The sequence below is a fragment of the Onychomys torridus genome, chromosome 4, assembly GCF_903995425.1.
Source record: "Onychomys torridus chromosome 4, mOncTor1.1, whole genome shotgun sequence".
NCBI classification, from domain to species: Eukaryota; Metazoa; Chordata; class Mammalia; order Rodentia; family Cricetidae; genus Onychomys; species Onychomys torridus.
The window spans coordinates 2,451,315-2,523,403 of NC_050446.1; the positions used below are offsets into that span (position 1 = coordinate 2,451,315).

Consider the following 72,089-nt stretch of genomic DNA (forward strand, 5'->3'; position numbering starts at 1 on the left):
GTAACTGAAAAAATAGTGATGTTAATACTGACTCATCAGGCATAATTCTGCAGTCTCAATATGTAATACCACTCTTTCAGCATACTGAGAGTCAGTAACTATATTAAGAGCTTCTGAAAACTCAATTAATATCAACAGAACAGCATGCAATTCTGATTTTTGAACTGAATTTTAAGGACTTTGAACCACTTTACTTAAATTTTCTGATTTTCCTTGTTCGTTTGCATCTGTATAAAATGTATGGGCTCCAGATATGTGTGTTTCTCATACAATGCGAGGCAAAATCTAATCAGCTTTCTTCATAAGTTCAATTCTATTGCTTTGGGGATATTTGCTGTTAATCTCTCCCAAAATTACTGCAAGCTCTTTTGCCAAGGTTCACTTTCTGCCCATAATTTTTCAATGTCCTCCTTAGTTATGGTATGACAATTTCTGCTGGGTCTATTCCTGCTAATTGATGAAGTCTCAATTTTCCTTTTAAAATCAAGTCAGAGATTTTTCCACATGAGTTTTTTAACTTTTTACTATGTTTATTTGGTAGAAATATCCATTCCAATATAATATCTTCCCTCAGAATTAAAATTCCTGTAGGAGAATGCCTTGAGGGTAAAATAACCAAAATACAATCCAGCTTTGGATCAACATGATCCACATGTCCTTCCTGTACTTTCTTTTCCACCAAGGCAATTCTTTCTCAGCTTCAGGAGATAATTCTCTTGGACTATTTAAGTGCTTGTCAAGTTCTAAGGTTTTGAACAAATTACTCAGTTCATCATTTTTTTGCCCTAGCAATAGGGCAATGACTTGATGACTTTGAAAGTCATTAAGAGTCCATAATCGATCTCTTCTAATTTGCACCTTTTGGGGTCTAATTTTTTGTAGACCTGTTTTATATACTAAATAATTAATAGAATCTCCTCTTTGTATTTTTCAGGAGAAATTTATAATCCACAACAAGGCAACATTGTCTTTACTTCTTCAAACATTCTTTCTAAAGTATCTGCATTTGAGTCAGCTAGTAAAATATTATCCATAGAATGACAAACTAGATTTAGGAAATTTTTTATGTATCACTTCCAATGGCTGTTGTACAAAATATTGGCACAAGGTTGGGCTATTCAACATTCCCTGTGGGAGGACCTTCCATTGATATCTCTTAACTGGTTGAGAATTATTATAAGTAGGCACAATGAAGGCAAACCTTTCTCTGTCTTTTTCTTGCCAGGGTATTGAAAAGAAACTGTCTTTTAAATCAGTAACTATAAGAAATCATTCTTTAGGTAACAGAGTAGGCAAAGGAATTCCAGATTGTAGAGAACCCATTGGCTGAATAACTTTGTTAATTGCTCTTAGGTTTGTTACCATTCTCCATTTACCAGATTTCTTTTTAATAACAAATACAGGAGAATTCCAAGGGCTGGTTGATTCTTCAATATGCTGAGCATTTAACTGCTCTTGTACCAGCTCTTCTAAAGCCTGGAGTTTCTCTGTTGTTAAAGGCCATTGCTGAACCCATACAGGCTTGTCTGTCAACCATTTTAAAGGTAGAGATGTTGGTGTCTTTGGAAGATCATCAGTTTTTGTGCCCTGTTCTTGTATAATATGGATGGCTGGTGACTACTCATTAGAATAATACCTTTGAATATTTCTCTCAGAAACATGTGCTAGTTTACAATTTGTTTCTCAGGTTAGGGAAATGTTAATCTGAGTATTCCATTGCTGTAATAGGACATGACCCCATAAATTCCTGGGTATATTAGCCACATATGGCATTAATTTTCCTCTCTGCCCTTCAGGACCTATACATTTGAGCCATCTTGTATTCTGTTTCATGTGAGATATTGTTCCAATCCCTAACAGCTGAATGTTTTCCTCCTGAAGAAGCCAAGGTGGATGCCAAAATTCTGGTACAATTATTGTCATGTCTGCACCTGTGTCTACTAAACCATCCAACAAAACATAATTATATTTTTAATTTTGGTCTTTGTTCATTTTTGGAAGTTTGCCAAAAATTTTGCTTTATGGCTTCTCCTGATTTTTCTATTCTCTCTGCCTCAGACGCTCTATCACCCCAAGCAACCTGGTTTATTCCAATAGACATTTGTTTATTTAAATGCTCTGAGTAGGGGGTTTCTTCTATGATGGCAAGAAAGGTCTGAACTTGATTTGCTGTGAGAGCCTGCATGAGGCCCCTCTTGGAGTTTCCAGAGGACAGAGGCTAAGGATTACCTTGTCTGTCTCTTGTTGATCTACATTCATTGGTCAAATGTTTACCCTTGCCACACCTTCTGCATACTCCTGTTGCTATTCCTGGAACAAACATTCTTTCTAGAGATACCCTGTTTACATTCCCTTTTCAAATGACCTTGCTTGCATCTGACATTCCTCAAACCTTTTGAAATTGCTTCTCCTATCAACATATCATCATAGTCATGAGAATCAACATTAATTGTGTCCCTGAACCAATCCTCCAAGTATGCAGATCTTGACTTCAATGGCCTGATTTTTCTTTTGCATGCTATATTCACATTCTCAAAAGCCAAAGATTCAATAATTATCTGTCTAGCTTCTGAATTTGAGATCATTCAATTTTCCTTCTGCTGAAGACAGCCTTTGTAAGAAATTCATGAAGGATTTTTTCAGGCCCTGTATAACTTTCATGAATGACTCAATTTTTTGTCCTGATTCCTCAATTCTTCCCCATGCATTCATGGCTGTCATGTAGCATAGAATTAAGGTTTGATTATCATATGAACATTGTCTTTGTATTTCAGTGTATTGGCCTTCTTCAAGAAGCTGATACTGGGAAATTTCCACACCTCTAGCTCTCCATTGATTTTCTATGGTCTTAACCTCATCTCTGTACCACATATGCCACTGCAGTTGTGCTCTGGATTCCAGGACAGTGGTTACTAATTCTTTACAGTCTTGAGGAATAATTCTATTACAGGTTGGCCAGGAGTTTAACATTTATTTTATTAATGGAGAATGTGTGCCATAGGATACTATAGCTTCCTTAAACCTCCTTAAATCTAACGTTTCAACTAGAGTCCAGTTAGTTCATACACATCCTTGATCATGTAGTTGCTGCATGGTAACCAGATAAATTAAGTTTGATTGTTTGAAAACATACTGTTTTTCTGTAACCTTATAATCCACCCTTAAATTCTTCTGTCTGAGTCTGAATTTTGCTATATTTAATTTAAACAGGTTTTTCTAGAGCTCTTATTTTGGTATTTAAATTGACTATTTTTTTAAATAGTAAAATAAGAATAAGTAAACAAATAATATGCCTAATTGAGGTTACATACATCCCACCAACATTAATCCTCTCATGTTATTGTTCCATTTTCAGACTGCCTAATGTTTTATCAAACAAAGACCAATTTTCTTCCACTGTAAAGATATTTCCCATTTTTTCTAATGTAGGGAAATTTTTTTTCTTTTTTTAGTAGTGTTTCCTTTTAAGATATCTGATATTTTTCATTTTTTTATTAAGAAATATTCTACTCAGTCTACATACCATCCACATATCCCAATTCCTCTCACCTCCCACTCCCCCCAGCCATCTATCCCAAGCCTCACCAAAATCCCCACATTCCCCCAAATCAAGGTCTCCCATGGAGAGTCAGCAGAGCCTGGCACACTGAGCCTAGGCAAGTCCAAGCCCCTTCCAACTGCACCAAGGCTGTACAGGGTGTCACACCACAGGCACTGGGTTCCCAGAAAACTGCCCATGCACCAGGGACAGATCCCAATCTCCCTGCCTGGGTGCTCCCTAAACAGTTCGATCCAAAGAACTGTCTTCCATAACCAGAGGGCCTAGTCCCAGTCCCATGGGGGCTCCACAGCCACTAGTCTACAGTTCATGGGCTTCCACTAGTGTGGCCAGTCATCTCTACACATCCTCCCATCATGACCTCAACGTTCCTTGCCTGCAGAATCTCTCCTCTCTCTCTTCAATTGGATTCCCAGAGCTCAACCTGGTGCCTAGCCATGGATCTCTGTATCTGCCTTCATCAGTCACTGGACAAAGGATCTATGATGACAGTTAGGTTACTTGCTAGACTGGTCACCAGAGTAGACCAATCAAGGCACCCTCTGGACCAGTGCCAGCAGTTCAAGGTGGTGCTGTAGATATCGCTCTGTATAAATAAAATGCTGATTGGCCAGTAGCCAGACAGGAAGTATGGGTGGGACAAGCAGAAAAGAGAATTCTGGGAACAGGAAGGCTGAGTCAGGAGACACTACCAGCCACTGCCATGAGTACCAACATGTAAGATACTGGTAAACCACGAGCCATGAAGCAAGGTATAGATTTATATAAATTGGTTAATTTAAGATAGAAGAACTAGATAACAAGAAGCCTGCCATGGCCATACAGTTTGTAAGCAATATAAGTCTCTGTGTGTTTACTCAGTTGGGTCTGAGGGGCTACAGGACTGGCAGGTGAGACAGATTTGTCCTGACTGTGGGCCTGGCAGGACCAGGAAAACTTCAGCAACAAATGATTCCCAACAGGTTGGCAAGAGTTTCCACCTAAAACCTGAGAGAAAGTATTCTAAAATGGAGCTAAAAACAGCTTCCTAGTTGTCTCTCTTAAGTTAGTGGCAGCCTGCAGGTTTGAGCAACTATGGCAGGTTCCTGGTGTATGCATTTGACCAGCAATATGGTGGGAATGAGGCATATTACACTGCATGGTGGATTTAGTCTTTGCTAGTACAAAAAAAAAAAGAGGTTTCTGGGATACATCTGCTTTGATAGAAGCATAGAACCACTGTTTATAAGAGTTGATGGCTCCCAGAGCTGGCGGTAAACGTACTGCTGCCATGTTGGGAAGCAGAGGTAGATAGAGCCACCAGCCAAAGCTGCTATTTTAGCCCTAGTAATGCTACAGTTTAAAACAATAGATTCACAATAAGACGGATTCAGATGGAATAAGACTTTAAATGCTTTACAATATGTGTAAAAATGCAAGTAGGCTTGGAAGAGAGAGAAAAAGGAATACATACAGTTATATAAAGAAATATAGTTTAAAAAATAAAGTCTTTAAAGATACAGTAAAGGTAGTATAAAAATAAGTCATGTAAAGATGGATATTACACAGAGAATCTGGATTGTGTTGTCTTTGGGATTCTTGACTGCAGAAAAACATTTGATTGTAAAAGCTGTTGAAGTCAAGATACCTTGACATCAAAATTTGGATCTAAGTATATGTTGCTTTGGAAAAGAGGCTCTGATTTTGTTTCCACAGAAAGCTAGAGGCTATAGATTTGTTCTAGATTAAGATACATCAGGTTTGACCAGCCAAGACCCCCTGAAAGGTCTCTGATGACACTATGGCCCAGATGATCCAACATCCAGAATGGTTTCAAGGCTTAGACAATATGCCCTCATGGACTACTCCATAATCCTAAAATTTTCTTTGTGTCCCCATAAGATAAAGCACCCCCCTCCAGCAGGAAGTAGTAAGAGAAGCTATGCCCAAATTCCCAAATATACCAAGCTGGCTTTGGAGATGGAATTGGCTCACTCTTTCTCTAAACTGAAACATATTGCCAAACAGAAAAAAAGGGTAAGAGATTCTTTTGTCCTATATCAGAAGAGCCCTCTGGTATGGGACAGAGAAAAATCAATATTTTTATTTAAATCAGGTTGGTTATAAATGCAATCTCTTTCTAAAGAAGAAAAGGAGGTATGATATAGATGTGATAGGATGAAAGGGTAGATTAATTGAATCTACTTTTAAAGAGCAATAACTTGTTTGAAATGTTTTACATTGCTATGTATTTTAGTTTATTGATTCAAGTTTAAATTTAATTTTGTTATACTGTGTATATATATATTTCCATTCTCATTTGAGGTATTATGTTTATGTAACTCATTTAGATTGTAATAGATAATTTAAAAATACAGATTAATCATTAGTCTTCCACAGTAGTCAAATTTATAGCCATGTTAGTTAGGTTTTCTAGGTATACATACATATATTTTATATAGATAGGTAATCTTCAAACACTGCAAAGACCTACAGAATATGGCATTTAAAATATTTTAAAAATTTAGACTTTCTGGAAAGTGAGACATGTCTGCTCCTAGCAGCACTGATTTACTTCAGAGAGGAGGATGGGCATCGAAGATACTCTATATGGAGTTTGTCTTCTTGGCAAAAATAGCCTTTTGGGCAAGAAACTGTTCTTGCCTGGAATGCTTGATTGACTGGAAATGCAGGACACATAGGAAGGTGACCACTGAACTTTGCTTGGTGAAATGGTCCTTGAGGTTCCTGCTTCACAGAGGAAACTGCCTGACATTCTACAAGACACAGAGAAAAATGACTGGGAGACTCTAGACCTGTGGGCTGAAGACAGATGCCCCAACTTTACCAAGGGACTTTGGATAACTGTCCAGGCTGCCAGCTGGCTCTGTCTACCCTGCAAGACTCCCGAAAGTTGCTTGAGTCATTCTTCCATTTCTCAGGTAATATATCCTTCTGATAATTTCCTTGGTTACATTAAAAGATAAGTTAGAGGTAAAACCTTAGACTCACAAATACAAGATAGATAGGATATCTTCTTTAATTTTGCCAAATAAAAATAGGCTAGATATTATAAATAGACTAGATATTGTAACTGTAATTCTTACTTGATAATTGTTTTGTTATATGTAATTTTACTATGTGAAAGTTAAAACCTTCCTCTTAAAAAAAAAAGAAAGAAAAGTGGAAGTGCTGTGGATATCACTCTGTGTAAATAAAATGCTGATTGGCCAGTAGCCAGACAGGAAGTATGGGTGGGACAAGCAGAAAAGAGAATTCTGGGAACAGGAAGGCTGAGTCAGGAGACACTACCAGCCACTGCCATGAGTACCAACATGTAAGATACTGGTAAGCCATGAGCCATGTGACAAGGTATAGATTTATATAAATTGGTTAATTTAAGATAGAAGAACTAGATAACAAGAAGCCTGCCATGGCCATACAGTTTGTAAGCAATATAAGTCTCTGTGTGTTTACTCAGTTGGGTCTGAGGGGCTACAGGACTGGCAGGTGAGACAGATTTGTCCTGACTGTGGGCCTGGCAGGACCAGGAAAACATCAGCTACAAGTTGGGGTCATCCTTGAAGATTCTTGAGAGCCTCTCCAGCACCCTACCTCTTCCTATTCCCATGATGTCCTCATCTATCATAGTATCTCCCTCCCTCCCCTCCTACTCTGTCCCTGTTCCAGCTTGAACCTCCCACTTTCCTATGTTCTCATCACCTACACCTCTCCCTCTGCCACCCCCCACACCCAGTCTGCTCATTTAGATCAAATCCACTTCTCCTTTGCTGGGTCGTCTATGTGTCCTTCCTAGGGTCTTTCCTGGTTAGCTAGCCTCTCTGGAACTGTGGGTTGCAGTCTGGCCATCTCTTCCTGCACATCTAGTACCCACTTATGAGTGAGTACATATTATGTTTGTCCTTATGAGTCTGGGTTACCTCACTCAGGATGATTTTTTCTAGTTCCATCAATTTGCTTGAAAATTTCATGATATCATTGTTTTTTACTGCTGAGTAGTACTCCAATATGTCCCACATTTTCTTTATCCATTTTTCAGTTTGAGGGGCATCTAGGTTGTTTCCAGGTTCTGGCTGTTATGAATAACGCTGCTATGAACATAGTTGAGCATGTGTCCTGGTGGTAAGATTGAGCATTCCTTGGGTATATACCCAAGAGTGGTGTAGATGGGTCATGAGGAAGACTTATTCTCAATTTTCTGAGAAATGGCCATACTGATGTTCAGAGTGTCTGTACAAGTTTGCATTCCCACCAACAGTGGAGCAATGTTCCCCTTGCTCCCCATCCTCTCCAAAATAAGCTGTCTTCAGTGTTTTTGATCTTACAGGTGTAAGTAAGATAGGTATCTCCAAGTTGTTTTGATTTGCATTTCCGTGATGACTAAGGATGTTGAGCAATTCCTTAAATGAGTTTGGGATTCTTCGGTTGAGAATTCTCTGTTAAGATCTGTAACCCCCTTTTTTTTAAATTAGATTGTTCAGTATTTTGAAGTCTAGCTTTTTGAGTTCTTTATATATTTTGGAGATCAGCCCTCTGTCAGATGTGGGATTGGTGAAGATCTTTTCCCATTCCTGTTGTTTTGTCTCATTGACCGTGTCCTTTGCTCTACAAAAAGCTTTTCAGTTTCAAGGGGTCCTATTTATTAATTGTTGCTCTCAGTGTCTGTGCTACTAGTGTTATGTTTAGGAAGTGGTCTCCTGTGCCAATGCATTCCAGACTAATTCCTACTTTCTCTCCTATCAAGTTCAATGTAACTGGATTTATGTTGAGGTCTTTGATCCACTTGGACTTGAGTTTTGTGCATGGTGACAGACATGGATCTATGCACATTCTTCTGCATGTTGACATCTACTTATGCCAGCACCATTTGTTGAAAATGCTTTCTTTTTTTCATGGTACTGTTTTGGCTCCTTTGTCGAAAATCATATGTTCATAGGTGTGTAGATTAATGTCAGGATCTTCAATATGATTCCATTTGTCCAAGTGTCAGTTTTTATGCCAGTACCAAACTGTTTTTATTACTATAGCTCTATAGTAGAGCTTGATGCCTCCATAGGTTGCTTTATTATACAGAATTCATTTAGCTATTCTAGGTTTTTTGTTTTTCCATATAAAGCTAAGTATTGTTCTTTCCAAGTCAGTAAAGAATTGTTTTGGGATTTTGATGGGGATTGCATTGAATCTGTACATTGCTTTTGGTAAGATTGTCATTTTTACCACTTTAATACCTAACCATGAGCATGGGAGATCTTTACATTTTCTGATATCTTCTTCAATTTCTTTCTTCAGAGACTTAAAGTTCTTATCATACAGGTCTTTCACTTGCTTAGTTAAAGTTACCCCAAGATATTTTATTTTATTTGTGGCTATTGTAAAGGGTGATATTTCTCTGATTTCCTTCTCAACCCATTTATCATTTGTATATAGGTGGGATACTGATTTTTTTAGTTAATCTTGTATCCTGCCACCTTACTGAAGGAGTTTATCAGCTGTAGGAGTTCCCTGGTAGAATTTTTGGGGTCACTTATGTATACTATCATATCATCTGCAAATAATGAAAGTTTGACTTCTTCCTTTCCAATATTTATTTCCTTGATCTCCCTATGTTATCTTATTGCTCTAGATAGAACTTCAAGTACTATGTTGAATAAGTATGGGAAGAGTGGACATCTTTGTCTTGTTCCTGATTTTAGTGTAATTGTTTGAGTTTCTCTCCATTTAATTTGATGTCGGCTTGCTGTAAATTGCCATTATTATGTTTAGGTATGTTCCTTGTATACCTGATCTCTAGAATTTTTATTGTGAATGGATGTTAGATTTTGTCAATGGCTTTTTCAGCATCTAATGAGATGATCATGTTTTGTTTTTTTTTCAGTTTGTTTATATGGTATATTACATTGACAGATTTTTGTATGTTGAACCATCCTTGCATCTGAGGGATGAAGCCTACTCGGTCATGGTGGATAATTTTTTTGATGTGTTCCTTGATTCAGTTAGCCAGTATTTTATTGAGTATTTTTGCATCAATGTTCATGAGGGAGATTGGTCTGTAATTCTCTTTCTTTGTCGCATCTTTGTGTGGTTTGGGTATCAGGGTAACTGTAGCCTCATAAAAAGGGTTTGGTGATGTTCCTTCTGCTTCTATTGTGTGCAACAATTTGAAGAGTATGGTATTAGCTCTTCTTTGAAAATCTGGTAGAATTCTGTGCCGAAACTATCTGGTCCTGGGCTTTTGTTTGCTTGTTTTGTTTTGTTTTTGTTTTTTGTTTGAAAGACTTTAAATGACTGTTTCTATTTTCTTAAGGGTTATTGGGCTATTTACATAATATATCTGGTTTTGATTTAGCTTGAGTATGTGGTACTTATCCAGAAAATCCTCCATTTCTTTCAGATTTTCCAATTTTGTGGAGTATAAGTTTTTGAAGTATGACCTGATGATTGTCTGGATTTCCTGGTTGTCTGTTGTTATGTCTCCCTTTTCATTTCTGATTTTGTTGATTTGGATGCTCAGTCTGCCTTTTGGTTAATTTGGATAGGGGCTTGTCTATCTTTTGATAGACAACTCTTTGTTTCATTCATTCTTTGTATTGTTTTCTTTGTTTCCATTTTATTGATTTCAGCCCTCAATTTGATTATTTCCTGGCATCTATTCCTCCCAGGTGAGTTTGCTTTTTCTTGTTCTAGAGCTTTCAGTTGTGCTGTTAAGTCACTAGTGTGAGATTTCTCCACTTCTTTATGTGGCATTTAGAGCTATGAATTTTCCTCTTAGCACTGCTTTCATAGTGTCCCATACATTTAGGTATGTTCTATTTTCATTTACATTGAATTCTAGGAAATCCTTAATTTCTTTCTTTATTTCTTCCCTGAACCATTGGTGATTCAGTTGGACATGTTTCAGTTTCCATGAGATTGTACTCTTTCTGTAATTTTTGTTGTTGTTGTTGAAAGCCATAGTGGTCCAATAAAATACAGGAGGTTAATTCTTTTTTTTTTTAATCTGTTGAGATTTGCTTTGTGACCAAGCATGTGGTCAGTTTTAGAGATGATTCCATGGGGTGCTGAAAGAAGGTATATACTTTTGTGTGAGGGTGTAATGTTCTGTAGATATCTATTAAGTCCATTTGAGTCATAACTTCTGTTAGGTCTCTCTCTGTTAAGTTTCAGTCTGGCAGTCCTGTCCATTGGTGAGAGTGGGGTGTTGAAATCTCCCACTACTAGTATACAGGTTTTAAGCTTTAATAATGTTTCTTTTACAAATGTGGGCACCCTTGTATTGGGGTCATAAATACTCAGAATTGAGACTTCATCTTGGTGGATCTTCCTGTGATAAATATGTAATGTCCTTTCCAATCTCTTTCGATTCATTTTAATTTGAAGTCTATTTTATTAGATATTAGGAAAGCTACACCAGCTTGCTTCTTAAGTCCATTTGATTGGAAAGTCTTTTCCTAGCCTTTTACTCTGAGGTAGTGTCTGTCTTTGAAGTTGAGGTGTGTTTCTTGTGTGCAGCAGAAGTATGTATTTTGTTTTCATATCCATTCTGTTAGCCTGTGTCTTTTTATAGGTGAATTGAGACCATTGCTATTAATGGATATTAATGACCAGTAATTGTTCATCCCTGTTAATTTTGTTGGTAGTGTTGTGTGTTTCCCTTCTTTAGTATTTGGTGGTGTGGGAATATCTATTGCCTATACTTTTATGGGTGTATCTTACTTCCTTAGGTTTCATTTTTTTCCTTCTAGTGCTTTCTATAGGGCTAGATTTGTTTAAATCTGGCTTTTTCATGAAACATTTTGTTTACTCTGTCTATGGCAATCGAGAGTTTTGCTGGGTATAATAATCTGGGTTGGCATCCATGGTCTCTTAGTGTCTGCATATCATCTGTCCAGGACCTTCTGGCTTTTAGAGTCTCCATTGAGAAATCAGGTGTTATTCTGATAAGTATGCCTTTATATGTTACTTGGCTTTTTTCCTTTGCAGCTCTTAATACTTTTTCTTCATTCTGTATGTTTAATAGTTTGATTATTATGTGGCCAGGGGACTTTTTTTTTTGATCCAGTCTATTTGATGTTCTGTAACCTTCTTATATCTTTATAGGCATTTCCTTTTTTAGGTTGGGAAAATTTTCTTCTATGATTTTGGTGAATATATTTTCTGTGCCTTTGAGTTGGTCTTCTTCTTCTTCTATCCCTATTATTCTTAGGTTTGATCTTTTCATGGTGTCCCAAAATTCCTGGGTGTTTCATGTTATGACTTTCTTGGCTTTAGCATTTTCTTTGACTGACAAATCCATTTCCTCAATGGTATCTTCAATGCCAGAGAGTCTCTCTTCCATCTCTTGCATTCTATTGGTTGTGCCTACATCTGTAGTTCCTATGCATTTACTCAGTTTTTCCATTTCTAGCATTCCCTCAGTTTGTGTGGGTTTTTTGCCTCTATTTCATTTTCAAATCTTGAGCTGTTTCCTTCACCTGTTTAATTGCTTTTTCTTGGCTTTATTTAAGGGATTTATTGATTTCTTTCAATTTTTCACTTGTCTTTTTCTACATTTCTTTAAGGGAATTTTTCATTTTCTCTTTAAAAGTCTCTATCATCTTCTTATAGTCATTTTTAAGGTCGATTTCTTCTGCTTGTTCTTTGTTTGGATGTTTAGGTCTTGCTGGTGTAGAATGACTAGGTCCTGATTGTGCCATGTTGGTCTTTATGTTGTTGACTGTATTTTTGCCCTGGCATCTAACCATCTCTTCCTTCACTCAGTGCAAGCTGTGTCTGTGTCTGGGGGAGCCTCTCTTGGTCTGATTGATACTCTTGGTCCAATGGGAGCTGTCAGTCCAATTGGTGCTGATAGACTCCTATGTTTCAGGGAGCAGTTCATAATTCTATTGGTGCTAGTGGGCTCTGTCTTAGGGAGCAGCTCTTCCCAATTGGTGCAGACTGGGCTTATGACTCAGGCTGTCACTGTTTCCAATCACTACAGGTTGGGCTTATGGCTCTGGTGCACTGATGCTGCAGCATTGGTTGTCTTGGTGAGGGGTTGGGGGAAGAGGCAGGTGCCTGGTTCCTGGGGCTCCAATGGCTAAGTGGCATGGCACAGAATGTGGCCCCTGGGGCCTAGGAGATAGAGACTTAGTTTGCCCAATCTGGAGACAGGGCCTTACCTGTTCACAATTGGTGCAGGGTGTGCTTATGGCTCTGGTGGTCACTGGTGTCAAAAAGGATGGTTGTCTTGGTGAGGGGGCAGGGCTTATGTAACAATTTCTAAAAATTTAATAATACTATATACATCATTAAAATTTATTAAAGATAAAAGGTTAAAATAGTCTTTACATATATTCAGCTTTCTATAGTAAGAAAATATTCTATTCCTTGGCAGGCATTTATGTTACCCCAAGACTAGTAGCAGCTTTCTTCTCAATTCCAAACTGAGTATAGGAAGGAAGAATCACATAGGTAACAAAGCCCACTTTTATAAGGGAGATATCACAGTATAAATGCACCTACACTTTCAAGTTTGAAGTTGATGCATCTGGATTTGAACTCACTTGAGAAATTTTTGAGCCATTCTCAAGCTCAGTAAAGCTGGACAAATATTACCCACCTTATTGTTATGGTGTGTAAATAAGCATATGGTTATAAAAATTTTAATAAGTGAATGAATCTAAAAATGATTACAAATACATATATGTGCTCCCAAAGGGGCTAGCTATTTTCGTATCTAGCTAATGTTGTGTTCACAGGGAATATTAAGGATACAGTGATGACTCCCTAATTGTCTCTCACCAGAAACTGTGTCTCCTGGGTTTACAACCTCACTGATAAAGAGGAATCCTTCTCTTACTGCGTTGGAGCTGGTGAAGCAGAAAGTGTGGCTCTTCTTCGAGTTAGGCATGGTATTATGACTTCTCTAGCGGTCTGACTGTAAGTATTTTTGAGGAACATAGATAACAAGTTCATGGAAGTGGCAATATTTGAGTATCTCTCCCTGAGCTTGGTAAGGACAGTATTTGTAGGGTTTTATCCAGGAACATCTCTCTCTCTCTCTCTCTCTCTCTCTCTCTCTCTCTCTCTCTCTCTGTGTGTGTGTGTGTGTGTATGTGTGTGTGTGTGTGTGTGCTTTATTTTTTAATTTAATTTATTTTTTAAATAATTTTTTATTAAGAGATTGTCTATTCATTCTACATACCAACCACAGATTCCCCTGTCCTCCCTCCTCCCACTTCCCAGCCTTTTCCCCCAGCCCACCACCACCCCCATTCCCACCTCCTCCAAGGCAAGGTCTCCCATGAAGAGTCAGCAGAGCCTGGTACATTTAGTCTGTGTGTTTTCAATAGCTAGTCCTAAAGGCCTAGGGAAGAAGTTACGGGTAGAGAGATAGATCATTGGTTCAGATCATAACCATTTGTAACCCCAGTTACACTTAAATTTAAATTTAAAACACATGTGATTGTGTTAATAGTCAGTTTTAAAATCTTGCAGATGATTAATATAAGTGCACATGGAAAATGTTCTGAATCTCAAGTAACCCCAGTAAGCATAATAATAATTCTTTGTAGCTTATATTTTTCTGTCTAGTAAAATTTTATACCTTTTTCCTACTTGTTATTGAATATTTGGTCTGAATCCCAGCTGTAAGAATGTCAAAAATTAATAATCTTTTTTGTGAGTAGTTAACACATGCCTATATATAATTTCCTACAGCATACTTCTACTACAGCTTTTTCACATATTTATCTTATTGGCTACATATTATTTCCATTGGATTTATATTGGCCTTAAACTTCCCCTTTTTACTGGAAACTAAATAGCCCATTGAGAAAATTGGCCAAAAGGCTGGAGAGGTGGTTCTGTAGTTAAGAGCACTTGCTGATCTTCCAGAGGACTAGAGTTTGGTTCCCAGTACCCACACCAGGTAGCTCATAGCCACCTGTAATTTCAGCTCCACAGGACCTAACACCTTCTTCTTACTCTCATAGGCACTGTGCTTATGTGACATGCACACAAACAGATGCACATACACAAATAAAAATAAATATTTTATTGATTGACCAGGAAATTTCAGTTTTCAGTCAGCTATCTTTATAAGTCAGGACATCTTACACTCTCTGTTTATCTCAGTGGGTTTATTAAAATTTGGGAAATATATAAATCCAATGGCTTTATTAATGAGGAGTATATTATGTCCCTGTATGCTATTCTAGAAGGTATCAAGCATGATGGTTGGGAGCATGACTAGTCTGGGATTAAATGCCTTCCCACCATTTTCATGGCACATGGGCTTAAGTAAATTATTTAGACTCTTTCCGCCTAGTTTTCAGTTGGTTAAGCTAAAATCATGTATTCAAAATTTTTTGTATTTTATTTTATGTGTGTGGGTCTTTTGCTTGCATGTATATCTATGTACTACTTGCATGCCTGGTGCCCAAAGAGGCTGAGAAATGGTGTTGTGTCCCATGAAACTAGAGTTACAGACAGTTGTGAGTCTCCATGTACATACTGGAACTCAGACCCAGTTACTCTGGAAGAGCAGCCAGTGCTCTTACCCTCTGGACCATTTCTCTGGCCCTCATGTCTTTTTTGTAGTCATGTTAAGCTATGATAGAAACTGTATGTCATAGAAGCTGGTCTATATTATGCAACAGAGTATATAATTAATAAATGGTTGCTAAACTGGTTTATTTATATTATTAATATCATCATCAAGGCACAAAACTTGAGTTCACAGATTTAACTGAACCTTAAATTCTCTGAACATTTCCTGGAAGTCTTGAGTGCCATCAGGCAGCAATTGTGATCTTACTTGAGGATGCAGTTGCTGAAGGCTTTCTATGGGAAGACAAACAGTCCTGGGATCGAGCTATAGGTTCACTGCAGGCTAATGCTGTAATATCGGGAAAGGAAAACATCCCAGTGTTCTTTCTGGAATAAGGCTTATAATGCATGCAGAGATTTGAATAACAAGTGAGTAGAACTTTAGTAGAACCTGGTGTAAATTAAGTGTTTGTTATATTTTATCACCCGTGCAGCTGTTTCCACAGCTCAGTTCTGTGGCAATCACCTGAGCCAAACTAAGAAGATGGTAAATTTGTCCTTACTCTCTGTGGCCTCTACTTTACTTTTGCTGATGACCCCTGCCTTTCTCTCTCCACTCTGCTTCTTACTTTTTGAAAGACATTTCCATTGTTTTTTCCATCCAAGCCCCATAAATGTTCCATTCTCATCTATTCCATCTCAGTAGCAATGCGGTTCATGAGACTGTCTCTCTGTAAGAAATATTTCCTTTAAACTTAACCTTTACTTGAAACATTAATTTTTTTTTCTTTTGCTGAAAGAGTTTTGCATAACAGCATCTTCCTGGTGAAGATGGTATTTGGGGCTGGAAAATGGAAAACTCATGGCTGCAATGGAAATTACACTACACAGATTTGGTTTTGTATGTCTCCTTGAGGAAGAAAACTGACTCAGATAGTCTGAAGGATTGAAAGAAGCAGAAAGAATGCTCCATTATTCATTTCCTATAATCAGTTAAAATTCTGGAGTCAGATTTGGATCCTAGATTTGAGAATCTCTGTAGAAAGCCTCAGCCTTGAGGCCAAAGTAACAAGACTCCATCACTCATGTGTTTCCGGAGACTACATGGGAATGTTCGTGCATGTTTTGGCTTTACTTCCCAATGGCTTGTGGGAACAGTGGCCACTTCAGTGCAGTCACTGGGACTCCCTGTTTTGACATGAATTTTCACCAACTGGACTCTTTTGGCTCATAGCTCCACCCTTCCTTTCGTTCAGACATAGGATCCAGGCTGCTTTTGAGTCCAGTTAACAAAGTAATGGCAGAACCTCTGTTCCTCTGAAATCTTGCTTCTCTAACTAATGTTTTCACCTATCTGGGGGTTTTATGTGGTGTGAGGTAGATATACCCCATCTGTATGCTGTGGATAGACAACTGCCTCAGAACCACCCACCAAGGAGTCTGTCCTTTATTTACATACTGACCTATAATGTTCCTTTACCCATTGACAATTCTTTACTGTATGCCTATCTGTGCTTATGCTGTCTTTCCCTCCACTGCTTTACTGGCTTGTTTTTTTTTAATTTATTTATTTTTCTGTGCATTAATGTTTTGCCTGCATGTATGTCCTGGAACTGGAGTTATAAACAGTTGTGAGCTGCCATATCATTGCTGGGGATTGAACCCAGGACCTATGTAAGAGCAGCGAGGGCTCTTAACCCTCAAGCCATCTCTCCAGCCCCTGGTTTACTTTTGTAATTATCTTTGTTTCTTATAGTAACTATAGTTGTAATGTGCATTTATACACTACGTTTTCTTCTTTAAAAATATAGATTTTTTATATTGATATATGTTAGTAAATAAATCTCTTCTAGGTTATTTTAGGGATATTGGAATTTGTTTTACCGTTTCTTTTGGAATGTTTTATTGTAGCTCTTTACACATTGACATCCAGTTATGCCGGCACCATTTGTTGTACTCACACATAGGAAGATACTAGATGTAAAACAAAGATGACTAGACTACTACACAACTCCAGGGAGGCTACCTAGAAAACAGGACCCTAGGAAAGACACAGGGATCACCCAATGACAGAGAAATGGATGAGATCTACATGAACAACCTGGACGAGAATGGGAGTAATGAAGGGCAAGGTTCAAGGGAAAGAAAGCTTAGGGGAGCAGGAGATCCCAGCTGGATCAAGAACAGAAAGGGAGAATGAGGAATAACAGACCATGATAAATGAAGACCACATGAGAACAGGAATAGGCAGAATGCTGGAGAGGTCCCCAGAAATCCACAATGATACATCCTCTGTAGACTGCTGGCAATGGTCGAGAGAAAGCCTGATCTGACCTAGTCTGGTGATCAGATGGCCAAACACCCTAACAGTCGTGCTGGAGCTCTCATCCAATAACTGATGGAAGTGGATGCAGAGATCCTCGGCCAGGCCCCAGGTGGAGCTCCAGGACTCCAATGGTCGAGAAAGAGGAGGGACTATAAGAGCATGAATTGTTGAGACCAAGATTGGAAAAAGCACAGGGACAAATAGCCAAATGAATGGAAGCACATGAATTATGAAGCAAAGGCTGTGGATCCCTCAGCTGGAGCAGGCCCTCTGGATAAGTGAGACAATTGAATAGCTTGAACTGTTTGGGAGGCACCCAGGCAGTGGGACCCAGACCTGTCCTTAGTGCATGAGCTGGCTGTTTGGAACCTTGGGCTTACACAGGGACACTTTGCTCAGCCTGGAAGGAGGTGACTGTACCTACCTGTACTTAATCCACCATGTTGAATTGAATCCCCAGGGGAGTCTTGGCCCTGGAGGACATGAGAATGGAGGGGAGGAGCTGAGGGAAGGTGGGGATGGGGGCAGGAGGGAGGAGGACAGGGGTAATGTGTAAAATTAAAACACAAATATAATAAATTTTAAAAAAGGAAAAACAAACAAACAAAAACAAAAATTGGGGGGGGGCACTGTTATGAAGGTCAAGCCTAGCTGCTGAACTATGCATGCTACAAGCATTTTGTTGAAGCTACCATAGTGATTTTAACTGAGTGTGACAGCTGTTTTATCAAATAATTGATATTACATAAGAATTAATTGCCTGTGCTACATTATAGATCATAGGTAGAGACCAACATAGAAATACTAATTATAAGTATAGACAAGCAGGACTTAAAGAAGTGAAGAAATCATCCAAGCAGAATTATGAAGGTTCATTAGATTTCAGAAAAAATTTTGCCTCAGGATAACAAACTTGGAGTCAAAATACTTGGGGTTCATGACTCCTCTTCTCTCTGTCTTACTTCTGTGGCTGTAAGAATATTTTCTCCAACCATTCCATCTGTAGAGTAGAAATTATAACAGCATGTACCTAGGCCATCTATTTACAACTATTGAATGGGTTAGTATGCACACATGGTTAGAATCATATATATAAGGAAAACACTTCGTAAATATTGACTGTAACCATTACTATTTACAAACACTGGGCTCAGACTGGGAAAGAAAGCAGCTGCATACCTAAATCTAAATTTTTTTCCTCCACCACATTTGGAGCAAAACATGGAAGATGTAAAAGAAAAACATGAAATGGAAGACATTCCCTGAGTCTTTAACAAACATCTCTATCATCATATGTCACAATCATTTCTTATTCCTTCAACTTCCCCAGAAATAGCTGCTCCCAGCTGATGCACAGTATGAGGCTTAAAAACCAGAGCAGTGTGTTTGAGTTCCTCCTCCTGGGGCTCCCTATCAGACCAGAGCAGCAGAATGTCTTCTTCACCCTGTTCCTGGCCATGTACCTGACCACGGTGCTGGGGAACCTGCTTATCATCCTGCTCATCAGGCTGGACTCTCGCCTCCACACCCCCATGTACTTCTTCCTCAGCCACTTGGCCTTCACAGACATTTCCTTTTCATCTGTCACTGTCCCAAATATGTTAACAAAAGTACAGAGCCAGCACATAGCCATTACCTATGAGGGGTGTGTTTCACAGACATACTTTTTCATATTCTTTGCTGACTTGGACAGTTTCCTTATCACTTCAATGGCCTATGACAGGTATGTGGCCATCTGTCACCCTCTGCATTACACCATCATCATGAGTCAGAGCCTTTGCACCATGCTGGTAGGTATATCTTGGGTCATAGCTTCTGCTTGTGCTCTTTTGCACACTCTCCTCCTAGCCCAGGTTTCCTTCTGTGCTGACCATACTGTCCCCCATTTCTTCTGTGACCTGAGTGCCCTGCTCAAGTTGTCCTGCTCTGACACATCCCTCAATCAATTGGTAATCTTCACAGCAGGATTGGCAGCCATTATGCTTCCATTTCTATGCATACTCATTTCTTATGCCCGTATTGGATTCACCATCCTCCAGGCTCCCTCAACCAAGGGTATCTGCAAAGCCTTGTCTACTTGTGGGTCCCACCTCTCAGTGGTGGCTCTCTATTATGGGGCAATTATTGGTCTCTATTTTCTGCCACCATCAAACAGTACCAATGACAATAACATAATTGCTTCAGTGATGTACACAGTGGTCACTCCCATGCTGAACCCTTTCATTTATAGCTTGAGAAATAAAGACATGAAAAGGGCTTTAAGAAAACTCTTGAACAGGAAGACAGATTCTTCCAACTGATAATTTTCTTTTTTGCATCTATATGATCTTACTTTCTCAATAATAGAAATACAAATTATTAAAACTATATCTCACTAGTCTCTCATTTACTGCCTCCCCCCAAAATGCTTTGCTGACATTGTTCCTGTACCCATGAGAAGAAATACTAAAACAGAATATTCTATGATTTTGTTATATTCATTTTATCAGATATTGGGAATGTTATCAATAAAAGGAAGGTCTTGATATTATCCCTTTCTCCAATTTTAAGTTTATTATAAAATGTGCCTGGGTTTTCTACTATTACTTAATATTTTTCAAATTTATGAAATTTGGCACCAGATGCCTAAGAACGTTAAAATTTTCTGTAACTTTCCAAGTGAATATAAGAATTTTAACTCCAATTACATAGGAATTAGTGCACAGGCTTCTTGTTTCTCTGGCTCACAGTCACACTTGCATTCTCACACACATGTGTAGATATGTAGTGACAAACGACATCCCAGTTGTCTTGGATTTTGTCGAATAGTTTAATATGCAACAAAATCATCAAATTTTATCCAGACAACAACTATTAGTAGTTGTTTGGGAAAGCTCAGGTTCAGAGAGGTGATAAACAGCCTATTTCCATACAGTTAGTAAAGGGAAAGCTAGAACCTTGGTATTCCAAAGCAGTTCTTTGAGGCAAGACCTATAAAAGTTATATGGAATTCTACACAAATCTAAGGAGTAATAATTAACATAATCTTGAGAAAAAAAACACAAAATTTTTCTCAAGATTTGTTATTTCACTTGAGCTATAAATAGGAATTATCCAGATACACTAATGTCCATCTTACAGTGCTGATCATATGGGAGATTTGTAAGTCAGGTTTGAAATATATATTAATGCAACTCAAATTGTAAGATTCAAATTGAAGATATTTATAGTAAATGCTAGGGGATTCATTTTCTGACTCTTGACCATCTCAATTTAATGGGCATGTAAAATACTTAAGTATTGAGCAGGGTGGTGGTAGTGCACACTTTTAATTCAAGCACTCAGAAGGCAAGGCTGGCATAGCTCTGTTGAGTTTGATGCCAGCCTGGTCTACATATTGAGTTCCAGGACAGCTAGGGATACACAGAGGCAGCTTGGCTCATAAACACCTGTTACTTCAGTTCAAAAGAATCTAACACCCTCTTCTGGCCTCTGTAAATACACACACTCAAGCACACACATATACACATAAATATTTTAGAAATAAAAACATCACTTCTCAGGAAACAACATTCTCTTTGTCCTAGGCTATGACACTGAGACACCCTTGTATTAGCAGCAGATACCTCCTAGGACAGCTTTGCAGATCATGAATTTTGAGTGGAAGGCCAGCAATCTCTGGTGTGAGGTTTAGTAAACATAGGCAAAGGGGCTTTATTTTGTTAATGACTCAAGAATTTGAAAGTAAAAGCATAATCCGATATAATTTTCCATTCACTACACTTGAAAATTCTGTTAACGTCAACTGTTGCATAAAAGGAGAAACATTTTTACTTTCACATTGGGGGGGGGGTTGAATTAGTATATCTCTTAAAAATTGTAGAGAATCTTCTTTTTGCAAGGGAATAAGAGACTATAGAGTACAGCCATAAATGGACATTTATAATCCACCCCTCCTCCTAAGGCTAAGGAATTATCACGGAAAAGAGAGCGGAAAAATTGTGAGTTGGTGGTAGTGGATGACTACAACAAAACAGGCTATTTCAGATGTGGAATCAGTCAAAATTCCAGCAGAGAGGAGGAAGGGGAAGCTACTGGTAACTGACAGCTGCCAGGAGATGGAAAGCTGATTTTCTTTAAGGGTGTGGTTCTTGATCTATTGAAGATACTCTAGTGCATCAGTTCTCAACCTGTGGGCTTCAATCCCTTTGGGGGAGTTGAATGGCCCATTCATAGGAATCGCCTAAGATCGTGTGCATATCAGATATTTACATTACAGTTCATAACAGTAGCAAAATTACAGTTATGAAGTAGCAACAGAAATTATTTTAAGGTTAGGGTCACCACAACATGAGGAACTGTATTAAGGGGTCACAGCAACAGGAAGGTTGAGAACCACTAATCTAGTGAATAGTCATACCCCTATAGGAATAGAATCAGTAATAATTAGATCAGATGAGTTCTTAAAATGACACAAAATCTGATGGGCATGAAATGAGGAGTGGATCTGAAAGGAGGTGGGTAAAGGGGTAAATATGATCAAAATACAATGTATGAAATCCGCAAAGAATTAATAAACATACATATTTTTAATGTTATAGAATAAGGCTACAGCAAAACTTCTTATTTCTAATAGTGCCACTCCCTTTGGGGGACTTTTTCTTTCAAATCACCAAAATGAAAAACTCTCTTCTGAATTAAAAATGGGTCAAGACAAAAATTAAGAAAAAAAATAAATACTTTCTAAAATTGAATGAAAATGAACATACAGTATATCCAAACTAATGGGACACAATAAAGGCTGTTCTAAGAGGAAAGTTCATAGCACTAAGTACCTACATGAAAAAACTGGAGTGATTTTATACTAGCCACTTAGCAGCATTCCTGAAAGTTCTAAAATAAAAAGAAAATACACCCCAAATGAGCAGATGACAAGAAATAATCAAACTTGGGACTGAAATAAATAAAATATTTTTAAAAGGAATACAAAGAATCAATGAAACAAAGAGTTGGTTCTTTGAGAAAATTAGCAATATAGATAAACCTTTATCTAAATTAGCTAAAAGTCAGAGAGAGCATATCCAAATTAATGGAGGGGGAATGGATCTGAGGAAGAAGCACTGGGAATAGCTGGAGGAGTGGAGGGAGGTCAACTGTGGTGGGGATGTATGTATGAAAGAAGGATCTATTTTCAATTAAAAAAATAAAAACAAAAAATCAAAGATGAAAGACATTGGGGAAATCCAGAGAATGGTAAGGACATACTTTAAAAAAACCTACATTCCACCAAATTGGACAATCTAAAAACATGGATAACTTTCTCAGTAGGCATAACTTATGTGATAGGCCAACTCCCACCTTTTAAAGGGTTCTTATGAGGAGGAGACAGGAACAAGAAATTTTTAGATAGAAAGATAGCAGAGAGGAGACAGACAGAAATGCAGGAAAGCTTTGGGAGGACCTCAATTGAAATCCAACAATCTGCATCCTCAAAAAACCTTTTTATAGCAATGCCAAGGGCAGGGCAAAAAGAGCCTAATTCGTCAGCAGCTCTAGAGTCTTTGTATCCAGTTCCCTTGCCCCTGGGATTTGGTGAGTGCCGCTGCCAGGGGACTGTAACACTTGGGATGCTGCTGCTCCCCTTAAGCCACCTTCCCTGCCAGGCCTTCCCAGACATTCCAGAACCACTGGAAGTGCTCCCAGTAGTGGATTGTTGCTGGCTAGGAACAGTTACCTTTACCCAAATTCATTGCAGTTCCCCTGAATGCAATAATTCAAACGTTGCTGAAACTTTACTCCCAGCTCCAGCAGCATTTTATGACAATCTTTCCTGAGGAACCTTGCCTCAGGACAAAGGTAGTTGCCATAGTAACTGAGCTGCTACAGAGCTCCTTTCAGAAAGCTTTCTGCATACCCAGCAAACAGAAACTGTGACTTTGGCTGCTGTCTCCATTCAGCTTTTTTACTGTCCTAGTCTGTCTGCACCTCCCACTTCCAGGCCTGCCTGCCTATAGACCCAAGTGTCCTGAGACCCCTGAGGGCTCTCTTGCGCCTCATGCTGCATGGCTGAATGCTGTCCCACTGCTATGAGCTACAGTTCTCAAACAGCCCTTCTCAGTCCAGGAGGACTCCAGCAGTGGCCAGTTGCAGCTACTACACCCTTGGCTCCATTGATATTATCCTGGGTGTCTGGCTGTTTAATTATGGGAAACATTTGAAAACCTTGTGCCTCTCCCCCTCTGCTAGCTGACTCCTGAATACTGGCTTTAAGAGAAGACACAGCACTAGCATCAAGGGTTTGCCATGTTCCTGGAGGGTTTTGTGCCAGGGCAATTATGGGTGACCTTTCCATTCTGGTAGACAACCCTACAGGTGAGTCTAATTCTATCCCTACAAGAAAGAAAAGAGACCTGGGAAGGAGAGACCTGAAGAGCTTCCAGGTTTTGAGAAAAAGAAATTACTAAGTTTTTCAAGCCTTTCAGTTCCTCTCTTGTCTCATTCAAAGACTTCTGTTCCTTAAACTCAGCTTCATAGCCAAGAGGGAACTGTCCGTGATTGAACAATATTGTAAAAATGTTCTCATATGGCAGCAGTTCCAGTGGAGTGAAAGATTTTATTCCAACCACATTTGCCTCAAGTAAAGTTCCCCCTGCCAGTCAGGGATTAGATCTAAGCTGTCCTGAATTAATGCCCACAGGCAAAAAGCTTCCAAGGGAATCTTTTCCAGCTCATATTCCTCATAATATTTTTGTATTTTTACTCCAATTCTCCCCCAGGAGTCTGCATCCAGAGTCCCATAGTTGGAGAAACAAGGACACAGTTCCTCTGTGAACTCCAAGAACCTCTGCACTTGCTGCTGTTCTACCTTAACTCCCTAGTTTTCAAACTTTCTACAAGTGAATATATAAACATTTATTTACTCTTTCCTTGCCCAATAGCAGCTTTTCTTTCTCAGACTGCTAACTATGCAGTGGCTGCTTATTCCTGAATGCTGTTTTTTTGTGCATCAGGTCTGACACTAGGGGAATTCTATTCTTACACTAAATTCCTTCTTACACAATATTTCTATACCTAAACCTTATATTTTTGTACATAATTAAGACAGAGAGAGAGAGACAGAGACAGAGACAGAGAGACAGAGAGAGACAGAGAAAGCTAGATAGAGAGAGATACTCGCTGTTTCCTAATTTTTGTACATACAGTTTTTGCTCCCAAACTGGACATGTCCAATTGCTTCCCACAGTGTTTTCCCACTCTCACTTACTTCCTCTGCACACAAGTCCCTGTTTGGGCACCATCTGTGGGAGGCCAAAGGGTTCCTATGAGGAGGAGAGAGGGATAAGAAATTTTTAGATAGAAAGATAGCAGAGAGGAGACCAACAGAAACACAGGATAGCTTCAGGAGGACCTGGATCAAAATCCAATGGTCCCTTCTGCTTCTTCAAAGGGGCTTTTTTTTCATTTTTCTTTATTAAGAAATTTTCTACTCACTCCACATATTATCCACAGATTCCCCCCTCCTCCCACCCCTCAGCCTTCTTTTCCAAGCCACCCCACATCCCCACATCCCCCAAATCTAGGTCTCCCATGGGGAGTCAGCAGAGTCCAGCACACTGAGCGTAGGCAGGGCCAAGCCCAAAGAGGCTTTTTATAACAATGCCAAGGGGCAGGGCAAAAAAATCTCCCCCTTCTAGATCAATGCATACCATACAGCCAAGTGTAGACCCTTCCAAATACCTGGTACCCATGCCCATGGTCAAATTATCCCCTTATGCAGCCCTGCTCAGTAAAGCAAGCTCAGATTCTCAGACCCTGGGTAAGTTTTTATTAGGAAACCTCTGTGGGTCTCTAACACTTAACAAAGTTAAATCAAGATCAGATAAGGAACTTGAACATACCTACAACCCCAAGTGAAATAGATGAAGTCATTAAACATCCCACAAACAAAAAAACCCAGGGTCAGATTATTTTTGCATGGAATTCTACCAGACTTTAAAAGAAGAGTTAACATCAATATTCCTAAAATTATTCTACAAAATATAAACAGAAGTAACATTGCCAAATTCATTTTATGAGGCCATAGTTACCCTGATGCTCAAAACACATAAAGACCCACAAAGAAAGAGGATTACATACCAAATGTGGATATTAGATAATAAGTCAAGATAACCTAGCAGATGGTAGTTATTGAGTAAGGGACTTGAGGGGACAGATATATCTCATTAGGAAAGAAATAGAATAGATAATTATGGATTGATTGCAGGGTCTGGATCAACAGGATCAAGTGGGGTGGGGAGTGGAGGAAAATAGGAGTTATGGGAGTGAATTCAGGTAGAGATAACTAAAATTAGGGAGTATTTGAGGAGTAGTTTAGTGAAGAAGGCATAAAGTCTACCTGCTCTCTGATAGCACTAGAGACACCATGTCTTTTGCTTTACCAGGGAAAGATGAAACTTTGCTTTACAAGGGAAGGACATGGAGGGAAGGACATGTCTTTTGCAGAGTACCTGTGGCCTCTTCCACAAGAATGGGTTCTATTGACTGAGACATGGTGCTCAGGATAAGGGTGTAGGGAGGAATCATTTGTAATAAAGATAATAGCAAACTCTTTTGCAAAGTACATGAGCCCTCTTTCATGAGGATGGATTCTATTGACTGAGATACAATTGTCAGGAGTCTGGGGAATTCAGGTGAGGGCTGGCCCTACATAATAGCAAAAGGTCACTGGGTTATTAAATAACATCTACTCTAGCCTAATTGTCATCAGAGAACCTTCATGCAGTAACTGATGGAAGCAGATGCAGAGATCCACAGGCAAGCACTGGGCCAAGTATCAGGATTTCAGTTGAAGAGAGGAAGAAAGAATTGTATCAGCAGGGGGAGTCAATATCATCATGGGGGTACCCACAGAGATAGTTGACTTGATCTAGTAAGAACTCATAGACTCTGGACTAACAGCAAGGGAGCCTGCATGGAACTAATTTAGGTCCTCCACATGTGGTGACAGTTGTGTAGCTTGGTGTGTTTGTAGGGTCCCTAGCAGTGTAATCAAGAGCTGTCCCTGGCACATGAGCTAGCTTTTTGGAACCTATTTCTTATGCTGGGATGCCTTGCCCAGCCTTGATTCAAGGGGAAGAGCTTGGTCCTACCACAACATGATAGGACATGTATTGTTGACCTCCATGGGAAGCCTGCCTCTCTCGGAATGGAGGAAGGGTGGATGGGGGCATATGGGAGGTGGAGGGAGGGAATATGAACAGAGGAGGGAGAGGAAATTGTGGTTGGAAAATAAATGAAAAAATTAATTAAAAAGGATATGTCATTTGCAATGGAGTTTTGATGTAGTCATGCCTTAAGCATGTTGTGATAATTGTCATGAAGAAACACTTCCCCAAACTTTTACTGTGTTTAAATATGTTTTTTTTTTAAATGATCGGGGCAGACTCTAGGAGTTTGAACCAGAATGGCTAACTAAGTCATGATGAACCAGATTTTATTCTTGTCTATCTGCAGACAGTTTCCTGTTCTCTGTAACACTTGTAGGGATCCCCCACAGTTTGGAAACCAAATATAGTAGAGACTTTCTAAAATATATATGTATATGAGGGCATTCTAAATGAAATCACCAAATAATGGATGAAACAGAATCCTCACTGGCCATCTCTTATCACCAAATGAAGTCTCTAGTACCAGGATTGGGTTACATCTAATTGAAGACCAAAGGGGCCCCATGGCTGCCAACTGAGGCTATTGCCAAGACTATAGGTTGTTCTCCACAAACTGATTTCTGCAAGGCCTAGTTGCTGAAGACAATAACTATACAACTCATTGAACATTGAGAAGTCAAGCTAGTACCTACATTGAGCCTTCTTCATCCCTAGCATATTTGTTACAAGAAGATACTCTGCATGCTACAAAAAGAGAAACAGAAACACCAAGCCAGCCACAACCCCTTTGTCTAAAATAGTGTACTGCCTGCAAGATATGCTAGTTCAATGATGGCACAAAACTTGCTGGAAGCAACCAACCAATAACTAATTTGACTTAAGGCCCACTCCTTGAGATGGAACCCATACCCAACACTGCTTGGGTGACCAAGAACCAGAGAGTAGATTGCCAAGGGACCTAGGGTAAAGCCAAATACTACTGGTCTAAAAGAATTAATGATAAAATGACTCCAAATCACATTATTCTATACTCATAGATAAGTGCCTTGTTCATCCATCATCAGAGAATCTTCCTCCTGCAGCAAATGGGAACAAATACAGAGATCCATAGCCAGGCCTCATGGAGAGGCCTTGGAATACTCAGTCCTAAATAGGATATCTCTATCAAATCACTCATCTCAGAGCTCAGGGAAGCCTGCAGAAGATGGGGCAGAAGGACTGTAAGAGTCATAGAGTAGGAAGGATACAAAAACAAAAAACAAACAAACAAAAAAAAAAAAAAACCAAGACCCTATAAGTCAACTGAGCAAACAGAGAATGAAGCAGTAGGCACAGGGTTGCATAGGTTGGCATCAGATCCTCTGTTTATATATTATAGCTTCCAGTTTAATGGTTTTTTTTTTTTGGTTTTTCAAGGCAGGGTTTCTCTGTGTAGCTTTGAGCCTTTCCTAGAACTCTCTTTGGAGACCAGGCTGGCCTCGAACTCACAGAGATCCACCTGTCTCTGCCTCCCAAGTACTGGGATTAAAGGTGTGTGCCATCACTGCCCAGAAATTTTTTTTTATTTTATAATTTAATTTATTTTTACATATCAGCCACAGATTCCCCTCTCCTCCATCCTCCCTGATCCCTGCCTTCCCTCCAGCCCACCCCTCATTCCCATCTCCTCCAGGGCAAGGACTCCCCTATGGATTCAGCTCAACCTGATTGATTCAGTCCAAGCAGGTCCAGTCCCCTCCTCCCAGACTGAGCAAAGTGTCCCTGCATAAGGCCCAGGTTCCAAACAGCCAACTCATGTACTAAGGACAGGTCCTGGTCCCACTACCTGGGTACCTCCCAAACAGTTCAAGCTAATCAACTGTCTCACTTATTCAGAGGGCCTGATCCAGTTGGAGGCTCCTCAACTATTGGTTCATAGTTCATATGTTTCCATTAGTTTGGCTATTTGTCCCTGTGCTTTTTCCAATCATGATCTCAACAATTCTCACTCATACAATCTGTCCTGGAGCTCCACCTGGCACCTGGCCGTGGATCTCTGCATCTGCTTCCCTCAGTCATTGGATGAGATTTCTAGCATGACAATTAGGATGTTTGGCCATCCAACCACCAGAGTAGATCAGTTCAGGCTTTCTTTTGACCTTTACCAGTAGTCTATTGAGGAGGTATCTTTGTGGATTTCTGGGGACCTCTCTAGCATTTTGCTTGTTCCTATTCCCATGTGGTCTTCATTTATCATGGTCTGTTATTCCTTGTTCTCCCTCTCTGTTCTTGATCCAGCTGGGATCTCCTCCTCTCCTAAGCTCTCTTTCCCTTGACCCTTGTCCTTCATTACCCCTACTCATATCCAGGTTGCTCATGTAGATCTCATCCATTTCTCTGTCATTGGGTGATCCCTGTGTCTTTCTTAGGGTCCTGTTTTCTAGGTAGCCTCTCTGGAGTAGTGAGTAGCAGTCTAGTCATTTTTGTTTTACATCTAGTATCCTCCTATGAGTGAGTACATACCATGTTTGTCTTTCTGAGTCTGGGTTATCTTACTCAGGATGATTTTTTTCTAGATCCATCCATTTGCCTGTAAACCTCATGATGTCATTGTTTTTCTCTGCTGAGTAGTACTCCATTGTGTATATCTACCACATTTTATTTATCCATTCTTCAGTTGCATCCCTAATCATCAGGAAAATGCAAATCAAAATGGCACTGAGATAGCACCTTACACCCATCAGAATGGCTAAGATCAAAAACACTGAAGACAGCTTATGCTGGAGAGAATGTGGAGTAAGGGGAACTCTCCTCCACTGCTGGTGGGAATGCAAGCTTGTACAGCCACTTTGGAAATCAATATGGCGCTTTCTTAGAAAATTCGGAATCAATCTCCCCCAAGACACAGCTATACCACTCTTGGGCATATTCCCAAGGAATGCTCAATCATACCACAAGGGCACATGCTCAGCTATGTTCATAGCAGCATTGTTTCTAATAGCCAGTTTAATGTTTCTATAAGACTCCTGAGTGTGAATGAGTGGGTGTCTGGTTCTTATGCCTTCTCTTAGGACTTTTTCTTCTGTTGATTTGCCTTGTTTAACATTGATTTGGTGGGTTTTACTTTATCTTATTATACTTTATTTTGTTATGTTTTGTTGTTATCTCTGAGAGGCCTTTTCTTTTCTAATAAGAGGCAGAAAGAAAGTGGATCCTGATGAGAGGGTGGATGGGGAGGAACTAGGAGGAGTAGATAGAGGGAAAACTGTAACCAGAATACATTGCGGGTGAAAAGAATCTATTTTCAATAAAAGAAGGAAAAAAGATAAATTACTCTACACAGTAACTGTTACATCAAAAGAAGGAGAAAGGCTGGGCATACATAACACTGAACATGTACAACCATACCATCAAATGTACATTTTACACCTGTATTCCCATGGCTTCTAAGATCATGAATGCCTTAAGCAACACATCATGGAAAGAGTCTTCTGTTTCTCTCTAAGATGCATGGGTACAGTAGGGCAGAAGGTGTCTCTAAGGACCTCCACGTTGCATTGTGACAAATGAAAGAGCTGTAATATCACAAACAAGAAAATCTAGATCAATACATCAATATACTTTGGGCAACAGTTCTGGAGAAATTAGTGTGAGTTCAAATTTCTCAAAACTTTGAGAGGACCCAGAGGGACAATTTACAGATAAACTGTCCCCAATTAGAGAAAACTGAATATAATTGTTATGTTGTCTCTCGCTCCCCCAGGAATAGAACCATGTGTTGGCACAAACATAGGAGAGACTGTCCTTGGAGAAATCATAGTATAACCACAAGACAATGACTTGAGACATGGTGGCTCATGAAGACATTTGCTTTCCTAGTTCCCCTGAGAGAACCATGGTTCATAAGTTGGTAATGAACCAAGCTGGAGGTCAACTGTGATAACCAAAATTCTTGTTTCTGAAGCCCATTCTATTTCAAGAATTTTAAAAAGAAGAAATAAATTTGGGTGAGGTCTCCAAGGGTACTAGAGAGGAAAATTTGGATAAACATACTCATAGTACACATGTGTGAAAGTCCCAAAGAAAAATAAGAACTACTATAAAATTGTTGACAAACTGAAACCCTTTAATAAATCACTGTACAGAACTAAAAAATAATTCTTAGTTTTATAATCTTATCTTAATGTTTCTTTTTTCTTAGTTTTTGTTTGTTTGTTTGTTTAGTTTTTCAAGACAGGGTTTCTCTGTGTAGCTTTGTGCCTTTCCTGGAACTCACTTCGTAGCCCAGGCTGGCCTCAAACTCACAGAAATCCGCCTGGCTCTGCCTCCTGAGTGCTGGGATTACAGGCATGAGCCAACACTGCCCGGCTCTTTTTTCTTATTTCTATTAAAGCTTTACAATATGTTTTGATCACAGTGTCCCCATCCTCCCCAACCTTATCACCCATCCAACTCTATTCTTTTTCTCTCTTAAAAGAAAATAAATAGGCCCATAAAAAATCAAACAAGAATGGAAAATAAATATAAAGTACAAGAAACACACACACACAAGCAAGAAACACAGAATTGAAAATCATATATATATATACAAAAGATCAGTAAGTTAAAAGCCAATCGAGGGAAAAAATCTACAAAAACACCATTGAGTTCATTTTGTGTTGGCATCTACCACTGGGCAGGAGACCTACCCTTAAGTATGTTTTACAAATACAGTGAGACTCCATTGGAAAAAAAGCTGATTTTTTTCCTTTGCCAGCAGTAACTTTTAAAGAGAAGTCTGATTTGTTGCAAAGCTTGCCTTTTCTTTCTATGGCTTTCACGCTGGGTGGTGGTGCACGCCTTTAATCCTAGCACTTGGGAGACAGACCCAGGTGGATCTCTGTGAGTGCAAGGCCAGCCTGGGCTACCAAGGGAGTTCCAGGAAAAGGTGCAAAGCTACACAGGGAAACCCTGTCTCGAAAAACAAAACAAAACAAAACAAAAAAACCACTATGGCTTTCACAATTGAAATGTCTCAGTAATTATTTCAGTGAATGCAAAAATATATACAGAAGTTCAAACTGGAGCTAAACCATTGTGTCTAGATATTGAAAAAAAAACAAATTTAAGTTAGCTCTTGCTGACCATGACATGTGTGAATGGAAAATTTAGTTCACCCATAATAGAGAAACAATGTGATATTATGATTTAACCATTGAAAATGTGAATTGATATGAGACATGCAATTCTGGTGTCAGATTGATCCCTAAATATGTTTTACATGTTGAGGTAACATAAATTTGAAGGGCCATAGCAACATTTTATGAAGATTAAAGACATGAGAAAATATAAGGTAAGAAAAATTAGATTCCAATGGCATGATAAAGCACATAAACACAAGACACATATTTTATGGATGACTGTGCCAAGCCTCAAATTAGTATATTGAAACTACCCACATCTAATATGGATGTTTCTAGAATAAAATAAAGAAGTAATTAATGTTAAATTAAGTTATAGGTACCTCACTAGATGTTAATGATATCATAATGATGGCACATTGATCCAAAAGTATTGAGGTCCTTTTAAGAAAGACGATCTTCTTCTTCTTCTTCTTCTTCTTCTTCTTCTTCTTCTTCTTCTTCTTCTTCTTCTTCTCTTCCTCCTCCTCCTCCTCTTCCTCCTCCTCCTCCTTCTTCTCCTCCTTCTCCTTCTTCTTCTTCATTTCTCTGTCTCTGTCTGCCTGTCTGTCTGTCTCTATAATCTTTGTACCCTTCTGCTTCTGTCACAAGAACACATAGAAAGGAGGTAGTTATTAACATCTGCAAGCTATGAAGAAACCATATCATCATAGACTTCTAGGTCCAGAACTTTATGCAATTGAATTTCTGTTGTTTTTGACACCCAGTCTCTGGTAATTTGTTATAGCATCCTTACTCAAATAAGTCATGTTTATACATGAAAAAATCTAGCATTCGGCATGAAGAAGGAGGAGGAAGAGGAGGAGAAGAAGAAGGAAGAACAAGAACAAGAAGAAGAGTCAAGATCATGATGGGGAAACCCACAGAGACAGCTGACCGGTACTAGTTGGAGCTCACTGACTCTGAACTGACAGCTCGGGAACCTGCATGGGACAGAACTAGACCTGCTGAATATGGGTGACAGTTGTGTGGCTTGATCTGTTTGTGGGGTCCCTGGCAGCAGGGCCAGGACTTATCCCAGGTGTATGAACTGACTTTTTTCGAGCCCATTCCCTGTAGTGGATACCTTGCTCAGCCTTGGTACAATGGGGAGGGGCTAGGCTCTCCTTCAACTTGGTATGCCAGACTTTGTTGACTACCATGGGAGGCCTTACCCACTCTGAGGAGTGGATGGGGGTAGAGTGGGAGGGAGGTGAGGAGGTGGGAGAAGGGGAGGGAGGGGTAACTGGAGATGGCATGTAAAATGAAAAAATAAATAAATAAATATATTTTTAAAAAATCTATATATTTTAGAGGTTAAGACACATAGAAACAAACTATGAGAAATAAACTAGATTCAATGGATTACCCATAATCACAGCATCACCATTTTTATCTTTACAAAATCACCTATCCCTACTGTTCTACACATCATACCCACTTGACCTATTGAGGACCTACAGGGCTTCAGTCAAGTTTCAGTATACAGTATAGAATGGTGGCCATTCTATCTCAACCATTGTAGAGTACATTACAGAAAATCCAATTCAATTTGCGACCAAATGAACTGCTTTTAGGGGGAAAAAGTCATGTGCTTGGTTTCTATGTCTGAGGGCGGGGGGGGGGGGGGGGCGACAGCTAAAAGCAATGTGAGCAGTGAGATGATTCCTAAGAGAAGAGACACTTGCCACCAAGCCTGACAACATTAAGTTTGAGCCCCAGGACTCACAAAATGGAAAGACACTAGCAAATCCAACATGTCTGACCTCCATATGTGAGCACACACACTAAATAAATAAATACATGCAAAATAATTTAAAACAACTGAAAATGCATGCTAAGAAATAGTAAACATTCAGAAGAACATGGGAGAAGGAGAACTGAAGAGAAGTTACTCTATGGAAGTTAAGTCTATTAGGTAGTAGGTGGCTGTCCTGTTCAGGGTTTCCATTGCTGTGATAAGACCATGACTGAAAGCAACTTTGGATGCAAAGGACTTACTTTGTCTTACACATCCAGGTAACAGTCTATCACTGAAGGAAGTGATGGCAGGAACTTAATCAGGGCAGGCAGGAATCTGGAAGCAGAAACTGATGTAGGGATCATGGAGGGGAGCTGCTTACATGGCTTGCTCAGCCTGCTTTCTTATGGAACCCATGACCACCAGCCCAGGGATGCACCACCAACAGTGGGCTGGGCTCTTCCACATTAACCACTAATCAAGACAGTACTCCACAAACTTGCCTCCAGGTCAATCTTATTGAGATATTTTCTCAATTAAGATTCCCTGTTCCCAACTGTGTCTAGGTTTGTGTCAAGCTGACAGAAAGCAGACAACCCAGTAACAAGACATAACAATTATGTGCTGCATACTTCAAAAGAAACCCCAAAATATAAAGTTATTATTAGTGTTTCCTATACAACAAGAGTAATAATGAAGGGGATATTTATAGTTATCTTTACTTGAACATTGCCTAACTTACACACGCATGGAAACTTGAAAATATGTCTCAAATTTTTAATTATTAATTTTAACTTTTATTTATTCCTTGAAAAATTCATAAATGTAAGCAATTTACTTGATCATATTTACCCCTTCAATTACCCTAGGACCCCTATCATATCTTCCTCCAAACTTCATGCCCTTCTTTTATAGATTTTAACCTTTTTTTATTTTTTTAACCACTGAGACCAACTATGTTCCCCTTTTGTATGTAGGCATGGTGTCATCTGCTGGGAAATGGGGAGCCCACCACTGGCTATAGTCCTGAAGAAAAGTGACTCTCCCTCCCTCAGCCGTCAACTGCCAGTAGCTCTTCAGCTGGGGTGGACATTTTGAGTCACTTCCCTCTATGCTGACATTTTGACTCTCTTGATCTAGTGAAGGCTCAGCATGGCTAACCATAGCTTCTGTGAGCTCAGGTGTACAGCAGCCACATTGTGTCCAGAGGACAGTACTCCACAGCCATTCCTCCCCAACTTCCTGCTCTTACGTTCTTTCCTCTATCATACATCTTTAGTTTTAATTAACACACTCCCACCTCTCCTTCCCCCACCCTCCTCACCCTCCCTTAATCCTTTATCTACAAGTATTCTCCCTTGTTCTTTCATATCACATATGCTCTACTATCCCCTCTTCATTAGACTTAACTTGGATATCAAGATCATAGTTTCCCAAGAAGCCTCTTTGTATACACTTCATTTTGATTAAGTCTACTCCTGTCCCCCATTTCTCCATACTCATCACTCCACTACATGCCTGAACATTTCTGACCTCAGGATTCTACCTCTTTACTTTCATTTCACCTAAGTTCTAATATCCCTCTCCCTAGATGTATACCCAGGCAATGGGCCATTTCTAGTTTCCTAGTTTCCATACACACTCTATGTTAAACATACAAAACAAAATAAATGAACCTAGGATATGAAACCTCATATAAAAGAGAACATGATTCATTTGTCTTCTTTGACCTGGGTAACCTCACTCAACTTAATTTTTCATACATTTACCTGTAAATATCATGATTTTGTTTTCTTTTTATGTACCTTTTTTTTCATTTCCATTGGTTAGTTGATAGACTTCTAAGTTGATTCCATTTCCTAGCTGCTGAGAATTTAGCAGTTGTGAACATGGTTGTCCAAGTGTCTGTGTAGTAAGATATAAATCCCTCTGTGTATATTACCAGGAGTGACATAGCTGGGTCATATGGAAGATCTATTTCTAGTCTTTGGGAAACACCCACACTCATTTCCAGAGTGACAGCATTATGTATTAATTTACGTACCCATTTTTAAAATTCAGAAAAATTAACCTGGTGGTGGTGGCTCATGCCTTTAATCCCAGCACTTTGGAGGCAAAGGCAGGTAGATCTCTGAGTTCCATCCAGGCCAGCCAGGCCTACAGAGTGAGTTCCAGGACAGTCAGCGGTACATAAAGAAATTTTGTCTTAAAAAACCCAAAACTAAACAAACAAACAAAATGAACTAGAGTTCTAATTGGTGTTACTCATGAAAATAAATTCAAAGTACATTGTAAAAACTAAAAATAAAATTAAACAACACATACAAGAAAAATATTTCTTTTTTCTTGAGAAAGGAAAAGAGTCTTTTGTATAGAAGGCCATTAAATTAGATAAAAACAAAAGGTAAATGACAGGCATCATATAAAATTTTATACTCCTCATGTTAGGACACACTGTTAAGGGGAAAACAGTGTTGAAGTGTTTGTAAAACAAACAAACAATCCCCCAAGATGAACAAAAATTAAGGAGAAATAAAACCTGTGACTGAGGTAAAACATGAGCTAAAAAAGTACAACTTGAAGACTCACTGGAAAACACCAAGTCATAGAATGAGTCATGTGCAGGACTGAGTTCTCAAGTACAGAAAGAGGGAAGACCACATCCTTTACTAAGACCTGATGAAGGTATTTCTTATTGCTTCTTTCATATCTTGATTCCTCAAACTGTCAACAAAGGGATTCAGCATGGATGTACACCACAGTTACAATGACATCCTTGTTACTAGTGTTACTGGAAGAGGGGAAAAATACAACCCAATAATGGCTCCATAGTATAAAGAGCTGAGTTACATGTAGACAAGGCTTTGCAGATTCCCTTGGTTGAGGGAGTTCTCAGGATGGTGGCTCCAATGTGGAGACCACAATGCATATGAATGGCAAGGTAATGATTACCACTGCTCAAGTAAGAATGACCAGCTCATTGATGGTGGTTTCTGAGCTGGACAGCTTAAGTAAGGCAGAGAGGTCATAGAAAAATTGGTGGACAGTGTTGTTTCTAAAGAGAGAGAGAGGAGACAAGCAAAAAGAATAGTGGGCATAAGGCCATTGGTAGAGGGAAATACCCAGGACACTATCACTAGCAGGACACAGAGGCTCTGGCTCATGATGGTAGTATAGTGAAAAGGGTGACAAAGGGCCATTTATTTGTCACAAGCCATGGAGGTCAGAAGGAAATTGTCAATACACCCAAACAGTAAGAAAAAACCTATATGGGAGACACATACAGCATATGAGATGGACTGATTATGTGTCAGTATATTCATGAGCATCTTAGGAGCTGTGACTGATGAGAAAGAGATATCCATGAAGGCCAAGTGGCTGAGGAAGAAGTACATGGGGGTATGGAGCCTGATGAGCAGGTTCCCCAGCACCATGGTCAGGTACATGGCCAGGAAGAGGGCTGAGTACATGCCTTGGTCCTCTGGCCGGATGGGGAGCCCCAAGAGGATGAACTCAGACATGCTGCTCTGGTTCTTCTTCATCATCTTCTCTTTAGCTAGAGATGAAAACCGATGATATGGAGGAAACGGAGGTCATTGCACCTATTACAGAATAATAGCATGTATTTTAACTAGCAAGGTTGTACACTCTAACTGGAATATCTTGAGATTTTTGCCACATTGTTGGATTAGTCATTGTGTGGCTAAATGTGTTATTTGCCTGTCTAGAAGCCAACTCAAATTGTCTTAGAGGAAAAAAAAAAATGGAAAGCACCAGAGTATCAAATTTCTTCAAGTTCAACCAAAAGAGAGGTTAGTCCATGGGGAAAAAAATCTGAGATTTCAAGTAAGAGTGCAAGGCAGAGTCAGTAAGGAACAAATAGAAACCCAGCAGATGATTTCCAATGGCTGGTTGGGCTGGCTTACACTCCCCAACCCACCCTGAGCCCTTTGCAATACTTCTCAGCTATGCTTTATTTTCACTTAGCACGAGAATAACTATTAGGTGTGTGAAGCTCCAAAATACCAGAATCTACAGATTTGATGTGAATAGTACATATATCGGGCCAGTCTGGGGGTTTCATAAGCTAGTGACACACCTGGAATCCTCCATCAATTCTTCCTTTTATTCTTCCTTTCCTATCCAAAGGTTCAATCTTCCATCACTCGATACAGGAAAAAGGGGGTGTGCATCTCTTCTGACACACACTTAAGAATCGTCTGTAGACGGTCTCTCAGCTCAAGCTGGACCATTCTCATTCAAGCACATAGAATCCCCAGAAATCCTTGATTTTACCAGTCACATCCAGAATCTACCAGAGAAGAGGTTCTTTGTGAGTGTATGTCTGGAATAAACTAGTAATAAGCTCTCCTTTACAGTGATTCTCAAGCTTTATTTCTCACTAATGATTCTTAACTAATTTTTTTTATGTATTCTAACATTTCTTTTTTGTTTAGATACATATTTATTTTCTGATAAGTAATATTTCCTTGCTTTACATTTTTTTATTCTTCTTTATTAAGAAACTTTTTACTCACTCCACATGCTATCCACAGACCCCCTTCCTCCCTCCTCCCAAGCACTCTTTCCCAAGCCACCCTGCATCCCCACATCCCCCAAATCGAAGTCTCCATTTTTTATAATTTGTAAATATGATAATTCTTCCTCCTTCTCTTTCATATTTGTTGACTTTAGACCTACCCATTGTCACAATCATTTCATATTCAGGAAGGAAATAATCATTTCATATTCAGGAAAGAAAACATATGAAATAGCTACTAAAATGCAGACTCCATATCCTCTCACAAAATTATTCACTCTGAATGTGCTGATTTTTGATAATCACATAATCATCTTGACCACCATTTCTAAAGAGTTAACTAAAGATTATAGTAAAATATAAAGAAGTATAAACCATTTTACCTAATTGAAATATGTTTAAAATTCACATATTATTTATCCTACTATATTAAAAGTCCTCTAAGTGATGCTATTATGGAGATGGTCCAAATCAAAAATTAGATTGAATCCTGAGGCCAACAGAGGCAGCACCTTGCATTGTTTCACATACACCTGAAAAAGATCTTGTTTATATCCCAGCATCACCTGAAGGAAATCTGATTAGACTGATTGTATTAACAACTGAGTAAGCCAAACCCTGTGAACATTCTCTGTGACCTGCGAATTCTACTGAAAGTTATACTGATCAGCAGCACATGGTATCATAGGTTTAGACACAAGAATGCATCACTGAAATAGTACTTTCCATGGCTAAAATTGTAATCTACATAATATTTCCCAAAGCAAGGGGAGGAATAAATCATAGTGCTGGTGCACAGAAACCTTGCTCTCCTGGCCGCACAGCAGAAGCCCAACAGTCAAGAAGCAAGGGCAGTAGTAGGGAAAGCACTCCATTGTAAACTAGCTGAAGTCAGAAGATGACACATGACAGCTGGTGACTGTACATCCCTGCATGTGTGAATTAATTCAGGTTGCCTAGACTTCCCAAGACCCTGGCAGCTACTGCTCAGTTCACATCCAAAGAGGCTGAACATCTGGATGCACAGTGTATGTGTAATAACAATATTCTCTGGAATGCTTTGGAAAGTCTCTCACTATTGTTTCACAGGGCTCCACCTTCCCAGCACTCAGAGATCTACAATAGGGATTTTATTTACCAATTGAATCAATATTTAAATGTCACAGTCTTTTACAGAAAACTAATCTTGTTTCAATATGTGAACAGGCTCAGACACTTGGAGGGAAAAAAGTTATGTACTTAGTTACCTTCACACAAACACAACTAAAATGGAATGGGAATGGAACAGAGGCTACAAACAGAAGGACAGAGTCAGAGGGAGGTTGGCTAAGAGGTAGATGACAGTTAAACGGAAAAATTGCTTCTTATTACATGGTAGGGTGGTAAGTCTGCTAATAAGAAAATACTGTGTGTTTCAAACAGATAAGAAAAAGAACTCTGAGTATTTCCATCATAAGCATGTGAAAATGAGGAATTAAACATAATTGCCATGATTTGAACATATGAACTGTATACATGTATAAAACAATACATGGTACTGAGTAACCACACACCATTAAAATAACAAGTGGAAATTAATTAAAAACAAAAGCATAGCTACTTTTGAATTAAAGTTATTCAAAAAATGAACACTAGCTAAATTATAAAGTTAAATGCAAATAACAACATGAATTAGTCAATCTGAAGAAATATTAGCATTTTTAAGAAAGAAAAAAGAAAAAGTCTTTACTACTTAAGGGCTTTAACATATCAAAAAACAACGAAAGCAGTGAAGACATGAAATCACAATTGTGGGTTCTATATGAATAGGGAGAATTGTGGATATGTATGTAAAGAAAAATCTGTGCAGGAATAACAAGATCAACAAGACAAAAAAGAAAGGAAGAAAGGAAGAGAATAGGGAGATTTAAAACTACATACATGGTAAAGTGTGCCTAAAAAGACAATGCCCCGAATCACTAGCAGCTTTTCCCAGAGGAGAGGACACATGTAATTACATGGAAAAAGTTGCTCTTGCAAGCATATTCCTCAAAGCTCCTTTCATATCCCTATTCCTCAGACTGTAGATAAAGGGATTTAGCATAGGTGTGACCATAGTGTACAACAGAGCCACAATGACATCTTTGTCATTAGTGTTGTTAGATGAGGGGACAAAATATAGCCCAATAATGGCTCCATAATAGAGAGAAACCACAGAAAGGTGAGAGCCACATGTGGATAAGGCTTTGCAGATTCCTTTGATGGAGGGAGTTCTCAGGATGGTGGCTCCAATGCGGCCATAAGAACCCAGAATGCATATGAATGGCACAGTAATGACTAGTGATCCCACAATGAGGATGACCAGCTCATTGATGGAGGTGTCTGAGCTAGACAACTTAATTAAAGCAGAGAGATCACAGAAGAAGTGGTGGAGAGTGTTACTTCTTAAAAAAGAGAGATGAGCTAGGAGGATAGTGTGCACAAGGGCACCAGCAAAGGATAAGAACCAGGATGCAATGACTAGTAAGATACAGACACTCTGACTCATGATTCTGGTGTAGTGGAGAGGGTGGCAGATGGCCACATATCTGTCATAGGCCATAGAAGTCAGAAGAAAGCTGTCAAGATCTGCAAAAAATAGGAAAAAATACACTTGGGAAATGCATCCAGCATATGAGATGGACTGACTGTGTGTCAGCATATTCATGAGCATCTTTGGAGATGTGACTGATGAGAAAGAGATGTCTGTGAAGGCCAAGTGGCTGAGGAAGAAGTACATGGGGGTTTGGAGGTGAGAGTCCAGCCTGATGAGCAGGATGATGAGCAGGTTCCCCAGCACTGTTATCAGGTACAAGGCCAAGAAGAGGGCAGAGTACATCCCTTGGTCCTCTGGCCGGATGGGGAGCCCCAGGAGGATGAACTCAGATCCACTACTCTGATTCCTTGTGCTTCTCATCTTCTACTGAAAATGAGAAAGACATGGAAATGTGAGAACAGGAAATATTATGATTAGGGCACAGTGAAAGCAATGTTTTTAATTAGTGTATTCACTTTAACTGAGATTCTCAAACTTTTGAACACTAATGGGAAGTTGGAGACTTAGAAACCAGTTCAACATGTTTTGAGGGACTTGGAAATATCATAACAATTATCAGATAAGAAAAGATCAGCTTTGAGAAGTTTCAGAATCCCAAATAGAATTCTGAGATAGGCAATGAGGTGAAAGGTCAGATCAGCCATTAATTCATAGCAAAGCTAGTCAATAATATATAATAGTTTCCCAGCCTCTTGACCCTCTTCACAGCTCTAGAGGCATATTGGCTAATTTTTTGTATCTGGGGCTGTATTGAAATTGAAAGAACGGAGGGGGCAACTATAAAGCTATAATTTAGATTTAGAGACTTAAAGGCACAGATCTTTATCAATGACTTGAAATATCATATGACATATCTTCTACACACCCTTCAGATCTTCCGGATTCTAACATCTCCAGTGGTCTGACTCTCTTTCTAAAGAAGTCCTCATGGAATATATATAAAAATTCTCTGTCTCCTTCAAGTTTTCTTGTGTGTTCTCTCAACCAAAACCTCATTTTGCTTTTTCAGGTTTTGTAGGATAACAGGAAATATTTAATTGTACTAGCCACATCTGGAATCTGCCAAGAAATCACTTCTTCCCTCTCTAATGTATTCCAATAACCTCCATTTTCACTTGTCTTAATCCAGATTTATTTTGCTAATGACTCTTACATGATATTTTCTTTGTTGCATTTCTATCATTTCATTTATTATTTTCCCCTTTTTACCAGTTGAAAACAGAACTGTTCATATGAACATTCACAAAATAATAGTAAGTAAAACATACTAATCTGTCTATTAAAACATAGATCCACATTTCATAAATAAAATCAATCTAAATATCTTCATGTTTGAAAGCTCAATTTGAATTATTCACTCATAGAGGAAGGGAAATTAAAGTTAATGTTACTACTCAAATTCTGCCATCTTTGTTGAAATGATCTTTAAAATCTCTACATTTTCCAGGCCACTCTATACTCTTGTGTGATTTTTCCCCAGGATTAATTATTCATTCAGTTTTATTGCCCATCATTACATCTGTAAAAATCAGTTTCTCATAATTAGCAATTTTTGAGACATCAAGTTTCATTATTTTTGCAATTTCCAGTATTACAACAAGAATCATTATTCAATACCTTTTTACATAAACATGTGTGACAATTCCCTGAAATAGAATTAATGTCTATAAATATCCATGATTTTGATAGACCGCTAAACACAGGAGGCTGCACTTGGTGAGAAAGGCTATTTTGTTTGTTTGTTTGTTTGTTTGTTTGTTGTTTTCTGAGACAGGGTTTCTCTGTGTAGCTTTGCATCTTTCCTGGAACTAGCTTTGTAGACCAGGCTGGCCTTGAACTCACAAAGATCCACCTGCCTCTGCCTCCCAAGTGCTGGGATTAAAGGCGTGCACCACCAACGCCCGGCTGAGGAAGGCTATTTTTACATGTTCTGTCAATGAAAACATGATAGTTGAGTGTTTGGAGAGAGCAGGGATTGGGCATTGGGAAAACAGAGGAAATTCAAGACCATGGTAAGTTTGCTAAAGTCTATGGAGTTGGATTATTATTGAAGAGCAGAGGTACATAAGGCTGTTTATGCTATAATAGAAAGTTTCAATTCTCCACTCAAAGTAGTAGTACATGCAATGAAAGTTTTGAGTAAAGAAGTGCTTTTAGTATTATACTATTTAGTCAGTAGAAATGGGGTTACAGCAAAACCAGGTATCAGAGGGAGCTGAACAAGAGGCTGTTGCCACATTTGAGGTACAATATATTCACTGCATATACCTGAGTTTGTCAGTGAAGATGCATACAGTTACAGAAATTTGGAATAAAATTTGGAAGAAACCTAGCATGACTTGATGGAGGTTAAAGACACCCAAAGAAACTGTGCATCCCCCTTCTTCTCCTGAATTAGGCACTATATGAGTTTGAGATAAATTGTTCTACATGGGGCTACTGTGCTATCCTCTGCTCTCAAACTTTAGATAGATACTCTATTCATGATAAGTAACTACTAGAAATATGGTGTGCAGAAGAAGAGCCTAGAGAGAGTAGGACACAATGCACACACACTCAATCACTGAGGGCAAATTCTCCCCGTGCTTTGGCATGGTCCCCTTAGATGATAAACACAGATACCTTCAATTTCAAGGCACAAGAAGATCCCTCCATTTCTCTCTAGGAGGCATGGGAGACGGTGTAATAAGTATGATATCTAAGGGACAAAAGGTTCCATGGTGGCAGTCAGAATCCTCATCAGCTCAGAACAAAACAAAGTTAGATATACCAATGAATATATGACTGAAGCTCTTGAGAATTTGGCATGAATTCTAATTTTACAAAAGATAGAGAGGATCCCAGGGGATAACACTGCCATCATGAGTCTAAATTAAATTCAGGGTATAATTGCCACTTTTCCATTGCCTCCTTGGGGAAACAACTACTTGTTGAAGAAGTAAAAGAGAGTTTGCTCATCTTTTGAGGAATAAAGCTAATAGCAACAAGGAAGCCTGTAGTAACTTTGAGGGCCACAAAACTTTTAGCATCTTATTTATCTTGGATAAAATAAACTAAGAGGTGGCTGAGTGTGGTAACCAAAGTTCAGAATCCCATGACACTGCAAAAGGACACAAGTACACTTTTATCATCATTCCAAATGGAAGGGTAAGGTGCTCATGTCACACCATCACTCAGAACATGAAGAACAGAGCCTGGTTCCAAAATCAGTGGGCTTGGTGTTACATGGATGCATTTTTCACATGTCCAGAAGATTGCTGTCAGTACAACTCTCCACTCAGTCCCCTACAAAATTGATTTTAAATCAATCCTTGTATCCCCAGTTCATAACAACAGAAACATGGGAATCTAAGTTCAACAATGTGTGGTACTTTTATTCAAACAAAATGTTTTTTATTCATTCTTTGAGAATTTAATAATCCACACAATATATTTTGATTGTATTAATGTCCTTGCCCCTTGCCCTGGCTCCTCTGCCCTAACTCTCCCAGATTCACCCCCATCCCTTCCAAATTTCTGTCCTATGCCTTTATTATTTTTATAACCCAGGTCAAGTTTATGTTGTCCACAAACTCCCAGGGTTGACAACGTCCACTGGAGCTTAGTGGAATAGCAGAAGCCACACCCTTAAAGAAAAGTTACTCACCCTCCCCCAGAAGCCATCAATAGCTCCTCATGGGACTCATGACATAATAAATTTGGGGAAGCAATTACAGACCATAACAATCATCTGTTGGTGGATGGTAATTATTGAAGAGAGACCTGTAACAATAAAGCAAAAAATAAATCATGTATGTCTTTTTTTTTCCAGAGCTGAGGACTGAACCCAGAGCCTTGCGCTTGCTAAGGCAAGTGCTCTACTACTGAGCTAAATCCCCAACCCCTCATGTATGCCTGTTTTTTTAATGGAATTTGTGTCCTATACTGAAATATATTTGTTGAATCCCTAAACTTTGCTGTTCTTGAATTTGTTTAGGTATGAAATGTCCCACTAAAGAGTCATATTTAAGGCTAAGTCTTCCACTTGCTGATCCAATGATTAAGAGATGATTGCGTCTTAATGGCTCAGAGACAATTAGTGAATGAAATCATAACTTGAATAAGCTGTAGAAAGTAAGAGAAAGTGTAGTTGGGACAAAATCAGAAGAATAGTGTTGTGGAATATTAGTTGAAGATGTGTTCCACTATTTATACTGGAGAACATTTATTTGATGATGCAAAGATCATTGCGTTCTTTTTGTTGCATTTGTTTAACTCTGTGAAGCTGTGTTACTTTGCCTGTCTAAAATACATGATTTGTCTAATAAAGAACTGAATGGCCAATAGCAAGGCAGGAGAAAGGTTAGGAAAGGCTGACATGTAGAGAGAATAAATAGAAAGAGAAAAAAGAGAAGATCTAGAAGCAAGAGAAGAAGGAGGAGGACCTTGGGGGGCCACCCACTCAGCCACACAACAAGCCACAGAATAAGAAGTAAAGAAATATAAAAGCCCAGAGGCTAGAGGTAAATGGGATAATTTTAGTTAAGAAAAGCTGGCTAGAAACAGGCCAAAATAAGGTCACCAAGAATTCATAAGTACTAATAAGACTCCATGTGATTTTTTTGGGAGCTGGGTGGTGGGCTATCCAAAGAGAAAAGAACAAAAAATATTGTCGTCCAATGTAGAACTTGAATATCCACCTAGGTAGGGCCCAAGAAAGGGGGGGGGGGGACTATGGCTCCTTTAAGAAACCCTGCCTTACAGCAGAGCACTTAAACAACCTTTTTCATGCTAAATAGAAAAAAATATAAGTAAAAAAATGCCTGCCACAGTGCAAGGCACTGGCATTCCATAGCTGGGGTATTAAATGTAGTTCTGGGTCAAACATACCTCAACTAGGCTGTGAGCTTTAGACTTGGCTTTCACTGACTGAGAAGTGGGTGCAGCCAGCTGTTAGAGCAGCATAGGGGACCCCGCTGTAGCTATGCAGCAAAGGTAGTCCAGATAGGAAAAACCTCTAAACAGGTTCCAGTGTGTTTTACAATGTGTGTAGACTTAAGAAAGAAAGAATATGGGTATAAAAAGTCATAGAAAGAAATAAGTAGTTTAAAAATAATAAAAGAGAGAGTAAAAATAATATAAAGGGGAAAACTTACATAAGATGGGAAATACATAAGAATTCTGGACTTTGTATGTTATTGTGTGATTTTTTGATTTTGCTGATAAGAAAAGGACAGCTGCTAGGAGACATGGGATTAAAGAGGACTGATGAAATAAAACAGCCTGTGTGCTTTAGGAATGCCTCAACATTAAAATGAAAGATACAAACTTATTTGTCAAATGGAATTTAAAAAGGATTTAGAGAAGAGGTTTTGCTGGTATTTCCACAGGAAAGGAGAGGCTATGGATTCCTTCCAGGTTAATATGGATCAAGTTTGATCAAGGGAGACCTCCTAAATGTTGACAGATGATATATATGAAGAAAGTTTACCACTGGTCTTCCCAGGACTTGGCCATTATCACAAATTTCTCAAAGACCCCTAAAGATGCCTTCACTGACAGATAACAGGAAGCAGTCTGGAGAACATGAGCCCCACATTCCCTAGAGATGGGATGGGTGGTCTTTTGTTATTTGGTGGGCTATGGATGTTTGTTATCATTTAGGGGAATATAGGAATATAGGATAAAAAGAAAACTACTAATCTCAGATATTTTGCATTGGCATGGATTTTGGTATATTAATATAAATTAAAATTATTATTCTTATAGGGTATATATGTCTCTACTCTTGTTTGGAGTATTGTGTTTATACAGCATGTTTTAAAATGCAATGTATAATTAAGAAATGAGCTTAGTAGTTAATCTATAATAATCAAACTTGTAGTCACATTAGATATGTTTTCAAGGTTAAACAGGTATATTTTGGAAATATTGATGATCTTCAAACACTCCAAAGACCTACAGAATATGTAATTTAAAATTTTTGTTAACATATGGCTTTTCATGACAATGAGACATCTGGCAGCACTAGTTTACTTCATAAGAAGGTGATGGTCATCAAAGAAACTCCATATGGAGTTTGCTTTCAATGTGGCAAGGATAGCCATTTAGGCAAGAAACTGCTTTGCCTTGACTGCTGACAGTATGCTATATAGGCTATACATGCAGGATCCACAAGAAAGTGACTGCTGAACTTTGCCAAAACAAGGCAGGACAGTCCTTCAAAATTACTGCTTCACAGAAAAGTCTGCCAGATATTCTTCAGGATACACAGGAAAATGACTGCTGAACTTACCAATATAAGGCAGGACAGTCCTTCAAAATTCCTGCTTCATAGAAGAGTCTGTCAGATACTCTAGGCCTGTAGGCTGAAGATGGATGCCCCAATGCTGCAGAGGAATTTGGGGTGAATGTTGTATGATATTTCATTTGTGTTTTGACAAACAAAGCTTGCTTGAAGTCAAAGGACAGAGCTAGTCACTAGTTAACCATAGAGGCCTGTAAAGAGAAGAACAGGAAGTGATAAGGTAGGACAGAGTCGGGATCTTGGCCCTTTTGAACTGGAAGAATGGAAGAGAAAGGAAGTGACTGTGGCTACTCTCCTGCTTCTCTGATATTTCAGATCTTACCCCAATATCTGACTCCTGGTTTTTATTGATAAGATTAATTAGATTTATGCTTCATTTGTCATCCAACTTTGGGGGCATGAATTCACCAAAAAAAAAAAAAAAGTCACTTGCACATGCCAAAGCTACACATGGGAACTGTGTCTGGTATAGTCACCACACCACCAGTCAGCTCTGCCTTCAGGCAGCTCTGTACTTTCACTTCCCGCTGGTCACACATGCTTCTTTTGCACATTCCCCCATGCAGATGGCTGACTCTTTGGCTCCTTTTCCCCCCAATAGATTTTGGGCTTTCCCTGGACCCCCTCTTCAGGCTCCTGACATGCAATCAGGTGCAGCTATCCTCAGCCATACTGTGCACCTCCTGTGTTCTCTGTTCAGACACACTGCACAGCAGCATTAAGCCTCACACTTTACCATCATCATAAGTATGGGGAGACAGTTGGGAATTCTTAAAGTGGAGAATTAGTTTTAATGCAGAGAGAGAGAGAGAGAGAGAGAGAGAGAGAGAGAGATTGCCATGTTAAAATAAAGGGAGAAATAGTATTACAATGGAGGGAGTTAGGTCTCTATGATTACACAATGGATGGTTTGAAAATAGAACAATTAAATGATGGGATAATTAACTTAGTTGGGAGACATGAAATGGCTATGACCCATAATTGTAGTAACACCTCAAGAACAGAGTAATTTATTTCAAACTTTACAAAGTGATAAGGACTTAAATAGTTCAAGAAAATTATCTGCTGAAGCTGAGAGAATTGGCTATGGTAGATAGGAAATAAGAGGATGCACATGTTTGGATCCATAGTTTTATTGCATCTTGTTATTTTACCTTCTAAAAATCCCCCTACAAGAATTTTAATACAGAGAGAAAACAATATCTTAGAATGGATATTTTTACCACACAGAGTGAAAAATTAAAGGCTTATGTAGAAAAGGTTTCTGAGTTGATTCTAAAAGGAAATTTAAGATTTAATCAATTAGTAGGAACAGAGTAGCAGAAATTGTAATACCTTTTACTAATGCTGAAATTTCCTCTTTATGGACAGAAAAATGAACATTGACAAAGAGCTTGAAGTATTTTTTAGGAGAGATTAACAACAAATGTACCAAAAGCCAGAGAATAATGCTTATAAAGAGAACTAACTGGGTCCTTCCTTACATTCTACAGAGAACACAAATTTCTGAAGGCCCTACATTCTATACTCAAGCAAACAAATCAGGAAAGGTGGGTTATAACTCAGGAAATTTGAATAAAGTGGCTCAAAGCCCTTATGGTTCTGTTCAAATGTCAGAATTATATGCTATTCTCAGGGTATTATTAGATTTTTCCAAAATATCTTAATATACTTACTGGCTTTCACTATGCAGAGTTGTTTTATATACTAAACTGCTGAATTTATTTATATGATACAGAATTGATTTTGTTATTTATTCAGTTACAAGAAAAGATCAGAAATAGAAATCATCCCTTATATATAACATATATTAGATCCCAAAAAGGTCTACCAAGCTGTCCAGAACAAGGTAATGATGAAATTGATCAACATTTGCTAGAAGCCTCAGCATTAAAAAAAAAAAAAAAAAAAAAAAAAAAAAAAAAAACATGTCAATAGCAAGGGTTTGAAAAAGGATTTTTCCATCACTTACCAATAAACCAAAGAAATTAAAAGAAAATCTCCTACTTGTTTCTTGTATAATCAAACTCCAGTACCTGCAGGAAGTAACCCACAGGGTACTCAGAGAAATGAACTTTGGTATTTAATTTTGAAGTTTGGGAAATTAAAATATGCACACCACACAATTGATAATGTTCAGGATTTCAATGGGAAACTGCTTTGAGTTCTGAAAAGACTGACTCTGTAGTCATACATTTGTTAGATATTATGGCCATCATGGAGATACTTGTGCAAATTAAGCATGTCAATGGTCCAGCATATGTCTCTAGCAAAATGAAACAGTTTTTGCATACTATAACATAAAGCATATTACAGGTGTACCACACAATCCTACAGGGCAAGAAGTTATAGAAAGATCTAATCAAACTCTAAAATATATGCTTAATAAACAGAAATGGGTAATAAAGACACCCAGAGATAGATTGTGTTAGCATTCAGACCCTCCCCTAGTCTGTCCAGCATCCTGACAATGCATTCCTATAGTGATATTTTATTTGTACTGAAATGTGATTTTATTTGTATATTAATAAAGTTGCCCTGGGGTCAAAGCAAGCCATAGCAGAAGCTGGGCAGTGATGGTGCACACCTTTAATCCCAGCACTTGGTAGGCAGAGCTAGGCAGATCTGTGTGTTCAAGGATACAGCCAGCATGGCAACAATGCCTTTAGTCTCAACTTGGGCAAATGGGTGTGGGGGCAGGGTGTGGAGACTGCAGGGTCTGCCTGCAGTCTTGGAAAAGGGGAGCCTTCCCACAGGGCCCTCAGGAAACTGGGGCCAAGTTGAGCAGGTCCTCACAATATGGTGCCCAGGGGTGAGACCTGGGGCAGTTTCCTCTCTGACTATAACCCCAGGCACTCACCTCTGGTCCAGATGGGAGTTCCTGGGCAAATGGGAGATGGGGGCTGGTCTCTGAGTCTTAGGAAGTGGCTGGGGTCTGGGACAAATGGGTGTGGGGCTTGTTTGTTTTTTTATAGGTAAATCCAAGTCACACATATATACATACAGAGATATGTTAAACAAGGGTTGAGTAAATAAGAAAAAAGGGAGAACAGAGAAAGTGGAGAATTCTTTCTTGATTCTCCAATTGTCTGGCCCCAAGAAATATTGAGGCCAGTCTCACATCCAGGGGTGTGGTCAGACTTGGGTAGCCCCACCAGAAACCCGAGTACTGGTATTGAATGGAAGGCAAAGCTGCTGGTGAATGAGAAAGCAGATTTGTTACAAGTGGGAGGGAGAAGATCTGCCTCTGGTGGATCAGGCAAGTGAGGTCCTGGCAAAAGTAGATGCCTTTGACAGGCCTTGTCAGGGTATGCCATTAAACAAGCATGCCACATGCAACAGAGTTAGTGTAGGAGGTTTGAGGGAGGAAGAGAACAAAAGAGTGAAAGCCCAACATCAGAGTGGGGACTTGGAATGAGCAGGCCCTGATCACTCACAGTAGTCATAAATGTCCTGAAAAATATAGCATGGTGCCATGGATGAGGGGTGGAAAAGGAGTCACTACAGCCTGTAGTCATGGGCATTCCCAGGACTAAGAGGAGTACTGAACAAGGACCAGGATGTTCAGAGGGTCATCTCCACACTCCTTGGGGGTTGGGCTTAGCTTGGCTAAGCCAGAGGAGTCTTGGCACCTGGTACCAGGTTTTTCATAGAGGCCAAGAGGCAAGAACAAAAACTGAGCTCTAAGAGGAATATCATTCATAGGAAAAGGTCAGGAATGGTGCCATAAAAGCCACTAGGGCCTAAGGAGCTATGAGATTGTGGGCAGACCCAGTTAAAACTTATGCAATTACCACTGGTGGATGGGGTGGTGAGTAATTGGTGAGCTGAAAGGGGAGCCTGTTGCGGGTAGACTGAATCCAGTCCAGGGTCCCAGCATGCTTTAGATTGAGAAACTGCCAGGAGAAACTGCTGAGTTTTCACAGCACCAATGCTGTATTTTAAAAACAATGCAGGGTGGCTTTGGTAGTTTTGAGCCAAGGTGTCCCATGGAGGGTGAGGGAGACAAGCCATGTAGACACAGTGGGTGGTAGTCAAGGGGGCACTGCTGAAAGTCACACACATCGTGTGATAGCACTCATGGAGAGTTTTATTAGTAAAGGGTAAAGGGAGAGGGAAAGAGAGAGAAAGAGAAGGAGATAGAATGAGGGGAAGAGAGAGAGAGAGAGAGAGAGAGAGAGAGAGAGACAAGAGGGAGGGTTTTTCTTAAAGGGGACTTTACATAGGATGATGTAACCATCTTGTTAAATAAGAAACACAGAGCCAATTGCAGAGTTAAAAGCCAAGAGGTCAGAGCGATAGCTGAGAGCTGAAAACCTTAACCTTCACTGCTGCTCTGTCTTTCCTCTCTGCCAGAGAGCTACTTCCTGTGTTTTTCTCTTTTTTATAGACTTTCTGTTCTGCCTTCTCATTGGTTGTAAACCCAACCACATGACCTCCTCATCACTGCCTGTCTGTACAGAACTCCAGGTCTGATAAGACCAGGAACAAATGAACAAGGAGATGGGCAGATGCCAAGGCACAAGTACATACAACAAAATAAAGAGCAATACTGCATCACCAGAACCTAGCCCTTCTCCAACAGCTAGACCTGAACATCATGGAATGGAAGAAGAAAAAGAAAACAACCTTATAAGTAACATAATGAAGAGGCTAGAGCCTTATATAGAAGAAACCAAAAATAAAGTGGAGGAACAGAGAAACAAAAAAATGGGAAGAATGCTATAAAAAAAAACTAGAGGAAAGGACAATTAAAGCAGAAAAACAATAAGTCTCTGAAAGAAAATCAGGAAAAGCAAGGGAAACAGTCCAAGACCTGAAGAGGGAAATAGAAAAAATGAAGAAGACACTAGCAGAAGGAATGCTGGAAATAGAAAATCTGAGTAAACAAACAGGAACTTCAAATGCAAGTATAACCAACAGAATGCAAGAGATGGAAGAGAGGATCTCTGGTGTTGAAGATACAGTAGAAGAAATAAATTCATCAGTCAAAGAAAACACTAAAACCAACAAAGCCATGACCCAAAATGTCCAAGAAATTTGGGACACCATGAAAAGACCAAACCTACAAATAATAGGGAGAGAGGAAGGACAAGAATACCAACTCAAAGGCACAGAAAATATATTTAACAAGATCATAGAAGAAAACTTTCCCACCTTAAAGAAGGAAATGCCTATGAAGATACAAGAAGCCTATAGAACACAAAAAGACTAGACCCGGCACATAATAATTAAACAACTAAACGTACAGAATAAAGAAAAAATATTAAGGGCAGCAAAGGAAAAAGGCCTAGTGACTTATAAAGGCAAACCCATCAGAATAACACCTGATTTCTCAATGGAGACTCAAAAGCCAGAAGGACCTGGACAGATGTAATATAGACACTAAGAGACCAAGGATGCCAGGCTAAACTAATATACCCAGGAAAACTTTCAATCATCATAGATGGAGGAAACAAGACCTTCAAGACAAAACCAGATTTAAACAATACTTATCCACAAACCCAGCTCTACAGAAAGCACTAGAAGGAAAATTCCAACCTAAGGAAGGCAGATATAGCCATGAAAACACAGGCAATAGATAACACCACAGCAATAAACCCCAAAGAAGACAAGTACACACACACTACCACCAAAAAAAATAAAAATAATAACAGAAATGAACAATCACTGGTCATTAATATCCCTTAATATCAATGGACTTAATTCACCTATAAAAAGACATAGACTAACAGAATGGATACAAAAACAGGACCCATCTTTCTGCTGCATTCAAGAAACACACCTCAAATTCAAAGACAGACACCTCCCAATATTAAAGGCTAGGAAAAGACTTTCCAATCAAATGGTCTTAAGAAGCAAGCTGGTTTAGCCATCCTAATATCCAGCAAAATAGATTTCAAACTAAAATCAATCAAAAGAGATGATGAAGGACATTACATAATCATCGCAGGAAAGACCCACCAAGATGAAGTCTCAATTCTGAACATTTATGCCCCAAACACAAGGGCATACACATATGTAAAAGAAACATTACTGAAGCTTAAATCACATAAAAAAAAAACCCACACATTAATAGTGGGAGACTTCAACACCCCACTTTCACCTCTGGACAGATCGGCCAAATTGAAACTTAACAGAGCCATAATGGGCTTAACTGATGTTATGGCTCAAATGGACTTAATCGATATCTACAGAACATTCCACCTGAACAAAAAAGAATATACCTTCTTCTCAGCACCCCATGGAACCTTCTCTAAAATCGACCACATACTTGGCCACAAAGCGAATCTCAACAGATACAAAACAATTGGAATAACCTCCTGTGTTCTATCAGACCACCATGGTTTAAAGTTAGATTTCAACAACAGAAAAAACTACAGAAATCCTACAATCTCATGGAAATTGAATAATGCTCAACTGAATCATCAATGGGTTAAGGAAGAAATAAAGAAAGAAATTAAAGACTTCCTAGAGATCAATGAAAATGAATACACCACATACCCAAACTTATGGGATACTATGAAAGCAGTGCTAAGAGGGAAATTTATAGCACTGAATGCCCACATAAAGAAGCTGGAGAAATTTCACACTAGTGACTTGACAGCACACCTGTGAAAGCCCTTGAACAGGAAGAGGCAAAGTCTCCCAGGAGAAACAGACGCCAGGAAATTATCAAATGAGAGCTGAAATCAATAAAATAGAAATAAAGAGAACAATACAAAGGATTAATGAAACAAAGAGTTGGTTATTTGAGAAAATCAACAATATAGACAAGCCCTTATCCAAACGAACCAAAAGACAGAGAGAGAGCATCCAAATTAACAAAATCAGAAATGAAAAGGGGGACATAACAACAGACAATGAGGAAATTCAGAGAATCATCAGGTCATACTTCAAAAACCTCTACTCCATAAAACTGGAAAATCTAAAAGAAATGGATAATTTTCTGGATAGGTACCACATACCTAAGTTAAATTAAGACCAGATAAACCATTTAAATAGTCCAATAACCCCAAGCAAATAGAATCAGTCATTAAAAGTCTCCCAACCAATAAAAGCCCAGGACCAGATTGTTTTAGTGCAGAATTCTACCAGATCTTCAAAGAAGACTTAATACCAATACTCTTTAAATTGTTCCCCACAATAGAAGCAGAAGGAATATTACAAAACTCCTTCTATGAGGCTACAAGTACCCTGATTCCTAAACCAAACAAAGATGCAGCAAAGAAAGAGAACTACAGACCAATCTCCCTCATGAACACTGATGCAAAAATACTGGCAAAGAGACTCCACAAACACATCAAAACCATTATCCACCATGATCAAGTAGGCTTCATCCCAGGGATGCAAGGGTGGTTCAACATACAAAAGTCCATCAATGTAATATACCATATAAACAAACTCAAGAAAAAAACCACATGATCATCTCACTAGATGCTGAAAAGGCATTTCACAAAATCCAACACCCCTTCATGTTAAAGGTCTTGGAGTGATCAGGAATACAGGGAACATACTTAAACATAATAAAGGCAATCTATATCAAGCCAACAGCCAACATCAAATTAAATGGAGAGAAACTCAAAGCAATACCATTAAAATTAGGAACAAGGCAAGGCTGTCCTCTCTCCCCATACTATTTCAATATAGTACATGAAGTTCTAGCCAGAGCTATAAGACAACGTAAGGAGATTAAGGGGATACAAATTGGAAAGGAAGAAGTCAAGCTTTCCCTATTTGCAGATGACATGATAGTATACATGAGTGACCCCAAATATTCAACCAAGGAAATGATACAGCTAATAAAAACCTTCAGCAACATAGCAGGATACAAGATCAACTCAAAAAATCAGTAGCCCTCCTATATACAATAGACAAACAGGCTGAGAAGGAAATCAGAGATACATCACCCTTTACAATATTCAAAAATGATATAAAATACCTTGGGGTTACTCTAACTAAGCATGTTAAGGACCTATATGACAAGAACTTTAAGTCCCTGAAAAAAGAAATTGAAGAAGATGGCAGAAAATGGAAAGACCTCCCATGCTCATGGATGGACAGGATTAACATAGTAAAAATGGCGATCTCACCAAAAGCAATCTGCAGATTCAGCACAATCCCCATCAAATTACCAACACAATTCTTCACAGATCTGGAAAGAATAATACTCAACTTCATATGGAAAAACAAAAAACCCAGGATATCCAAAAGAATCCTGTACAATAAAACAACCTCTGGAGGCATCACAATCCCAGACTTCAAACTCTACTATAGAGCTACAGTAATAAAAACACCTTGGTACTGGCATAAAAACTGACATGTGGACCAATGGAATAGAATTGAAGACTGACATTAACCCACACACCTATGAACATACAATTTTTGACAAAGAAGCCAAAAAGGTACAATGGAAAAAAGAAAGCATCTTCAACAAATGGTGCTGGCATAACTGGATGTCAATGTGTAGATGGCTGCAAATAGAGCCATATCTGTCACTGTGCAAAAAACCTAAGTCCAAGTGGATCAAAGACCTCAACATAAATCCAGTTACTCTGAACCTGATAGAAGAGAAAGTAGGCATTGGCACTGGAGAACACTTTCTAAATATAACACCAGTAGCACAGACACTGAGAGAAAAAATCAATCAATGGGACCTGTTAATACTGAGAAGCTTTTGTAGAGCAAAGGACACGGTCAACAAGACAAAGCTACAGCCTACAGAATGGGAAAAGGTCTTCACCAACCCCACATCTGACAGAGGGCTGATATCCAGAATATATAAAGAACTCAAGAAATTAGACAACAAAATGCCCAACAGTCCAATTAAGAAATGGGTTATAGAACTGAACAGAGAATTCTCCACAGAGGAAGTTCAAATGGCTGAAAGACATTTAAGGAATTGCTCAACATCCCTAATTATCTGGGAAATGCAAATCAAAACGACTCTGAGATACCACCTTACACCTGTCAGAGTGGCTAAGATCAAAAACACAGAAGACAGCTTATGCTGGAGAGGATGTGGAGCAAGGGGAACTCTCCTCCACTGCTGGTGGGAATGCAAGCTTGTACAGCCACTTTGGAAACCAATATGGCACTTCCTTAGAAAACTGGGAATCCATCTCCCCCAAGACCCAGCTGTAGCACTCTTGGGCTTATACCCAAGGAATGCTCAATCATACCACAAGGGTATTTGCTCAGCTATGTTCATATCAGCATTGTTTGTAATAGCCAGAACCTGGAAACAACCTAGATGCCCTTCAACTGAAGAATGGATGAAGAAAATATGGCACATATACACAATGGAGTACTACTCCACAGAGAAAAACTATGACATCCTGAGATTTGCAGGCAAATGGATGGATCTAGAAAAAAAATCATCCTGAGTGAGGTAACCCAGACTCAGAAGGACAAACATGGTATGTACTCACTCATAGGAGGATACTAGATGTAAAACAAAGATGTCTAGACTGCTACACAACTCCAGGGACGCTACCTAGAAAATGGGACCCTAGAAAAGACACAGGGATCACCCAATGACAGAGAAATGGATGAGATCTACATGAACAACCTGGACAATTGTGGGAGTAATGAAGGGCAAGATTTGAGGGAAAGAAAGCTTAGGGGAGCAGGAGATCCCAGCTGGATCAAGAAGAGAAAAGGAGAACAAGGAATAACAGACCATGATAAATGAAGACCAAATGAGAACAGGAATAGGCAGAGTGCTCGAGAGGTCCCCAGAAATCCACAATGATACATCCTCTGTAGACTGCTGGCAATGGTCAAGAGAAAGCCTGATCTGACCTAGTCTGGTGATCAGATGGCTAAACACCCTAACAGTCTTGTTGGAATGCTCGTCCAATAACTGATGGAAGTGGATGCAGAGATCCTCAGCTAGACCCCAGGTGGAGCTCCAGGTGTCCAATTGTCCAGAAAGAGGAGGGACTGTAAGAGTGTGAATTGTTGAGACCAAGATTGCAAAAAGCACAGGGACAAATAGCCAAACAAATGGAAGCACATGAATTATGAACCAACGGCTGTGGAGCCCCCAGCTAGAATAGGCCCTCTCGATAAGTGAGACAATTGAATAGCTTGAACTGTTTGGGAGGCACCCAGGCAGTGGGACCCAGACCTGTCCTTAGTGCATGAACTGGCTGTTTGGAACCTTGGGCTTACACAGGGACACTTTGCTCATCCTGGAAGGAGGGGACTGGACCTGCCTGTACTGAATCCACCAGGTTTAAATGAATCCTCAGGGGAGTCTTGGCCCTGGAGGAGATGGGAATGGAGGGGAGGGGAAGTTCTAGATAGAGCAATACAACAAAAAGAGACCAAAGGGATACAAATTGGAAAGGAAGAAGTCAAACTTTCACTATTTGCAGGTGATATGATAGTATACATAAGTGACCCCAAAAATTCTACAAGGTAACTCCTACAGCTGATAAACTCCTTCAGTAAAGTGGCAGAATACAAGATCAACTAAAAAAAATCAGTAGCCTTCCTATACACAAATGACAAAAGGGCTGAGAAAGAAGTCAGAGAAACATCATCCTTTACAATAGCCACAAATAATATAAAATACCTTGGGATAATACTAACTAAACAAGCAAAGGACCTTTTTGATAAGAACTTTAAATCTCTAAAGAAAGAAATTGAAGAAGATATCAGAAAATGGAAGGATATCCCATGCTCATGGATAGGTAAGATTAACACAGTAAAAATGGCAATCTTACCAAAAGCAATCTACAGATTCAATGCAATCCCCATCAAAATCCCAACACAATTCTTCACAGACTTGGAAAGAACAATACTCAACTTCATATGGAAAACAAAAGACCTAGGATGGCTAAAAGAATCCTGTATGATAAAGCAACCTCTGGAGGCATCACCATCCCAGACCTAAAGCTGTATTTTAGAGCTATAGTAATAAAAACCAACATACAGACCAATGGAATTGAATTGAAGACCCTGACATTAATCTGCACACATATGAACACCTGATTTTTGACAAAGAAGCCAAAGCTATACAATGGAAAAAAGAAAGTAACTTCAACAAATGGTGCTGGCATGACTGGATGTCAATATGTAAATGATTACAAATAGATCCATATCTGCCACCATGCACAAAACTCAAGTCCAAGTGTATCAAAGACCTCAACATAAATCCTGTTACACTAAACTTAATAGAAGAGAAAGTAGGAAGTACTCTTGAATGCATTGGCACCTGAGATCACTTCCTAAATATAACACCAACAGGACAAACACTGAACACAACAATTAATAAATGGGATCTCTTGAAACTGAGAAGCTCTTGCAGGGCAAAAGATATGGTCAATAAGACAAAAAGATAGCCTACAGAATGGGAAAAGATCTTCACCAAGCCCACATCTGACAGAGGATTGATCTCCACAGTATATAAAAAACTCAAGAAATTAGACATCAAAATACCCAACAATCCAATTTAAAAATGGGCTAAAGAGCTAAACAGAGAATTCACAAAACAAGAACCACAAATGGCTGAAAGACATTTAAGAAATGCTCACATCCTTAATAATCAGAGAAATGCAAATCAAAACGACTCTGAGATACCACCTTACACGTGTCAGAATGGCTATGATCAAAAACACTAATGACAGTCAATGTTGGAGAGGATGCAGAGCAAAGGGAACACTACTCCACTGTTGGTGGGAATGCAAACTTGTACAACCACTGTGGAAGTCAGTATGGCAGTTTCTCAGAAAATTGGGAATCTAACTACCTCAAGACCCAGCCATACCCTCTTGGGCATATACCCAAGGAATGCTCAACCATACCACAAAGATACATGCTCAACTATGTTCATAGCAGCATTATTTGTAATAGCCAGAACCTGGAAACAACCTAGATGCCCATCAACTGAAGAATGGATTAAGAAAATGTGGTACATATACACAATGGAGTACTACTCAGCAGAGAAAAACAATGACAGCATGAAATTTGCAGGCAAATGGATGGAACTAGAAAAAATCATCCTGAGTGAGGTAACCCAAACCCAGAAAGACAAACATGGTATGTACTCACTCATAAGTGGATTCTAGATAGAAAGCAAAGAACAATCAGACTGCAACCCACAGAACCATAAAGCTATGTATATGGCATGGAGGACCCAAGGATGACTGTTGCTTATATTAAGATTTGGTTTTACTCAATTACTGAGCAACCCTCAGTGAAACATTACACTATTAAGGACAACAAAATTCCTCATTTGGTTTCTGAGTGCTGAGTGTGCCCTGTGGCTGCAGCTGAAGCCCAACATGGCAGAGACCTATTGAGCCTTCATGAAAAACTCTCCCCTTCCAATGCCAATGGGGATTGAAAGCCCGATAGGGCCAGCTTTGGCAAGCATTAATGTAAGCCTAGGAACTGCAGCCATACAGTTGGATTCTCCAAAAGGTAATGTATGGTAACTGCTTTTTCAAGTATGTTTGAGAACATGTCACCCAGACACCTTGGAGATCAAGGATAACCCTGAAGATCAGTGACCTCCATTTAGTAACAGTAGCATGCCAGCTAAGCATTTTCATTCTCACAATCCTATTCAAGCTGGGGCAATACCTACTTCTCAGGAGTGGTTCTGTGCAACATTTTTTGGCCTCCTGAAATTCATTTAGCCCCCTTTGAAAATACCTTAAAATTTGTGAGCCTGGATGTAGCCATTATGAGACCATTAGTTCTGCTCCTTGTGAGCTGCCTGTTTTTCCTTTATGGTTCTTAGTTGTTCTTTTGCAGAGCTGCCGGCTTAATTCATGCTGGGATCAAGAATAATGGGCCTTGGTGGTTCGTGTTCCTGGAGTTGTGTCCATGCCAATGGATACCCACATGCTCCAGAAGAGAATTTGACATCGCTGCTGCTGTTGTTGCTGGTATAATAGTGATGACCACCACTACTGTTTCTGGGATTGCCATTTCATAATTGGTTACTACAGCTAGCACAGTGGAGACCCTGGCAGCAAAAGTAGCTACCACAGTTAATTAATCTTTCATTCTATTGGACATGACAAATTTAGGTCAATAGTTATATACATTTTGATTGACTTTGAAAGTTATAAATCTACAAACTCAAGTTCCATTTACTCTTGGGATATCATCTTACAAGGACTCCAATTTGCAGTCTTGTTAAGGAAGGGAATGGCTCAGTTGCCTTTAGCCTACCCACTATGGGTGGGTTAAGACTTCTGTTGGTCTTTTCTGTGTTGAAGACACAAATTGCCAGCCCAACACCACTTAGATATCTTTGGCAACAGTTAACTCTGCAGCTCTCACATAATTGAGCCTGTATGGTAATGAGTATTCAGAGACGGGTAATTCCTGAGGGGCGCTCACCAACCTAAGACAGAATGCCTTGTGTGGCCTGGACAGGTGTCTCCATGACAAGTAAGGTGACTTGCTGATGTCCCATGCAACCTAAGTCAGAAGCTCATTTTTTTAGTAATAGGAGGGGACCTGTAGGTCCCTGGCTCCCATTTTGGGTAACTGTTGCATTGCTTGCTGACCTTGACCATGATATCATCCCTATGCTAATTCCCTGCAAGATTCCACCCTCCTGAATGCTTAAAGGAAGCTCCTTGTCTGTGTATGCAGCATATTGAGCGTTAACAGCTTAGATGCAAGATTGTAAAACATCAGAAGCGGGTTTGGGGATTTAGCTCAGTGGTAGAGCGCTTGCCTATGAAGCACAAGGCTCAGGGTTCGATCCTCAGCTCCAAAAAATAAAAAATCAGAAGCGAACTTCTGCCCACCAGGGTTCTCCCTTTGTGCTGTAAACCTGTATTTAAGACCTCCCTCCTTCAATAAATGGCATTTGGCATTCGAAGAAGGAGGAGGAGGAGGAGGAGGAGGAGGAGGAGGAGGAGGAGGAGGAGGAAGGGGGTCAAGATCATGAGGGGGGAAACCCACAGAGATAGCTGACCAGTACTAGTTGGAGCTCACTGACTCCGTACTGACAGCCCGGGAACCTGCATGGGACTGAACTAGGCCTACTGACTGTGGGTAACAGTTGTGTGGCTTGATCTGTTTGTGGGGTCCCTGACAGCAGGACCAGGACTTATCCCTGGTGCATGAACTGGCTTATTGGAGCCAATTCCCTGTGTTGGGATACCTTGTTCAGCCTTGATACAATGGGGAGGGCCTAGGCTCTCCTTCAACTTGGTATGCCAGACTTTGTTGACTACCATGGGAGGCCTTACCCACTCTGAGGAGTGGATGGGGGTAGAGTGGGAGGGAGGTGAGGAGGCGGGAGAAGAGGAGGGAGGGGTAACTGGGATGGTATGTAAAATGAAAAAAATTAATAAATAAATATATTTTTTTAAAAAAGAAGGTGCAATGACTGCTCTCTGTATCTCTTGGTGAATTAGATAAAAAGAAGATGCTTTAAGGTTTCTTTTTGTGATGATGGAAGGTTGTCTCAGTTCTGCTCATTTACTTATTCTTTTTATATCTGATGTTGTTTGGTGACTAGTACTAATAGATTTACCAATTAACAACTCTCTCTCCCAAACCCATGGCTACAAGCACCTTTGTAGCCCATTAGTAAGTTTCCTGTTAAAAGTATAGACAGGTATGCCTCATTCATAAACTTCATGGTGCAGAATTAAATGTTTTCAGATGTAACTACAGAGGTTCAGAGATTTTTTTTTTCATTTTTCTTTACTAAGAAATTTTCTACTAAAGTCACATACCACCCACAGATTCACCTCCTCCCTCCTCCTACCCACCAGCCCTAGCTCCCAAGCCACCCCACATCCCCACATCCCCCAAATCAAGGTCTCCCATGGGGAGTCAGCAGAGCCTGGCACAATGAGCCTAGGCAGGTCCAAGCCTCTTCCCACTGCACCAAGGCTGTACAAGGCGTCACACCACAGGCACCGGATTCCCAGAAAGTTGCCCATGCACCAGGGACAGATCCTGATCCCTCTGCCTGGGTGCCCCAAAAACAGTTCCAGCCAAACAGCCGCCTTCCATATCCAGAGGGCCAAGTCCAGTACCATGGGCGCTCCACAGCCACCATTCCACAGATCATGGGCTTCCACTAGTGTGCCTGGTCATCTCTATACATCCTCCCATCAGGATCTGAATGTCCCTCACCTGCAGAATCCCTCCTCTCTCTAATCAATTAGATTCCCAGAGCTCAGCCTGGTGCCTGGCCATGGATCTCTACATTTGCCTCCATCAGTCACTGGACAAAAGCTCTATGATGACAGGTAGGTTATTCATTAGACCTGTCGCCAGAGTAGACCAGCCCAGGCACCCTCTGGACCACTGCCAGCCAACCAAGGTGGGGTCATCCTTGTGGATTCCTGAGAGCCTCCCCAGTACCCTGTCTCTTCCTATTCCCTTGAGACCTCATCTATCATGGTATCTCCCTCCCTGGCCTCCCACTTTTTCCTTGTTCCAGATTGACACTCCCATTTCCCTATGTTCTCATCCCCCACCCCCTCACCCTCTGCCACCACCACCCCAAACCCAGTTGGCTCATGTAAATCTCCTCCACTTTTCCTTTGCAGGATCATCCATATGTCCCACCTAGGGTCTTTCCCTGTTAGATAGCCTCTCTGGAGCTGTGCGTTGAAGTCTGGCCATCCCTTCCCTCACATGTAGTATCCACTTATGAGTGAGTACATACTATGTTTGTCCTTCAGAGTCTTGGTTACCTCACTCAAGATGATGTTTTCTAGTTCCATCCATTTGCCTGCAAATTTCATGATGTCATTGTTTTTTACTGCTGAGTAGTATTTCAATATGTGCCACATTTTCTTTATCCATTCTTCAATTGAGGGGCATCTAGGTTGTTTCCAGGTTCATGTTATTATGAATAATGCTGCTATGAACATAGTTGAGCATATGTCCTTGTGGTGTTGAGCATTCCTTGGGTATATGCCCAAGAGTGGTATAGATGGGCCTTGAGGAAGATTTATTCTCAGTTTTCTGAAACTGCCATACTGCTTTCCAGAGTGTCTGTACAAGTTTGCATTCCCACCAACAGTGGAGGAGTGTTCCCCTTGTTCCACATCCTCTCCAACATAAACTGTCTTCAGTGTTTTTGATCTTAGCCATTCTGACAGGTGTAAGATGGTATCTCAGAGTTGTTTTGATTTGCATTTCCCTGATGACTAAGGATGTTGAGCAGTTCCTTAGATGCCTTTTAGACATTTGAAGTTCTTCTGTTAAGAAGTCTCTGTTAAGCTCTGCAGCCAATTTTTTAATTGGATTGTTCAGTATTTTGAAGTCTAGCTTTTTGAGATCTTTATATATTTTGGAGATCAGCCCTAGGTCAGATGCGGGGTTGGTGAAGATCTTTTCCCACTCCGTAGGCTGTCATTTGGTCTTGTTCCTGATTTTAGTGGTATTGTTTTGAGTTTCTCTCTATTTAATTTGATGTTGGCTGTTGGCTTGATATAGATTGCCTTTATTATGTTTAGATATGTTCCCTGTATTCCTGATCGCTCCAAGACTTTTATCATGAAGGGGTGTTGGATTTTGTGAAATGCCTTTTCAGCATCTAGTGAGATGATCATGTGGTTTTTTTCTTTGAGTTTGTTTATATGGTGTATTACATTGATGGACTTTTATATGTTGAACCACTCTTGCATCCCTAGGATGAAGCCTACTTGATCATGGTGAATAATTGTTTTGATGTGTTCTTGGAGTCTGTTCACCAGAATTTTATTGAGTATTTTTGCATGAATGTTCATGAGGGAGATCTGTCTGTAGTTCTCTTTCTTTGTTGCATCTTTGTTTGGTTTAGGAATCAGGGACACTGTAGCCTCATAGAAGGAGTTTGGTAATATACCTTCTGCTTCTATTGTGTGGAACAATTTAAAGAGTATTAGTATTAAGTCTTCTTTGAAGATCTGGTAGAATTCTGCACTGAAACCATCAGGTCCTGGGCTGTTTTTGGTTGGGAGACTTTTAATGACTGATTCTATTTGCTTGGGGTTATTGGACTATTTAAATGGTTTATCTGGTCTTAATTTAACTTAGGTATGTGGTACCTATCCAGAAAATTATCCATTTCTTTTAGATTTTCCAGTTTTATGGAGTAGAGGTTTTTGAAGTATGACCTGATGATTCTCTGAATTTCCTCATTGTCTGTTGTTATGTCCCCCTTTTCATTTCTGATTTTGTTAATTTGGATGCTCTCTCTCTGTCTTTTGGTTCGTTTGGATAAGGGCTTGTCTATATTGTTGATTTTCTCAAATAACCAACTCTTTGTTTCATTAATCCTTTGTATTGTTCTCTTTATTTCTATTTTATTGATTTCAGCTCTCATTTGATAATTTCCTGGCGTCTGTTTCTCCTGGGAGACTTTGCCTCTTCCTGTTCAAGGGCTTTCACAGGTGTGCTGTCAAGTCACTAGTGTGAAATTTCTCCAGCTTCTTTATGTGGGCATTCAGTGCTATAAATTTCCCTCTTAGCACTGCTTTCATAGTATCCCATAAGTTTGGGTATGTGGTGTATTCATTTTCATTGATCTCTAGGAAGTCTTTAATTTCTTTCTTTACTTCTTCCTTAACCCATTGATGATTCAGTTGAGCATTATTCAATTTCCATGAGATTGTAGGATTTCTGTAGTTTTTTCTGTTGTTGAAATCTAACTTTAAACCATGGTGGTCTGATAGAACACAGGAGGTTATTCCAATTGTTTTGTATCTGTTGAGATTCGCTTTGTGGCCAAGTATGTGGTCGATTTTAGAGAAGGTTCCATGGGGTGCTGAGAAGAAGGTATATTCTTTTTTGTTCAGGTGGAATGTTCTGTAGATATCGATTAAGTCCATTTGAGCCATAACATCAGTTAAGCCCATTATGGCTCTGTTAAGTTTCAATTTGGCCGATCTGTCCAGAGGTGAAAGTGGGGTGTTGAAGTCTCCCACTATTAATGTGTGGGGTTTTTTTTATGTGATTTAAGCTTCAGTAATGTTTCTTTTACATATGTGTATGCCCTTGTGTTTGGGGCATAAATGTTCAGAATTGAGACTTCATCTTGGTGGGTCTTTCCTGCGATGATTATATAATGTCCTTCATCATCTCTTTTGATTGATTTTAGTTTGAAATCTATTTTGCTGGATATTAGGATGGCTAAACCAGCTTGCTTCTTAAGACCATTTGATTGGAAAGTCTTTTCCTAGCCTTTAATATTGGGAGGTGTCTGTCTTTGAATTTGAGGTGTGTTTCTTGAATGCAGCAGAAAGATGGGTCCTGTTTCATATCCATTCTGTTAGTCTATGTCTTTTTATAGGTGAATTAAGCCCATTGATATTAAGGGATATTAATGACCAGTGATTGTTGGTTCCTGTTGTTATTTTTATTTATGGTGGTAGTGTGTGTGTCCTTCTCTTCTTTGGGGCTTACTGCTGTGGTGTTATCTATCGCCTGTGTTTTCATGGGTGTATCTGCCTTCCTTAGGTTGGAATTTTCCTTCTAGTGCTTTCTGTAGGGCTGGGTTTGTGGATAAGTATTGTTTAAATCTGGTTTTGTCTTGGAAGGTCTTGTTCACTACATCTATGACGATTGAAAGTTTTGCTAGGTATATTAGTCTAGGTTGGCATTCATGACCTCTGCATTATATCTGTCCAGGTCCTTCTGCCTTCAAAGTCTCCATTGAGAAATCGGGTGTTATTCTGAAGGGTTTGCCTTTATAAGTCACTAGGCCTTTTTCCTTTGCTGACCTTAATATTCTTTCTTTATTCTGTACATTTAGTTGTTAATTATTATGTGGCAAGGGGACTTTTGGGGAGGGGGGATCTAATCTGTTTGGTGTTCTATAGGCTTCTTGTATCTTCATAGGCATTTCCTTCTTTAAGGTGGGAAAGTTTTCTTCTATGATCTTGTTAAATATATTTTCTGTGCCTTTGAGTTGGTATTCTTCTCCTTCTTCTATCCCTATTATTTGTAGGTTTGGTCTTTTCATGGTGTCCCAAATTTCTTGGACATTTTGGGTCATGGCTTTGTTGGTTTTAGTATTTTCTTTGACTGATGAATGTATTTCATCTACTGTATCTTCAACACCAGAGATCCTCTCTTCCATCTCTTGCATTCTGTTGGTTATACTTGCATTTGAAGTTCCTGTTTGTTTACTCAGATTTTCTATTTCCAGCATTCCTTCTGCTAGTGTCTTCTTCATTTTTTCTATTTCCCTCTTCAGGTCTTGGACTGTCTCCCTTGCTTTTTCATGATTTTCCTTCAAGGACTTATTGTTTTCTTCTGCTTTAATTGTCCTTTCCTCTAGTTTTTTATAGCATTCTTCCCATTTTTTGTTTGTCCATTCCTCTACTTTATTTTTTATTTCTTCTATGTAAGGCTCTAGCCTCTTCATGATGTTACTTATAAGGTTTTTTTTTTCTTCTTCTTCTTCTTCCATTCCTTGATGTTCAAATCTAGCTGTTGGAGAAGGGCTAGGTTCTGGTGATGCTGTATTGCTCTTTATTTTGTTGTATGTACTTCTGCCTTGACATCTGCCCATCTCCTCTTGGGTTCGTTCTTGGTCTTAACAGTGTACTTGGTCCAGAGAGAGCTGACAGATTTAGGGAGCCTCTCTCTGGTCCAGATGGAAACTCTGGGCCAGATGGGAGCTCTGGTCCAGATGAGAGTGCTGGCTGGATTGGAGCTGGGGGGCTGGACTCTGAGTCTCGGGAAGTCCCTGGAGTCTCCTTATTTTGTCCAGATGGGAGCTCCTCTTGTCCAGATGGGAATTCCTCTGGTCTCTGGTCCAGATAGGAGTTCCAGGGCAGGATGGAAGCTGGAGGCTGGTCTCAGATTCTCAGGAAATGGCTGGGGTCTCTGGCTGATGGGTGTGGGGGCAGGGTGTGGAGATTGCAGGGTCTGCCTGCAGTCTTGGAAAAGGGGAGCCTTCCCACAGGGCCTGCCAATTGGCCAGGAACTGGCACCAAGTTGGTCAGGTCCTCTGACTATAACCCCAGGCACTCCGAGTTTGTGTTTTTTTATTGCCACTATTTTGATTTTCAAGTTTTGAACTGTTTCCTTCACCTGTTTGATTGGTTTTTCTTGAAGGGATTTATTCATTTTTTTCAATTTTGTTTATCTTTTCCACAATCTCTTTAAGGGAATTTTTCATTCCTTCTTTAAAGACCTCTATCATCTTCATAAAATTATTTTTAATGTCATTTTCTTCTGCTATGTTGGAATGTTCAGGTCTCGTTGTTGTAGAACCGTTAGGTTCTGATGGTGCCATATTGTTCTTTATGTTGTTTAATGTATTCTTGCATTGGTGTCTACTCATCTCTTCCTCCAATCAATGCAGACAGTGTCAGTGCCACTGGGCGCCTCTCTTTATGAGATTGGTACAGGTGGTGTCTGTGTCTCAGGGAGCTGCTGGGGTTGAAGGAGATGAGTGGGTTTAGGGGCCAGAGTGGGACTTTTAGATAACAGGGTCTGGTGGTGGTGGAAATGCCTGCCCACAGGAGCCTTGCCTGCTGTCCAGGTAACGGTGCTGTGATGTGTGGGGGTGGGGAGGCACCTATTTGTCATTGTTTAAGGGGGTTAGTTACAAGTTGTTATTGGTAATGGTCAAGAAAATAGCTAAACAAAGGAAATTAGTTTCAGGGATCTTGTTCTGAAAAGAAAAGGGGGGGAATATAGAAATAAAAGGGTAAATTATTGAGTATACTTTTAAACCAAAAAAAGCACCTACTTGCCAGGTGGTAGTGGGGCACACCTTTAATCCCAGCACTCGAGAGGCAGAGGTAGGCAGATCTTTGTGAGTTCAAGGCCAGCCTGGTCTGCTGAGCGAGATTCAGGAAAGGTGCAATGCTACACAGAGAAACCCTGTCTCAAAAAACTAAAAAAAAAAAAAAAAAAGCATCTACTAGTCTTAAATATTTTACATTGGCATGAATTTTTGTATATTGATACAAATTTGAGGTTATTTTTGTTATATTGTATATGTTTGTACTCATGCTTAAGATATTTTTATAAAATGATACAAATTTAAGGTTATTTTTGTTAGAACCTACTATACATATTTTTCTACTCTTGTTCAAGGTAATGTGCCTATACAGCTCATTTAACAATTTACTGTAAATTTCTAGTCCTTGAAAGTTATTATTACAAACTACTTAGGATAATAAAGAAATGCAGGTTAATAGTCACCTATTACAATAAAACTTGTCATGTTAGGTATATTTTCAAGAGCAAACAGAGATATATTATAGTTAGATAGATGGTCCTCAAACACTTCAGAGATCTACAGGATATGTCATTTAAAATGTTTTAATAACATAAGGGTTTTTTTATGACATTGAGACATGTCTGCTCTTAGCAGCACCAATCTACCTCAGAGAAGATGGTGGACACTGAAAAAACTCCATATGGAGTTCACTTCCTTTGTGGTGAAAGTTAGCCACTAGTCAAGAATTTGCCCTTGCCTCAATTGCTGACAGTATGCTGTCCAAACTGGACAAATAGGACACACAAAAAAGTGACTGCTGAACTTTTCCAAGACCAGGTAGAATAGCCCTTCAAAAATCCTGCTTCTCAGGAAAGTCCGTCAGATATGCTAGGTTTGCAGGATGAAAATGGATGTCCCAAAGTTTTAGAGGAACCTTGGGTGACTGTCCAGCAGCCAGTTTTCTGTCATTTCTTTGTTTGCTCTGCACTTCCTGTTTACTCAGGTAATATTATTTCCTTCTCAGGTCTCTGATGGAGTTGAGGACTAGATTGTTATAGTTTTCCCTGTTACAAAATTCAGAAAAGAAACTCACAAGAGAGTTGTAAAATATATAAGATTGAGGGACATAAAGAGATAGTTTGGGGTTGGTAATACAAGTTAGGATAGAAAGTAAATTAGGTACAACCAAGATAGGACAGATAATGGAGTATTTTCTCTGAATTGGTCAAATGCAAATGGACTAGACATTGTTAATTACTAGACAATGTAATTCTTGCCTTATATATTTGTATATAGTTATTGTATTTATTGTATATAGTTTAACTATGTTAGTTAAAACCTTCACTTTTTTGTTTAGACAGAAGAGGGAAATGTTGTATAATATTTTTATTGTGTTCTGACAAATAAAGCTTGCTTGGAGTCAGAGGGCAGAGACAGCCAGTACTGGACCAAAATTAACCATAATTTTATAATAAGGTTTGGAGGACTGTAGACAGAGAGGAGACAAGAAGTAGTAAGGCAGAGCAGAGAGAGGATCTCAGCCCTTTGGGACAGAAGAACAGTAGAAGTAGGAAACAACTGGTGTCTGCTCCCTGCTTCTCTGATCTTTCAGGTTCTTACCCCAATATTTGACTCCCAATTTTTTTAGTTTGTTTTTGTTTTTGTTTTTCAAGACAGGGTTTCTCTGTGTAGCTTTGCGCCTTTTCCTGGAACTCACTTGGTAGCCCAGGCTGGCCTCAAACTCACAGAGATCCACTTGGCTCTGCCTCCTAAGTGCTGGGATTAAAGGCGTGCACCACCACCACCCGGCAACTCCCAATTTTTTTATTGATAAAGATTAATTAGATTAACACTTCACCATGTCTGGGTCTATGGCCATACAGCAGCTAGAATCTGAGTTGATGCCCATAGCTCCTCTGACCCTCCCCTAAGAGAGCTGGTCCTAGTAGCCCAGAATGACCAAATCAACTACCACCCAGATCCACATCCAGGGTTTCAAGTTGTCTCACCCCAACATCTACCCCATCTTTGACCAGCTGGAGTGTGTGAAGGGACTGTTCCTGCAGAACCATAGATGCAGAATCTCATTGACTCGGAATAACAGCAGGATATCTGAGAAGAGTTTTAGTGAGGGTCCAGTGATGATGCTATACTAGAAGCCAGAGGCCTTGAACCAGACCAAAGACTCATTGCAATGTACATTTGCAAGTAATAAAAGAAGTCACTTGTATTGGTTAAGGAAACAGTCCTTCAAGAGACCATTACATTTCTAAACATGTGCTCAGGGGACATTGATGTGCCCAGAATAATAAAGTAAACACTATTGGCTGTATCCTATATGATCACATGATTAAAATTAGAAACCAACAGCAAGAGAAAGTACAAACACTGCAAACTCTGAGATGGAACAGCACACTGCTAAATGGATCAGTCTTGGAAGAGGTTGAGAGGAAAGTTTAGAAACGCCCAGAATCACCTCTCCCTACCTCCTCCCACTTGTTTCCTTCTTTTCCCCACCTCCCTCCAGATGTTGTAAACATAAATAGTTTCACATATCTGTTAGGGACCAAGATTTCAGGAACCAAACATGAACCATGGAAAGTACTAGCTAAGCCAGAGAACAAGTCATAAGCCCACAGCCCTTCCCCAGAGCAGTAACACCTGTTTACTAACTGGAGGCTCCCGAAGATAAGAACATTCCACAGTCAGGTGCCATGGCAACCGAATGTAAAGAGCATTCCATGGTCAGGTAGCCTAGCAACAGAACAAATGGCCCCTGACCAGTGACCTTAGCCGACTTCCTGCAGTTGCACGACCTGCACATCTCCCACGTCCTGCACGTCTTCCACATCCTGCACACCTTCCACGTCCCTTCCCCTTCCCTCCTTCCTGCCCCTTCCCCTCCTATGCTATATAAGCCATGCGGAGAGAAATAAAGATTGGCAGCTTGATCAGAATTCTGTCTTGCTGTTGTCTCTTGTGTCGCCCTTCCCTTTCATTCTCTCCCACAGGTGGGTCGCCCCATTGATACCCCGCTGGCTGGGGCACATGTCTACAAATTCTAGGACCTATAAATGATGGGGAACATCCAGGATTGGCCTTCCAGTTCTCACTTGTTTTGCTTATGATTCTAGAAAATGACATAATTTTATTCTCCTTTATGGCTACATAAAACTACATTTATAGATTAGGACCTGGTGGGTGAAGGGCACTCTCGGGTGTTAGCAGTCTGTTGGCATCCTGCTTCTCCTTGTGCGGCAGTTAGGGACCCATTGACATGGGCCACGTTTGCACCAAGACTGAAGAAGGTGTCCTGGGTCATCATCGAGAAGTACTACACATGCCTGCGTAATGACTTCCACACCAACAAGCACATGTGCGAGGAGATCGCCGTTATCCACAGCCAGAAACTCCGCAACAAGATAGCCAGCTACATCACACATCTGATGAAGAGTTCAGAGAGGTCTCTCTATCAAGTTGCAGAAGAGACAGAGTGAAAGGAGAAAGGAGAGTTAGAGGAGATGCCTGGCCATTGCCCAAGGAGAAGCAGGGTGCCAGCAGACTGTTTACACCACGGCTACATGGCAAAACATAGATTAATAGAAATGAGTTAATTTAAGATGAAAGAGCTAGCTAACAAAAAGCCTGCCATAGGCCATACAGTTTCTACATAATATTAAGCCTCGGACTGATTATTTTGTAAGTGGCTGCAGGCCAAGTGGGACCATGGGGCTGGGTTGGCTGGAGAAACCTTCTGGCTACATTGCTCTTAACTGCTGAGCTATCTCTCCAGCCCTTCAAACTGTTTGTTTGTTTGTTTGTTTTTAATTATTATTCTTATTTTTATTTTTATTATTTATTTTAAGTTTTCCTTTTGAGGGGATACTACAAGGGTGAAGGGCATGAAAGTGAAATTCCCAAAGAATCAATTTTTTAAAAATATATCTAAAAAACTACATTTATATGTGTATATAGTATTACATATGTATATTATGTTTTCTTTATATGTCTGTTAACAGACATCTAAACTGATCCCATTGCTTGGTAAATAGTGCTGTGGTAAACATGGGTGTACAGACATCTGAGATTCATCCAGCCCCAGATCCAGAGAGGAATGTGGTCCTAGATGAGATCTTTCAGGAGGTTGGAAAAAGAAAAGTACTGAAGGAGAAATGAAGGAGGATATGGACACCACAGTGGGTGTGGTGGCTTGAATAGGAATGGCCTCTGTGAACTCATGTGTCAGAATGCTTGGCCTATAGGGCGTGGCACTTTAGGAGGTGTGGCCTTGTTGAAGTACTGAGGCCTTCTTAGAGGAAGTGTGTCACTGAGGCGGGTGGGTTTTGAGGGCTCATATATGTTTAAGCTAGGCTCAGTGTGGTAGACAGTTCACTTCCTGTGGCCTGCAGATCAAGATGTAGAACTCTGAAGTCCTACTCCAGCACCATGTCTGCCCCCATGATGCCATGTCCTAACATGATAATGGACTAAACCTCTGAAACTGTAAGCCACTTCAACTAAATGTTTTTCTTTGTAAGAGTTGGAGTGGTCATGGTGTCTCTTCACAACAATAGAAACCCTAAGTAA

General features: G+C 39.6%; 2 protein-coding genes and 1 pseudogene across 2 annotated transcripts; 1 reads left to right on the forward strand and 2 right to left on the reverse strand.

The window, feature by feature from the left end:
* Positions 1-18,772: 18,772 nt before the first annotated feature.
* Positions 18,773-19,714, forward strand: LOC118582493 (olfactory receptor 3). The gene has a single exon (XM_036185412.1). The coding sequence runs from the start codon at positions 18,773-18,775 to the stop codon at positions 19,712-19,714; it is 942 nt and encodes a 313-aa protein (XP_036041305.1).
* A 16,394-nt stretch (positions 19,715-36,108) lies between these two features.
* Positions 36,109-36,984, reverse strand: LOC118581305 (annotated as a pseudogene).
* Positions 36,985-39,972: 2,988 nt separating this feature from the next.
* Positions 39,973-40,914, reverse strand: LOC118582884 (olfactory receptor 50-like). The gene has a single exon (XM_036186024.1). The coding sequence runs from the start codon at positions 40,912-40,914 to the stop codon at positions 39,973-39,975; it is 942 nt and encodes a 313-aa protein (XP_036041917.1).
* Between the last annotated feature and the right edge of the window lie 31,175 nt (positions 40,915-72,089).

What these genes read in the sequence shown, in the direction of transcription:
- LOC118582884 (XM_036186024.1), bottom strand. Translation starts at nt 40,914, where the DNA reads ATGAGAAGCACAAGGAATCAGAGTAGTGGATCTGAGTTCATCCTCCTG.
- LOC118582493 (XM_036185412.1), top strand. Translation starts at nt 18,773, where the DNA reads ATGAGGCTTAAAAACCAGAGCAGTGTGTTTGAGTTCCTCCTCCTGGGG.